At 40.8% G+C, this 61,177-nt stretch overlaps 3 protein-coding genes across 4 annotated transcripts; 2 read left to right on the plus strand and 1 right to left on the minus strand.

Moving 5' to 3' along the window:
• Positions 1-5,491: 5,491 nt before the first annotated feature.
• On the minus strand, positions 5,492-33,435 carry ccdc50a (coiled-coil domain containing 50a). 2 transcript variants are annotated; one of them, XM_080431889.1, is made up of 12 exons: positions 33,069-33,435; positions 29,276-29,338; positions 22,571-22,700; positions 20,545-20,635; positions 19,267-19,369; positions 13,954-14,901; positions 12,801-12,952; positions 11,413-11,457; positions 10,555-10,680; positions 10,239-10,321; positions 9,490-9,602; positions 5,492-9,069 (listed from the first exon to the last, which is right to left on the minus strand). In XM_080431889.1, exons 1-12 carry the CDS (start codon positions 33,115-33,117, stop codon positions 9,050-9,052), a joined length of 1,923 nt encoding a protein of 640 aa, XP_080288015.1. In that variant the 5' UTR covers positions 33,118-33,435; the 3' UTR covers positions 5,492-9,049. The 2 variants fall into 2 exon arrangements, with proteins under 2 accessions (XP_080288015.1, XP_080288016.1); XM_080431890.1 differs by lacking the exon at positions 13,954-14,901.
• A 12,337-nt stretch (positions 33,436-45,772) lies between these two features.
• On the plus strand, positions 45,773-49,161 carry LOC308087578 (uncharacterized protein). The gene has a single exon (XM_080431536.1). It carries the CDS (start codon positions 45,779-45,781, stop codon positions 47,783-47,785), a length of 2,007 nt encoding a protein of 668 aa, XP_080287662.1. The 5' UTR covers positions 45,773-45,778; the 3' UTR covers positions 47,786-49,161.
• Positions 49,162-55,304: 6,143 nt separating this feature from the next.
• LOC308087051 (uncharacterized protein) lies at positions 55,305-60,399 on the plus strand. The gene is made up of 2 exons (XM_080430705.1): positions 55,305-55,546; positions 58,107-60,399. The coding sequence occupies exon 2, from the start codon at positions 58,114-58,116 to the stop codon at positions 59,818-59,820; it is 1,707 nt and encodes a 568-aa protein (XP_080286831.1). The 5' UTR covers positions 55,305-55,546; positions 58,107-58,113; the 3' UTR covers positions 59,821-60,399.
• Positions 60,400-61,177: the final 778 nt, after the last annotated feature.

Consider the following 61,177-nt stretch of genomic DNA (forward strand, 5'->3'; position numbering starts at 1 on the left):
CGATATACATGCAGCCTTTTCATATGTGTATGTGTGAGTGTTTCAGATATAAATGTATAAATGTTTAACTTGTATGCGTGCAAGCATTTCGTATGCATGTGTATATGGCACAGAAGTATATATGTATGTGTATGTGTTTCTCATATGTATGCGTAAGTGTTCAGATGAGTATGTATAAAGTTTCATATATGAACGTGCATCTATTTACAAAGTATGTATGTATGTGAGAGTGTTTCAGTAGTGAGTGTGCAAGTGTTTCAATACTGAACGTATAGCATTTCAGTAGTATATGTAAGAGTGTCTCATCAGTGTGTGTGAAAGTGTCTCAAAATTGAATGTAAAAGCATTTCAGTAGTAAGTATAAGACTGTCTCGTTAGCGTGTGTGAAAGTGTTTCATTATTTTTGGCCTAAACGGCCCCTCATAAGAAGGCTATGTTTGTGTGTGTGTGTGTGTGTGTGTGTGTGTGTGTGTGTGTGTGTGTGTGTGTGTGTGTGTGTGTGTGTGTGTATATATATATATATATATATATTTAAAAAAAAAATATATATATATATATATATATATATATATATATATATATATATATATATATATATATATACACACACACATATATATACACACGAATTGGCTATTTATTATTTATGTCTTATTATAGGCTATTACAATAATTGGTGCAAGTCCCACCAATTATTGTAATTTTACAAATCCGATGATACTAGGTTTGTAAACGTTGGTCTGTGAAGACTGGGTTAATTGTCATCCGGCTATCCTCCTAACCACCTCTACCGGTTTTACCTGAAGATGTGCCTTGGGCTCCAAAACAAAAATGTAAATGCATGGATTAAAGCTGCATGCGTGTGTGCGTCCTTTTTCTGTATGATTTAGGAGCCTAATACTTTTGTAGACTGATGTTGTACGATAATGTAGCATAGGTTTTGTTTGTTTTGTTTTTAGATAACTTTCATGTCAGTCAGACATGTCTATGACTAAACTCAGATTGAAGTTGATGTGTGGGTGTGTCAGTGTTGCCATGTCTGCAAGAGACTTGGGCTTGTTTTTCTGTAAATTTGCTTGTAAATATTGGTAGTTGCGGGTTGCGTTTTTTTGGGCTTGTTTTTAAAGTGTAGTTGCTTATTTGACTGCGGTTACCCCAGTCTTATTTGGGCTAGTTTCCTGATGTTGTTTAAACCAGTGGTTCTAAAACATTTGCATGTTTTTGAAAATAGCAGATAGTTTCTGCTATTTTTTTCTTTCTGCTATTTCGCGACGCGTTGTTGTGAGCTAGTAGATGGTATACGTATGTAGAGTATACCTGTATATAGGCTAGGTTTTAAGTGCTCGTGTTGCTTCTTTTGGGCTTGTTTTCCTAGACCTGGTTGCTTATTTCTCTCACAAAATCTGGCAACACCGGTGTGATGTGTGTGCGTCGTGTGCATGCGTGCGTGTGCTTGCGCGCGCGCTTTATTCTGACAGTTGTAGTGTGTATCAATATGATGGGCGTGTTCCTCGCTTTACCAAGTCTCAACACGGCGTGGAGGGAACGGCAGCTCAACTCAACCTGACAAGTAGGTGAGGCACAGGACGACATTTGTCCTGTTAGTTTAACTCACACTTCTATTGCCAATTCACTTTCTAGAAACTTTACGAGCAACTACACAACTTTAAAGTTAAATAACTAGTAAATACGCAGCGTTCTTGCTTCTTACGGACAGACCAGCAACCAGGTGAGTTGAATTGTTCTTTTCCTGAGCGAGGGTTATTTGCCCTGGACTCCTAAAATGTATATTTTGTTTACGGTTTGCCTGAAATAATCAATATAATTAAAAAAAAGAGTGCATATGTATCATTCGTGACACAAACTGTCAGTTTTAGTGTCTGTCAGCCTTACCTGCGCACACCTGTTAGGCCTATACTGTATGACTCGTGTTTCAGTCTGCTGCACTTTTAATTAAGAACACTTTGTTTTAAATAATTTAATGCGCAGCCTAGGCCTATGCCTATACATTTCGAGGGAGGATAGGCCTATGTGTAAATTGCCATATAGAGAATAACCAATAATCATTCTATCCTTTACACAGTAGCAGCCAGGACCACAATGCATGATGAAACATGTGGCACCTATAAGCACTTAAGGAGTCCCTCAGGGCTCATTACTAGTGTATTTTCTGTTTTCTGTTATTGTGGGAAAACTGTCGCTGAAAATAGCCGATCAACAAGCTCACAATGCCCTGTGAGCTTGTCGATCTGTAATTTTCAGTGAAAGCTTTCCCCACAATACGGATGCTGGGGTTTTAAGTGGTTAAGTTACGCATCTCCAACTGCACACAATGCTGACATGCAGCAGGCCTGGCTACAACACTCATCATCGCATGATAGCCTACTTTTGTCCTGCACTGGTGTCACTCGCACCGCTGGAAACTTTGCCTGGGAATGTGCTTGCTCAAGAATTTCAGTCATTGTTTCTGGTAGTGTGTGTAACATCATTTTCAAGTAGGCCTATGCAACAACAGGATGGAATCTCACGTTGGACCGACTGACATTGGGCAGCAGCTCCTCAGACATTGAAGCTGAAATGCCCACTGCCCCTGGATTGAGAAAGACCTCAAATGCTCCAGACAAAGCCAACTGCTTGTGTGAGTAGGTGTGCAAGGTTAACCTTTTTCCACCTCATGATTCCAGAAGACCTCATACACAAACAGGCCACATTTTGTTTGTGACTGGTAAGCTTGTCTTATCAACTCCCCACACAAAATATACCTTCTCCACACACACACAAATGTTTTTGTTTATAAGACACAGGCAAATGTGACATATATCCCACTTCATTCTTAAAGCACTTTACAAATGGCCATATGATTGTGTAATACACCAGCTGCTGTTGTAGCCAATAGATGCTCAAGTTAGCTTCCCACCCTCAGTGCAAGACTATTTCAGTGTGCCAGCCACCATGGTTGGTTGGGGTGGGTGTAACTTGACATAAGCAGCTGTGGGCAGCTGCTGCAGTGTTGCCACATGCAGAGGAGGAGCCTTCAATATGTTAGGTATGTTGGTGAACCAGCTCTGCTCAGGCACTCGCAACCTGCTGAAGTTGGGACTTCTATGAACATGGGTGGGAACCTGTACTTTGACTGAGTGCCACAAAGTGTGGATAACTATACATGTAGTACAATATATGCTGCCAATCACTCACATAATGCATTATGTAATAAAGTCACAAGGTTCTTACATGGTGAATATTGTGCAATGAATAAATCAAGGTTTTACATACATACCACAGCGCATGAACATTGCTATTATGTCTGCAAGATTTTCTGCATTTACAGTTGCTTTGGCAGAATTTTTGCCAATGATTGCACAAAACAGCCAGCTCTGCTGTTTTGAATTAACTGTTCTTCGCCACTTATTTTAGTGAGGTTTCAAAGCCGAAATAGTTCAGTTTCTCTACGCACACAGCCAGAGGCATCGGTTTCTTTAAACAGGTTTCTCCTCTCATCCGGCAGGGCTGACCTGAAGTAGAGGAAGTTACTAAGTTTCAGTATTGACAAGGATTATGCATGTCAAGAGTAGATAACTGGGTAACAATGCAACAACAAACTCAGAAGAACCATTGTGATGTCATCAAAATGTTTTGAACATTCCTATATACATTCTTAAAATATATACACACCTGTACCAGACCCCATCCTGACTGGATAAGATTATTTTGATAACTTTATGCAATATAATGTACACAGATATTCGCCAGTGAATGTCTAAAATCCGGGGCATAAACGAAAATATTAACCATAATCAAAAATATCACATGAGAAATGGTTATAGTAATTGGCACTGAATAGGGCTAAAAAGCTGTGTACTGGGGCCATGGACATTTTGGATGATGTAACCATTTCTTGTGTTAGTTAGGTGAACATGTAAAAAAAATATGATAATGCCGCAGTGGACAGCATTATGAGGCATTTTCAAATGGTTCACCTGTCAGTATTTTACAGATGTGTTGGTAATTTGATAGATTTGCATTGCAGCTCAACTCAGGACAAAAGTGGCAAATAGGAGTATATTATGTACCAAGTTGCAGTGTGCCTTAAGGCCTAAACCTGGAAAGATCCTTGTCAACATTTGAAGATAACACCCAGTGTAATTTTCCTGCAGCTGAATGCAATTAATTTCCTTATTGGGGATGGTTTAAACCCGTTCTGCAGGTAGACTGTCATTTTTGGTTTACTGCGATACTGTCAATAGGAGTGGCACAACAGTAACATGGTGCTGTCAAAAAGAACATCTCCTTATTGGAGTTCAATTGAGGCTTCAAACTTCCTTTAATGCTTCAATCCAGAACTTATATTAATGCTATTTATATGGCAGAGTATGTTAATACAATAGAACTAGTACATCTTGTGTCGGGTAGGTAGGTAGGACACCTAGTGTACTAGTGGAGAACTAGTACTGCCTGAAGCTAAATTTGGGCTCTCAGAGGGAGACCCTGGTTCGAACCCCAGGGAGGACATTAATTGCAGCTTTAAAAAGGTGCAGCAAGTAATTTGTTTTTGTTAGAATAACTGTTACATAACTCTATATTATGAGAACATTGTTATAACCCTTTGTTAAATAACAAGTGTCTCCCTTTGTCTTCAGCTCTTAGTAAACAGAAAATACCAATTTCATCCAATCAGGAGTGAGAACTCACAGGATAAGTAAAATTGGAAGAGATTAAGTAAACAAGTAAACAAAATTGGAACTGTAACGTGCTGCTAAATGATGTTTGTGGGCTTTTCTCTCCTAATTGGATGAAACGTTTAACCCAGTGGTTCCTCAACCTGTGGGTCGTGGGTCCTCACATGACAGTATAAGTGACAATTTAAGGTTGCAGCCAGAAAAGGTGGTGAACCCCTGGTATAACCCACCTGGACATGTATTTTTTATTTACCGTTAGGTAGGGTAAGTGATATTCCTTAAATTACTATATATTCTGATGGTAATCATTTCTATAGTTTGTTTAGTAACAGGGGTATCCAGGGCTCTCTCCAGGTCGTTAGTAAGCAGAATATGCATTTTCAAGTCACAATACATTTTTTTTTATCCCATCAGGAGAGAGAACTCATGCAGACAGGATACAGGACAAAATTGGAACAATATAAAATTGAAGCTGATAAATGGGAAGTCTCTCCCGATTGGTTGAAAATGTGCAACCCACCTGGAAATATATTTTTTTTATTAAAGAGCTGGAGAGATGGGGGGGGGGGGGACCCCTGTTATTAAACACTCTATAGCAATGAATCTATCTGAATATAGTGCTTTAACCTTTAACAAAAACTTTGTTTTGACCAAAACATATCACTGATCTTTAATCCCTGTTAATCTATAGCAATGATTACTATCAGAATATAAAACTTAATTTGTTTTAACCCAGAAATATTGCTTACACCACCACTAGTGGAAATATGTATAAAAACATGTAAATCATTTAATAAATAAACCATATTCATCAAAACTGGAAATGTTGATAGTTTATTACTGTTTGAGATGCTAAAGGTAAGAGTGATTCCTTTATTGGTTTCACTTAATTAAAAGAAAAATACCCATACCTTTTAATACCCATACCTTTTTCTCTGTTACAGTAAGTGCCAACACATACATGTGTTGATTCATGATTGCATACAAGCCCTGGATTAAAGAAAAGTTCAAACTCAACGTTCAAATTTCCTTTTGGATTGCACTCAAAGCCAACGCACCCATCAAATACTCAATCGCATCCTCCTCAAGCTACTTTTTTTCTTCCCTTCAATCATCAATATGTCCACAAGGTGGGGCTATTATCAAAGAAAGTATGAACACCAGCTCAGAGAGGAGTGGTAGTTTAGCTACAACCTGCACAGCAAAATCCTGACTGTTAATTTAACTCAATGTGCACAATTTTTACACTCTCAAGGTTACATTAACAAATTTTACTGTGCATATATCAACGTCTTAAGAGCTGAGAATTACATCTTCTACAAGTCCCTGAAAGAAAAATCACATGTACTGTATGGCACCAATTCCATTCCATCAGTTACAATCAACACACAACTAATGCAGAAACAATTCCATTCCATCAGTTACAATCAGCACATACACAACTAATGCAGAAACTCCACCTATAAATGAGTCTACATCTTGGCCTTTTGTCAATACAAACATTAACACACTTGGTTCAAGACTATGCAGATCAACGGGGAGAGAATAATAGGACAGAATATGAATCAAACTTTCTCCATCTGAATTGCAAAGGACTTACTGGTGGAAGCATGTGCTATAAATGTTTCATTACAAAACTAACTTAAACGAGGTCAACACAGTACAATATTTATGAAGATTCCTCTGAAATATGATTTGTTTAGAGTGAGTCCCTCTGTAAGCACAATGGCATGGTATAAAATACATGGTATAAAATCCAACAGTTTAGCTAATAAAGTTAAGTTTGAATGTATTTTCCATTTCCACTGCCCACTCCTATTCAATATGAACATAACATTACTGGCCAAAGAGCAGTGGAAACAAGAAGTAAAATAAGTCCCTTTGAGTGGCGTTAAAGGGTTAGTTCAGATGTTTTGAGTATTTTCTGTTGGAAATACTTACCATTAATGTAGTGGTTGCAAAGGTATTAATTGATTGCCAGAGTCCCGTGGTCAGAGTTATGGTCCGGTTCGGATGAATATGAAGTAGTTCCGGTAGATTAGTAGATTTGGTGGGGGCCGCTAATTAAAAGTAAATTAATTAAGAAAACTAGCGTCATTTGTATTGTTGACCTATTTCTACCATATAGAGCAGGTTTCGTTCAATTTCGACCCCTCTGTCACATGGTATACTATTTTTTGTGTCATATATTTTGTGCGTGAGTAGGCTGCCGCGGCGCAGTGATTCTGGACACAAACATTAGTACCATGTGACAGAGGGGTCGAAATTGAACGAAACCTGCTCTATATGGTAGAAATAGGTCAACAATACAAATGACGCTAGTTTTTTTTAATTTATTTATTTCTAATGAGCGGCCCCCACCAAATCTACTAATCTACCGGAACTACTTCATATTCATCAGAACCGGACCATAACTCTGACCACGGGACTCGGGCAATCAATTAATACCTTTGCAACCACTACATTAATGGTAAGTATTTCCTACAGAAAATACTCAAAATCTGAACTAACCCTTTAATTTCATTTAAATGTTTTGCTTTCTCTCTGGTTTAATTTCAGTCTTTTCCTGCGTCCAGATGCAGTTCTATTATGGGAATGTTTACTTTTACTGCAAGCAGGAAACGATGGTCGACTTGCGAGACAAGAAAGAAAGAAGGAAATTAATGGTTGGGGGTGACAGAGGGACAGTGTCAGTGAGAGAAATGAATGAATGAGGACATAAGTAAAAGAAAATACAAAATAAATACTAATAAAAGTTTCCTTTCAGCATGAATTCCAAATGATAACTGATGTAAGGAAATTGGGCACAGGATGAAATCATCTACTTTCAACATGTGGGGGTGGGGGAGAACGTTAACCACTTGAGCCCCATTTTATACGTTGTACGAGAAAAATAGCCGATCTACAAGCTCACAACACATTCCAACGCAAGGCGTTGTGAGCTTCAGGATCTGCTATTTTCAAAGATTTACATCTATAATGACCTGCCCAAAATAGGGACCCCAGGGTTAAAGTGGTTAAAATCATTAAGGAGCATGTGTAGAAATTCAGACATTATTTACATTTAAATAAAATCAACAACAGTTCAATCACACTATGTCGATGCCATCAGCACAAGCATGAATTTAGGTTTTGGCACAGACCTGTGACGTACATGCATCTCATAATGTCACTGCTCCATTTTCTGACAGGGCTTAGCACGCATAGCCGACTTACTTTGGTTCGTAAACGACCAAGCTGATATCAAATACTGTTGGGAAAAAATATATATTTCAAAGCAGTATATTGGTTAGCATATATCTTGTTCAGTCACAAAGAGTACATTATTGGCTTTTTGTTGTGGCTTTGTCAACAGTTGACAGGCAGCCAGATAGACTGATAGAGCAACAGAAATGCATGTACACAGCAGGTGTACACTTTCAGTAAGCATGCACATAGAAACACTTTAGAGTCACACACAGAATGTCCTCCATTCCTCCACCTGTACCCTTTCTCATCAGGGTCGATCATTTGAAATCTAATCCCCCTCAGAAGCAGAGGATGAGTCTACACAGCCAGGTATAAATGCACGGACGATCACGAAGCACCATCTCCTCTGGTGCGGAAAAACCAGCAAACACGTCAGCCAAAAGACCCAGCATCTTGATATGATATAGGTATTGTTTGTTTTGTGCATATATTATGATGATTAAAAACATGTCCCTTGAAAGGAGTTATATGCAGTGTGGCACGTGGACAAGATGCCCGTGGAACTTTGTTGCACAGCATGGCACATAGACAGATGTTTAGGAGCTGCAGCCTGGGAGAATGACGACCCATGCAGCTGCCATGTTGGATCTAAGACACTGTAGCAGCCATGTTGGATTGAGCATCAGGCACATCCCACAGAGAGGAAGATGAGGGTACAGAGTTTTAAATCCAGCACAGGCCCTAAAGCCCATGTGACGGAAAGGTGCGCAGATGAAGGACGGAACATCGGCACATGTACGACCACAACAAGAGAGGACTGGCTCCTCTACTTCAAACAGCTAAAACCATTGGAGTTCATGTCACAAGGCAGCAGCTCCTTCGGCTCGTCTTTGTGTCGAGCCAGTTAAAAGGAAAAATAATAAGAATGATAAAAAGATAATAAAAAAAGAGGGAAAGGGAAACTTGGTCCAGCACTCGAAAACATGCTCTCTCAACTCTGGTCCAACTTTGGAAGGTGTTAGAAAAAAAATCCCATTTCCAATACATTAGTCTGTCCCATGGCTCTTGGACAAAAGCCCAGAGAGGGTTTGGTAAAAACAAAACAAAACAATAAAAATCCAACTTTAAAAAAAAAATAACAAAAGAGAACTGATATAATGGCTGGACAGCACAGGGGGCCTGAGTCATTGCCTATAATAGGCACCTGGAAAAAAGCGAGAGATTAAGGAGTTTTATTGTCATTCCATACAAAGTACAGAACCAAATGTGTTACCCAGGTCCTGGTCATGGCACAATAAAATAAATTACACCTAAACACTACATATAGAGATGACAAGCTTTTTGGCTCATCATGCTAAAAGTTGTGACTTATTCACACTAGGAATCAAAACTAAATACAAGGCGTTCTCTGCATAAGAAACTGGAGATTAAAGGAAAATAACACATTTAAAATCTTAAGCAAACCTGTATCAGAATCTCCCACTTTCCTTAACAGAAATATAAGTACAACCCCCCCCCCCCCCAAATACATTATAGATCAAAATCAAGCCAGGATAATCCTAGTTTGGTGAGTGCATTACTATAGGCCTTAAGTGAGGCCTTGACCTCTAGTAGATGGACAAACCTTTGTGAGCAGCCTCAGGTCTGGAGGGAGCACGGGGGGTGAAGGGGTTCTCCGAGTAGCCGTACGGAGAGCTGTTCACATTCTCATAGTCATGTGCACGGGGTTGAGGAGGCCTGGTAGGAAATGTAACAAACGACAATGTGAGCGATACCACAATAGAAGTTTCACATCTTCTTTTAGTGGCGATTCAGCAGGTGGTATTTTGCATTATAGCTCATGGCTTATATCTCTAAGGCTTTATTTACAAATAAAACCTCAACAGCCTGTTGCTAGAGCCCGACCCAGGGGTTGACACTAATGGTTGCCCGGCAAGTGCGTCCCAACAGGAATATTGTGGGATAATGAGGGACTCGACTGTAATATTGCAGGATTATGTGGGACTAAATGGCACTTACATTTTGGTGTGGGCGGAAGCGGTCGGTCAGAAATCCAACGTGAGCGAGGGGACTAAGACAACAGTTCTACATTGCATCTTAGTCATTTGCATTAGATCGTTTTTAGTGCCAGTTTGGTTTACAGAACCAGCAACACTTCAACCACTAGGTGGCTTCCCTAGACGCCTACTATAGCTGTTGAGGTGTGGTTTTGTTTTATGTACTGTATGTGAGCCGTCTTTATTATTCTCAGGTCAGCAAGGGTAACAATGACAGATTTTACCGCCACAGCAACAAAATCATCCTATATTTTATTGCAACAACAGGAGATTGAAAGAAGCAACATGAGCAGTATTGAATGGGCGGTTCATGTACCTGGAAGGCTTGTTGTGGTTCCTCTGTCTCTGGTATTCTTGCTCCTCCCGTGTTCTGGGTCGGACCACCTCCTCTGAGCTTGGCTGGAAACGCAGTGGAAAAAAGAAACACATTTTAAAAGAAATGCTGGTCTGCCGCTCTCCGTTACAGCAGCCAACAGCAAGCCACAGTTTGTGTGGAATTATGAGTCACATCTACAATTTATTTTTTCCTGAAGAGTATTATTTTAAAGATATAGCGATTCTAAATTGCTTCCGACTGCAAAATTCTATGTTAAAACCAGAAGGAATGGTTTAGGAAAAAAGAAAATAATCACCCTGTATTCTCCCTCATGCCGCCTCCTCTCTCTGTCCTTCTCTTTCTCCCGCTCCTTCTCTTTTTCCTTCTCTTTGTTCTTCTTGTATTCCTTCTTTTCCTGCTCCATCAAAAGCCGGGCAATTTCCTGTCAGAGCAAAACAGTAGTTTAATGGTACACACCAGTCCCAAAACATCATCCTCCTTCCGAATCCTGCCACACATTGACGCAGTATTGTACCTTGTTTAAAACATACACAGTCTTGAGGTGAAGAGTGATACAATTACAGAGAGAGGGTGATAACCATCATCCTCTCGGCCAGGTCAGCAGCAGATATCAACCCTATGGCCAATATGGCAGTAGCTGACCAATCAACGGAAGCTGAAGTGCCACCACGCCCTGAAGGAACTCAGCATGTCAATCATGGCTGCCGTGGTTGCTGTGTTGATCAAATGCTATTTTCCATCATCATATAATAAACTTATCACCTAGCAAGGGTGAATACCTGTGTCATAAGAACTTCTGAGTTCATTACTTACATTACATGTGTTGTTCTTTATTAGTTACTTTGATGTCATCTTGATTTTGTAAGTTTCTATAAGTATTAGTTTATTATTAGGAGTATTTGACAAAGATTGCATAAATGGTATTTAAGGATCTACTAATTATTTTGGGCTACAAACGGTTAAAAACATAAAGGGTGTGTACGCACTCTGGGAGTGTATTACATGGCTACAAAACAATAAACAGGCCGGTGTAGTAATAGTTGACTGAACAGCGGTAAAGAATAGATAAAGAAAGGAGGATGAAAAAAAGAAGAGTGAGAAAATAAATTAAATATACGTTTCCAGACTTGGTTTGGCGCCGGCAGCTACTAACCTCATCCTGAGCCACTTGGGCTGCACGCTTGTCGATCTTGCTCGCCTGAAAACAAACAAAAAAGAAAAACAATCAAAACTTGTAAGTCCTTCTCCCCAGGCACAGGACTCACCGTTCCCATGACTGTCATTATATAACATGGGAAGTGACAACCCTTTTAACAGCCTTCTTAAGTCACGTATGGCTTCAAAGGCATCCAAAGCTCTGAAGTTATTATATCCACACAGCACATGAAGCTGAGCCATTGTTTTATTCATAATGGTTCCAGATGTTGAAGTTGGCAGAAAATTGCTAAAGACATTAAATACCCATTGTGTAATTGTGATGTTTATTTAGAAGGTGGTCTGGTTAGGAACACAAGCTTTGCATTACAGAATATAATTCAAATAAAATCATCACTTGCACTAGAAGAGTAATACTACAAATTTGTTGCAAAACAAGTACATTTCAAGAGTTAAGGTCATTACACATCAGGAGCGGCGCTAATTAACCATACGCAAATGTGTCGCGATCATTTCACATCAAACTTATTTTTTGGTGAAGCCAATGTTTGGTGAACATTCATACAGCTTTATGATTTTATTCACACTGAAAAATCCACCTCATTTAAAAAAAAATAACGATGTTGCTTCATCAAAAGCAGTTTAAATTCATGCAAATTAATCACACAAAATAAACGCTCCCGGTGTGCACGGACCTTAACAGTTACATTTTGCCAGGCTACTGTAATTGCTACTTATATTTTTGCAATGCAGTGACAAGAGGTTGACAGCATTTCAGCACCTCCAGTTCTTGCGCAACGAAGTGTGCTGATCTAAGACTGAACTATAACATGTATTGTATGCAATATATTCACTTTCTTTCATTGCATTTTTTTCCATTGAGGGGTTTGACTGACTGGTTTACTGTTTACCAAGTCATTCTTTATAATCTTTTGGGCTGTTTCATGGTCCCAAATGTGAACAGATTTTTATCAATGACTCTTTGGCCAGCAAAGCATTAGAGTGACCTAGGAGAGGTTTTTGATATGGCTGAGAAAGTAGTGATTCTAATCAGCCCGTAGCACTTGCCCCAACCTTGACAACCATGCAGTCTTATGCAAAGGTTAAAATGTCATTTAGATGGCATGTTATTTAGACAGATGCCAGGTTCATTTGTTGCCCTGGCATCCTATAGTTTGTATAGTTTCAATGTACACATTAATTATTTATTGATATTAAGTTTACCTATGATCCTATACGAAGTCACTACACCGCCTCTACGCATTTGATGCATTACCTTGTGTTTACTGTAAGTCGCTCTGGATTCAGAGTCTGCTAAATGCCTAAATCATAAATTGTTTTCACAGTTGGATCATTAATAAACGCTATTACTGCCGCTTTCCTCACCTTGAGCTCCTCCTCCTGTAGCTTCCTGGCAACCTCCATGTCTATGATCTCCTGCTCTCTGATATCCAGCCGTGTGAGGCCCTGGGTCGCCTCCTTCATCCCAAACTCACTTCCTGCTACCACTGGTCCACCTCCTCGGTGGACAAGGCGACCTGCATACGGAATCACATCTATTAAAAGATGGACACAACAGGAGTATGTTTGTCTCCCAACATACCCAAAAGAGCTGCAGTGTCTCTGCTGGTTTTCAACCTTGTCGTTTTGGATTTTATGACTTTATAGGCCTGGGAATATGGAAAACCCTTTCTGCCACGGAGTAAAGATAAAAAGGCCCGAATTTAGTTATTTTCCTCAAAATCGTAATCATACATCTCAGAATTCACAATTACAAACAGAATTCTGAGATACGCTGCAATTGTGAGAATAAACCTCAGAATGCAGAGACAAAGTCCGAATTGGAAGAAAAAAAAATAGATTACACAAAACAAAGGACATATATTCAGTGCTAGGAAGAAGAAAAAAAAATCTCTCTATATATATAATTTTAGTCCTTCCTTATGGGATAGCTCTGGGGCATAGTACTACTTCAGAAAATAACAGTACAACCAGCTCACTGACAGCTCTTGAGTAATATTGCGCTTGGGAATCAATCGTGGGAGTACTGGCATGAAATTAATTATGAAGCATATTGTAGCAAATTTCTACGAGACATTGACAAAACACATTTTCATCCAAGCATAGTTAGGGTTGATGTTACTAGCCTGACGATGGCAGATTAAGCAAACCACCCCACACCACACGCACAGCAGCAACAGCAATTGGTTCAACCCCATCAGAGATCAGTTTAGGACCATTGGAATAGTAATCACTCATTAGCCTCAAATTGAAATTGTCATCATCATCATCCTCCTTGTCCTCATCATCATCCAACTTTAACACCATTATTAAAGATTAAGACAATAGCAATGTAGAGGAGGAAGGTAAATTCAGAGAGAGAATGCTGATTGTAGTGATTATGTCGTCAGGGGGTTACAGCACCACCACCCGAAGCCCCAAGATGTCACCCCAGTGGGAAAGCAGCCCCAACGTTTACACCCGACAAACCACACAAACACCCAGATGGTCCCGGAGGTGGGCTCAGCCGGGCTTGTACCTGTCTCCCGGGAAGGGTCAGTATCACTGCGCTCCCTTCTGGGACCCTCCCCGTCTCGAGGGTCCCAGGCCTCCCTCCTCTCCCCTCTCCCATCGTCACTCCTGTGCTCCTCAAAGACCTCCCCGGGTCCAGGGTAGACGCAATGCCGGCCCCTGGCCCTCCTTTCCATTTCACCATCACCATGGTCATCCACCATCTCCACCTCCTCCCGGGACACCCTCTCCTCCCTCAACAAGTCTCTGCTGTGGCCAGGCACCGGTTCCTCCTCAAGGACCCTTTCCCTGCTCCTTGTTCTCCCCATGTGTCCTTCTCTGTCCTTTTGCCTGTGCCTTTCCCTTGCTTTGTCCCCAGTCTGCCCTCTGCCTCTATCCCTCTCTTTGTCTCGGCTGGCCGGATCATCTCTGTCTCTCCTCTGGTCTCTTCCCACGTCCCTTTCTACATTCCTGCCTTTCTCTCGGTCTCGATTTTTGTCCCTTTCTCGGTCTCCAAGTCTGTTGCCTTCTCTGTCATGGTCTCTCTCCCGATCCCTGTCTCTCTCTATGGGGTTATGTGGCGCCGGCGGTCGGGCAGGCCTGTCCTTCCTCCTCACCGCCCTTTCCACTTCATCCCCCCTCTGACCCCTGACTCTGCCCGTCTCTGTAGGCTGGTAGTCTGGGTACCTATCCTTGTGTTTGCCTCTGGGGGAGAGTAGATGTTCTGGGTATGGATCTGCGTGCCTGCTACGTCCTCCATCAGCCGGTGGGTAGTGTTCTGGGTATCTGGAACGGCTATGAGGTGCCACGGGGTCCTGTTTTGGGTACCTACTCCTTTTGGGCTCCACAGAGCTGTACTCTGGGGAGTGTTCGCGATGGGAACTGATTGGTTCATTTGGTTCACCGTGCCGGCTCGGGGAATGTCTATCAGGGCCAGAGCGGCTGGGTTTGTCCAAGTCATGGGGCCCTCGTGCAGCTGGGCAAGGTGGAGATGATGTACAACATGGTAGAGGGGACGATGGTTGATGAGAGCATGGAGACGGGAACAACAACACAGACACAATATGAGCTGGAACTAAGTTGGTTAGTATGCACAGAGTTAGTACCTGTTGAGCAGAGTGTTTGTAAGTAATGAACCAAGCTACCCTGAGAACAGCAGAACAGCAAGAGGAATGGCAATGGGGTTTTGGACCAGAATGGAAGACAGGTTTTACAGGACTGAGGTCTATGGTGCAGGCCTTCTTATGACAACAATGGAAACAAACGTCACTGGTGAACAGAGGAAAATTCAGCTTATAGGCAAAGGCATTTGGTATTAAATATGGAACACACAATATGCCCTGTGGTAATGCGAGGTATTTGTTAATGATATCTTAGCCTAAAATCAATAAATGACAAAGCAAGTCTTGGCATCAAGCCAGCTACTGTATTAAGGCTGTTGCAAGAATGAATACAAGAGAAAAAGGACAAACTAGTTACGCTAATAGGAATTCAAGTTAATTGCAGAAGAATCACATTTCAGAGACCCTCCTGTGAACTCGCATATAATTGGCCAACATTTGAATTTATGTGGAGGAAGCACACAGCGAACCAGCCAGTATCACCTACCGTCAGCTGAATGGAATGCTAGTTATCTACTGGCTGGTTCACATCACTGTTTACTTTTGAATGTTTGAAAAAAGGTAGCCACTGTAGGGCATGACAGCCAACTACCTGCAAAGTGACAGGGTTCCCCTAAAGGACGTTGATCTCTGCTGACTGTGCTGTTCTCTATTTCAAAATAGCATACAATTCAGACTTTCGGTTATCGACAGGACTTGAAGATTTTGGTCAAAGTCAACAAGGTTTATCATGACAGTGGAAGGGAAAGCAAGGCTGTCAATGGGTTCATACTTTACAGATTGTTATACACAACTGTATGACACCATCTACAACTTTAAGCGTTTCATTATAAACTTAAATAGCACTTCCTCGAATCCTTTCTGCATTACATGTCCCATATTTCTCTGGCTTCTGGTCCCTTTCAACCAATGCCTTTTTTTCCCTGATGGTATATCATGCTGCTTTATGATTGTCTGCAAGCATCACCTAATTTCCTGTGCGAAGTAGCCTATCGCACACCTAGGGAGAAGTTACACCACTGATAAGACAGGATTGAGAATAAATCCATATTGTATGTAAAAACGTGTGTCAGCAGCACCCATATATAAACTATATATGCAATTATGCATGCATATGTATGCGCGTGCGTGTGTGTGTGTGTGTGTGTGTGTGTGTGTGTGTGTTACTCTGTGTGTTCACAAGGACATTATCATTTTACTATCATCCTCCAAAGATGATGATAATAAAAGTAACACGGGTTTGATTCAATATTTTAAATGACAGCGTCAGTGATTCAGATCGTCCCTTTATAGGAGCAAACATAAGACTGCTTTGAGTGAAAGCTCAGTATTGACCCTACATAGCCACAACTGCCTCAGCTGAATTCAACAGCTTTGGTTTGACAAAAACAAATATAAGCAGCTGAATCACGGCACACTGCCAGTTGTACTGTACACAGGTGTGCACATAAGCACGTAGCTAGGGCCTTAAGACGGGAGAGGTTGCATTATGCATAAGTTGCAGCCTGATCTATACATTGTCATAAAATGGTGTTGCACACTGCAAATAGCCAAAAGCTACATAGAGAGAACGTGGAAGATGGCTTAAGTCATCATATACGTATGTGCAGTACACAGGAGTCATTCATAATGACCCAATTTTGGCCAGGGATGTCAACAGACTTCAAACACTGACACAGTGCTGTATGGACAAGAAAGTACAACTCTTAAGGTCTGGCCATCCTCACAGCCCTAATTTAACCACTTAAGTCCCATTTCATAATTTGCCTGTCACGCAAATAATAGCGAAAATAGCTGATCTACAAGCTCACAATACATTGCGATGCAATGCGACCTTGTAGTTCTGCTTTTCATAATTTTTGAAAATGTTTGAACATTTTGGAAAATGTTTGCTTATAATGTAATGCCCAAATTAGGGATGGCAGGGTTTAAGTGATTATGGTGTTTGTGTGTAGGCCTACGTGTCTCACACCAACTTTCTACACCCAAAGTACAACCCTTCACATATTACATTGTCATTTAGTTGACAGTCTGATCCAGACAGATTTATACTCAGCACAACAATAGAATAAGGTTAAATTACTGACAGCACATGCATTCAACTGCCATCAACATTAAGGTTTGCCCGATTGCCCGGTGCAAGGAAAATAAATATTTGGGCAAATGGAGTTTGCTTTCTGGCAAATGGGCAAGTGTTTTTTTCCAAGACTGGACAACATTCTTCTGTTAGCTATTCACACAACATGAGATCGATCAATCTTGTCAGCACTATCTCAGTCTTCAGCGATACACACAGTCACACACACACACACATGCTGTTGGCCACATGTAGCAGGCCCGCCTTACTCACAGTGCTGCACTCAGCTCTACATTACTCGATTTGCCTTGTTTGCTGCACTTGAAACTAGCTGTCACAGTATTATGGTTTGTGGGTGTTACCTTTGAAAATAGCTGTCACTCACAGTATTATAGTTTGCGGGTGTTACCTTGCTGAAAATAGCTGTCACAGTATTATGGTTTACGGCCGTTATCTTGCTAAAGATAACAAGTGTGCAGAGCAAAACAAAAGTCAACTAACTGTGCTTCCGCTTTCCATTTCTCTCTACGATGATTTGAATTGAGTATTGTTCAGAAAAGCCAGAAAACAGCACAAGTGCAGTTTGGAAATAAGTCACATTTGAGGCGAATTAACAAAGAGAGACTGCCAACATAAAACATTAGCACATTTGTTAGACTACTTTGAACCTTTGATGATGAATATATATGTCTTTTTTTTAAACATCGGCAGTGGTGCACTACATCTGTAGCATAATAAGCACTTGATTTGCTTCTGAAGCTGAGCCTTTATTAGGCACCAGAGAAGATTAAAGGGTCCTTTCAAACAGTCCTCAACCCTAACCAGCTCCTTACTGTATGCAGCACACACACACACACACACACACACACACACACACACACACTCTCTCTGATCTGTACACCTGTGGCTCATGCCATACAGTACAATGAGCACTCTGGCAACCATATCAGTGAATTTCTGTCTCGGGCCAAAATGTGATTGCCAAGTGATGTGTGATGGAACCAACTTTTACAGCTGCACACAGCTTCAATCACAGTCACCATCGGCCAATGTGTCACTGATTGAAAGAAATCAAGGACCTTATGGTCTCCTGAATTGCAGACAGAGTTTGCACGTTAGGACCTTAGAGGAATTCTACATACAAATGACCTCTGTGTTCAGTGATGTTAAACAGTAAAACAAGATGTTGGTGATAAAGGTGATTCTCAACGAGTTGGTACACAATAGTACCGGTAGGTTGCAAAATTGTCTTCAGATTTAGGGACAAGACCAACTCTGGTTACGTAAAGCCCCATTCCCACTGGCATTTAAAGCCAGTGATCAACTGGTAATTTTCCATTTTTATCATCCTGGTCTCAAATCCCGGTTTATTATTCTCCCGCAGCAGGAGTGGAAATGAAAGCTTCTGATTTCCAGAAGCATATGATGTGATAGTTCTATGAAAAACATTTGTTGTAAGAAATTCAGTGAATTATTTTCTGTCTGTCTTTCCATGCATGGATTATCCAACCACGATGCAAGTTGGCATTTCCTTGGCTGGTTTTATACAAGTATCGTAACTCCTTTAAGAAATAGCTCAGTACATAGTGTGCATAAGGAATGGACGAGAAGAAAACATTTCATCATCTTGCATGCTTTAGATACCTCTTGTGTGAGATAGACGGACTATCTTTCTATCCATCGATCCATCTATCCATGCATGCATTTCTCTCCTGATTTAATTGTTGATGCAAAATTTAGGTCCCAGAGAAACCGGTTGAGAAACAATGTTAGAGGGCATCTTAAACCAGCTAATCCTAATTATTTCCCTTATATTCTTTCATAACACATGAGACACAAACCTTAGCAGTCAACTCTTAGCATTGCAAAACCAACTGTAGTGTTTGTACTTGAAAGGGAAGATTGAGATAACAAATGGTGTGCTTGAGCTTTCCCTGGAGGTTAACTACAGTATAACGCTTAGAACAGCACTTGTGAAAATCTCAGCCCCAGGTCAGCAACAGTATCCAGCACTGTACAGTGTCAAAGTCGCACAATCATACACCAACACATGCCTGGAAAACATCATAGACTGTGGCACAACAGACCCACGCGCACACACATGCACGCACACATTATGAACAGATTATTGGTGCTAACTCACCCCCTTGATCCTCAAAGTACTCCTCCTCAAAGTTGGCCTCCAGCTGTTTCTGTCTCTTCCGCTCTTCCTTCATCAACTTCTCCTGCATCTTACGAGCGATGGCCTACATTATGAGGGAAATAAAAAGATTAACAAGGATAACTTACCCTCCACAAAATCTGTTCCATTCCGCCTGTAGAACTGGGTTGCATTTCTTCCCACTCTCTGTCTGTCTATTAAGAGTTCTCAACGGACCTGAAAATTAAGGTCCGGCCCTAACTGGGCCGGCCCGAACGATTACCATACTTTTAGGCCAAAAAACCTGAAACAACGAGGAAGTACCATTGTATGCTTAATGTCCTCAAAGTCACGCATCCAACAAGCTTTGAACTGAGCAGATTTGACCTTCCGTTCCAGAGATAATGGCCAAAACATCTTGAAAATCGATGTTTGAGTTTTGGCCATTTTGTAATTCTTTTCTTAATAACACAGGCTAGGAAGGTCTAGGAAGGTCGTAAGGCGACGAACTCGCTACTTGTTCACTTTGAGCTGCATCCAACGCATCCACTGCCATTTCTGCCGGCCTCACCGTTCGGCCGCTAGGGGCTATTGAAGAAATTAGCTTACATTTTCGTCCCGGCCGGGTACGGGCAGAATTTGAGAACTCTACTGTCTACACTGTCCTGTCTATTGTATGTACTGTATATACACACACACACACACACACACACACACACACACACACACACACACTATAAACTTAACAGCATCTGTACTGAAATGTTAGCTTTGCTTGCATTGTGGACATTAACATTCAGCATGAAAAATGTGAACCTGATGTCTAATCAATAAACTAATCAATTTAATTTATCAAGAACTGAACAAACAGTTTCTGCACACTTCTCATTTCAAAATTCTATACTTTTTCCAAGACATTTATTTAGTAGGATGGATGTTATATACTGTAGGTCAAATAAGTGTAGCAGTATGTACAACAGTCCCAAAGCACTTTTGTTTTGGATTTTGCGCCCCAAAACCTACTTTTTGGACTTTAGTTAACACTCTCCATTGCACCCATCTGACTCATAATGGAACAATAACTATAAACCTGCCATGTTAATGATTTAAGTGAGACAAGCCACCCATCGAAATTGGGTGCTGACTGATGGGATGTAGATGATGTCTTGCTTGAATGGGCAATAGTGAGTGAATGAGTGTACAGTATGTGTTTAACCACTTTATCCGTGGCATGTGTGAGTGCGCTGTGCATGCGCGTGTGTGTGAGAGAGTATTTCTTACCGCATCCTTCTCCTCCTGCTGTCGTTGTTGCTCCGCCTGTCGGACCAGTTCTTCTTGAATCTCATGGGCAATCTCATTATCTTGGCGCTCGCTGAGGTGTGTGTATGTGAGTTTTCATGTTTGTGTTGATGTGTGTGTGTGCATATGAGTTTGTATGCATGTGTATAGGGAGGCAGAGAACAGTCAACTATTAATAGCAGATACACATTACAGATTACAGAGCATAAAACAGGCATAAAATGTAATAATCTTCCTGTTGAATCAATCTGCCTTGAGGCTGTTGTTCAAAAGTCTGAGCTCAGGGGGGAAAAAAACATAACATTCACAACACTATTTCATTTTATAATCGTTTAAGTTTAGAAAGAGATGAAAGTTTGAGGCAACTTAAGGTCTATTGGCTGCTTGTTTTGCTGGTTAACAAGGAAGACCAGAAACATGGTAAAATCATCCACTAGTCTTATTTAACTTCAGATGTGTTTTCAGGTAGCATGGCTGATAATCGTAAAATGCAGTGTATATCTATGATGGAAGATCATCTACACAGCATGAAGTGGGAAACAACAATATGATTTGAAGAGTCAACACATGATGGAGTAGCATTCCTCTTGCTTTCAGATCAGATAACTATCTGATCAATCAGGGATGACATGCCTATGCTCCAGGCAGGATTCTCCAGGCCTGCTGTGATGTTACTCTACAGCTCATGATGCTATCAGCTCATCTGTGTCATTGAGCACTGAAACTTTGACAATGAGACCAACTGAGTGGAAGACTGGTAAACACTGAGGTGTGTAGGTGTGTGTGTGTGTGTGTGTGTGTGCTTCTTTGCACACAAGAGACAGAGAGAGCAGGAGAGAACTAGAGAGAGAAAGAGATTGAGAGAGTGTGTGTGAGTGTGCGTGTGTGTGAGTAAGACAGTACGCAACACAGGATCGAGAGATTGTATGTGTACATATGTGCGGTTCCAAGAGACACTGCACCAGATTGACTACATTGCAGTCCACCTGCACTTGAATTACACTGCTGTAGGTGTGATATGGCTTACGTAGATGTGGGTGTGTGTGTACATGACGTGGCATTTGCCAGGGCAGAGTGGATGGCGACAGAAGCTCCCAGCATGGCAAGCGAGTTACTGGCCTGCACTCGTGTATGAAATTGAGCCATTACTAAATAAAGATTATTGATTGAAGTGAACTTATGTAATGGTTGCTTCTAATTCTAATGCCAATTACCTTTAACTAAAGTGTGCGTGTGTGTGTGTGTGTGTGTGTGAGAGAGAGAGAAAGAGAGAGAAACTGACTTTTGGCTGACTGAATTGTGAGTCAGCACATTTTTACAAAACTTGGAGAGCAGAGTGGAGCCTCTTTGTGGCTTGTATGTAGCACATGATGTACAACAGGGTACTGGACACTAGCAGTAGTGGTGGATACTAGCAGGAGACGTGATGGCTGTGGGTTACATACCTCGGTACGGACTTATATTACATAATGTGAATTTGTATCTAATGCACTGAGCGTACCACAGCTGAACGCCCTCTGCAAGTTGACAATGGCAACACATGCAAAGAGCGACAGAGAAATATGGACAACGAGAGAGAGATAGAGAGACAGCGACACCTAGATCAGTGGTTTACAAAGGGGGCCACCAGGAGGGCCAATTGGTAAAGAGAGGAAAATGAAAGATTACACCATTTCTTTTTTTAATTGAAATTAAATTCATAAGTTTGTTGGCATTGCTATTTTCAGCACGTCATTACAACATTACTGTCAAAATTATAAGAAAATAGCGGATCTACAAGCTGTGTGTGAGCTTGTAGATTGTCTATTTTCTTCTTTAAAGATATTTCACAATAGGGGCTGCAGCCAGAAGCTATGCCTCTTTGGGGGTCCTTGGCATGGAAAGGTTTGGGAACCACACTGACATAGATGTCAAATAATATGAACATGCATACATACATGGTCTGATGGTGCATGTGTGTGAGACAGAGAGAGGGGGAGGCAATGAGGACAGAGAGATGGACACTCACATGTCTCTGAACTGTCGCTGGTTCTGAACCTTGGCCCTCTTATCCTCTTCCTCCTGGAGCTTCTTGGCCACCTGCAGGTCCTGCTGCACCAGGCGACTCTTATGGACGTTGGACGCCAAGTGGCTCTCGACTGCAGACACAAACACACAAACACCACCCTTAAGCTCGGTGCGCATAAACACACACCAGTAACGAGCACAAGTGCACACTCTTCAGACTGCATGTATACACAACACAAAGCACAGCAAGTCAGCCCGCCAGGCTGCACTGCTTGCTGCTACTGAGGAATGAGAGGGCAGGGGTGACAATAATTACACTTTGAGAAAACCTGCATACGCCAAGTTTGTTTTTGTGGTTGGACTCCGTGTACTTGAGCTAGGATGGATTCCACTCCGTCTCTGAGTGGAGGTTTACACACACACACACACACACACACACACACACACACACAGACACTTTGAAGTTTAAATAGAGGGGCACAGCTGTGCTGTTGAGATCTGCTTTGGTAGAAGAAAGAGATAAACCAACAAAGTGCCGCTTTGGCCTCTGAAGATACACAGACAGAGCATGCACTATGTAATGGATCGGATCATGCTAAATTTAGCTGTGTGCACTGTGCAGTCATATCGCACATTTTATGTTTCCATAATGCCACATTATATAGGCATATCAACTACATTTAATTTAGAAAGCCTGCTGTAGTTGAAAAGATAAGATATAGAAAGGGCAATGACTTCATTGAGCTACCACAAATGGAGGAGCAAAATAACTGCTAAAATTAATGGCTAAGCAAAATTTGTATTTGATCCATTAACTGATTCACTGAGAAGTGATTTGTTAAAGCCGAGGTGCCATTCCAAGGCTGTGTTGGCATAACAGGTGATAAATCCTGTCTGCTGACGCACTACGGCCGCTCGGTATGTACGGGTGCATCACTCACTCATTCACACAGCTCCCCCTTACTTGACGATCGATCGGCTCACAGCTTTCTTGTGAAAAAGGGCCAAATTACATCCCACAATTTCCCCCGAGAAGGGCTCCATAAAAGTTCCCTCTTCATTCACGTTGAAGGAAGTAAAGAAGAAGACCTGCGTCACAGCCACGACAGTTGATAAAAAGCCAAGGGGCCAGCATTGATTTTATTTGGATGATACTGATCAATCGTGTACATTTATGACACCTTGCAGATGAAAAAAAAAAACATTTGACGTCGAACGTGACGTCAAAAAGACGAGATAGGAGGCTATCTTTATCCCACAGGAGGTTTTGCAAAAGAAAAGAAAAAGAAAACGCATTGGTCTCTCGAGGGAATGAACGACAGGATGGGGCATTATGACAACCTTTGTTCAACCTTGAAAATGTCTGACATCACTCCACAAACAGGGAAAGAGAAGGCGAGATCGGACTGTCTAAAGGGCTGTTTCACAACAAGCACAATAACTATATCGTTCACCATTGTCTTCATTATAGTTGTGGTGTGGACTCTGCGATCCAATTGAGTCAGAACGATCTTTAATGTTATTGTTAAGGTAGTTATAGTTAGTGCTTGGTGTTAACGTCTCTTAACACATCGGGTGCCAAACACGGTCTGGACCGTGTTTTCACAGAGTAGCGCATTGGTGCCGAACACGGTCCAGACCGTGAAATATGTCTTTTTGTTTTTTTCGTTTTTCTCCACACGGGCGGGGCTAGAGCAGCTCTGGGAGTACCCATTGTGATCTTGAGAAGGATAGGCCAGATAGATCACCGGAAACAAAAACATGGCTCCCATCCACTTCCTGTCTATTTCCTTCTTTAAAACACCTATATCTCCGAATCTGTTTCCGGTGGGGAAAACCGGTCATGCGCGATGCGCGATCCCCCCCCATTGTAACTCGCGAGTGAAATGTTATCGTTCCAGGCTGTAGCCAGGGTCATCGCGCAACATGAATGGATGTTTTTTTTACATGGATTTGCTCCTCGTGGAGTCTAGAGCTTTAAACAGCAAAGCGCAGTCAATGGGGAGAATGCTGGCACCCAACGTAAGTTGTTATGAAAAAATGCTGGCACCCAATGTGTTAAAAATGGAAGACAAAATGCCCAGACCAATCTAAGTAAAGCAGAACTCTGAAGACCTGCTGCATTGAAGGAAATAAAAAAGAAGACCTTCAACACATGTCAGATATGCTGAATGTTTACATCAGTGGCTTTCAACCTGGGGTCCAGAGCAGGGGTCCTTGAGGGGATTCTAACGCCCCCTCCCCCCCACCAGCTAAATGATAAGACAGTTAAGAACTAACTTAAAAATGGGCCCTTACGGGTCCATTTGGTTCCATTTGTTCACTCTCAAGAGTTAAATGAACACGGAGGGTTTTACATTGTAGATTGGGGTCCCAGAGATGCAACTTTTATCAAATAGGTCTGTGGACTAATGCATATCAAACTGGGGATTCTTGAGAACCATTGGTTTACACAACCTTGGCAAGATGACTTCTCATGCAGCCTCATGACAACTTTGTCGTTTTTACATACTCTGGGCTTCCAAATAAAAAAACGAAACAATACCAATGTGCTTATGGTTTTCTTTGCTTGACAGAGCGGGTTGCCATCTGTTGATGTGAGGCAGTGAAAAAACAAGACAGCTGGGCTGTGAAAAGCAACAATGCGTCCTGTGTTGTGTGACCTCCAGGGTCAAAAGGAGACAAACGGTTTGCCAGCTCAAACCAGATCAGTTAACCTGGTGGCAGAGGGGTTAACCCATTAAGACCTGAGATACGATTCCACAAATGTCTTCTTAATCCTATGTTTTCTGAAACACTTATGTTGCTATAACATCAGTGGTGCTCAAACTTTTTTCATGTCAAGGACCTCCAAAATTGTATGTATTTGGCCACGGAAGGTAGGGATTTTTAAACAAGCCTCAAAAAGTGTTAAGGACAGTCCTTGGCCAAAACCAAGAGTTTAATTAACACAGTCCAGATTATGCTGTGTAGGGATGTGACAGCGTGACATCTGGTTCTCTCCTCCCTCCATATTTCAGCCTAAATGCCATGCAAGGCCGTCACTGAAAACAAACACACAAACTTATTAAAACAAGCTGCAGCAGTCTAGAGCCACTGATTCTCAACCTCTTTGATTTCAAGGATCCCCAGTTTGATATGCATTAGGCCACAGACCTCCATTCGATACAGTTTCTCTCTGGGACCCCAATCTACAGTCAAATCCTCTGTCTTAATTTATCTCTGAGTTACAGTACAGGCCTGCAAGGGTCCATTTGGTTCCTATCAATCAATCAATCATTCAGCTGGGGCCCATCCCAGAACCTACTCAAGGACCCCTGGGAGTCCGTGGACCCTACGTTGACAATCAGTAGTCTGGAGAAGTCATTAAGGCTGCTTTCTAGAGAAAACACGTGCATGAAGAGTAACAAATTACATTTCCTCTCATAGAAATCCAAATCTAAGCCTAACTGTCTGTTGCGTAAATACAAGGGGTGCAGGGGGTTAAAAAGTCAAAACAGATTCCAGCTCACAGTTGTAGCTGCCTAGTCTTAGAACTTGCCATATGTATGCGTTTCGGCTATGAGCCTTCCTCAGTGCAAGCATGCTCTGAGGAAGAATGCTCATAGCCGAAACGCGTAAGCGTTCATTTATTGGTGTGTGTAATAAAGAAAGTGGAAATGTGAGTACTTTGTCCTCCATTTAATTGAAATTTTGGATGTGCTACCTTTTTGGGATTTTTTAAATTCCTTATTTTGATGTGTATACTGGACTTTGGGTCTAGCACTCCACTGAGAAAACCCATTGTTGATGCGCAACCTCTTTTTCTTATTTTGCCATATGTATGATTTTGACTTTTCGTTCTTTAACAAGCCTAACGTACAATTCATTCAGTTCATTGCATGACAGTATTACACTGGCCAAAATTTACTAATTTTCAAGCGAACAACCTTAAAAATCTGGTTATTTTCGACAGGCAAGTATGAAAAGCAGTTTTACTTGATCATCTCAGTTCTTGTCATTTTCATGTAAAAGTTGAGGGACAAGAGCAGGGAAGCTGTAGCCACACTGGCCATCTGGGTTTAGTAGGAGTAAGGCGACGTCCTGCTTATGTCTGGCTCATAGATTGTCCACCTGTTTGGGCAGAAGGGTGTGCATTTTGACCTCAAAGCTTAGTAAGGGTCTTAGTTCACCATGATGGAGACGAACCATACTGCCATCATGTTTAGCCCATGACTGATGGTATACTTGACCATTTTCCAAAGCATACCATGGTTTATTAGAATTGAGGAAGCCAATGGATTCCATTCATTCCAGTACGGCATGAAAATCAACTTGCAGGAACTTGAAACATTGCATTTGAATGCATTTTAAAGCATGGATTGCTTTGAAAAGTGTAGCTGAAAATAGTCCCTGGAGAAAAGATTGATTTATGAATGATTTATAAATGAAATCCAAACATCCACAACTACACGCAATGACAACATTGACTCCAGTATGTTAATGTCCATGGAGAAAATGTAAACAAAACAACAAAGCTGTTAAAACAATTCTAGCTGTATTCTTCACAAAACGCCATGTGAAAGACTAGTCAGATACTGTAGCTCAAAAAGACAAAGTAACCTACAGTATATCTAGACACAGAGTCACCAACATGCACACGTACAGACAGACACACACAGAAAAAAATCTCAAGTCTTAATTTATCCATTTAATTCTAAAGGTCCTTACACACCGGGGCGATATTTTTCATGCGAATAATACGTTTTTTTTTAAAACCTTATAAAGTCAATGCAAGCTTCCACACGAGTTTCGCGGAGCGAAAAAAGCGTCTTTTAATTATTCGGAACGAGTCCGAATTTTGCGTATATTCGCATATTCGCCGGTGTGTAACCGCCTTAAGAGTTAAAATAACACTGAGAATTGCACTGTGTGCATGCATATGTGTGCAGACAATAGTGTCTCAGTGGGCGTTTCCTGCTGATGTAGAAGAGTGCTTGCTAATCTGATTTTGCTGTCCAACTTTGATTCAGACTCTAGCCATGGCTGCTGTGGACTGCTGCTTCAGTAGTAGACACACATAGGCATTAATGTGATCCTGACAAAGCAGATAGTAATAGTACAGTACCCTAGTCCACCATAGCGCTCCACGACCCTACTACCATTGTTATGGCATCCTGCAGTACTGGCATAATGCACACACAGTGGCAAAGCGGGGGTTTATACAGGCATAATCAGCCTGTTTCCACTGACACTGCGGTTTGCACTGTCAGAGTTTGACACATTTTTCTGTGGAGGAAACTGGATTGTTGGTGTGTGCAGTCTTCAGTTTTCTACTACTCTCTCTGACGCTCAATACCTTGTCTTCCTGTAAAGTAAGAGAGATGTGCCCTAGGAATGCAGAAGGCTAGGTTGTTATTTCTGTGAGACAGACTCACAGAGAAGAATACCAATAAGGTACCCAAACTGTCTGTGAAGCTGACTATCTAGGAATGGGTCTAAATCAATTTGCAGGCTAAACGAGTTCACACCAGAGCACATTCATAGTAAACAGCCGTCCACTCATAATAACTATAACGATAATCATGTGAGCGTTCACACCAGTGGCGTCGTTACGCGGGGGCTTCGGTGGCTATAGCCACCAATGTTTTATCCAAAGCCACCAATAAAAAAAAAAAATATATACATATATAAAAAAATATAAATATATATATATATATATATATATATATATATATATATATATATATATATATATTATTTTATTTTTGGTCACGGCATTGAGTAGGCTATAAAATGCTGCGCGCAGGATTATGGAATATATCCTAACATTGCAACGGTAATCAGCACCATCTGTAGGCTGTCACTTGGCTACTTGCTTACTGAGTCACAACTTGACCATCATGCTGTGCAGTGCCCATGCAGTATCAATTTGACACAAAACCGGCATTAAACCGGAATTTATAACAGTGACGGTCGCCGATGTGGTTTGATATAAAACCGGCAATTTTGATCGGCGGCCGTTTGATCGGTGCATCTTTAACTTACAGGTGAGATAAATGTGGTGGATGTGATGCGTTTTGGGTGCTACATTGTGAGATTTTGGCACTCATCAGAATGACTCTCAGACATAGTGAGGTTCAACAAACTGTTGTATAATAAAAAAATCACACCCAGTGTGAAGTGGGCGGTGTGGTCATCACAGTGGTCATCATAGTGATGGAAGCTCACTTCCAAAAAAAAATATTTTTGGAAGTGCATAATCCTATTTATAGGTTATTAATGTCATCATGTGTCTCGCTAGCCAATCACAGTGCTGAATAGAGTCAGCCAATAGAGTCAGCCAATCTCAGTACAGCTAACTGGGCCAGCTGGGCCAATCACAGTGCAGGAAACTAATACTAATGAGGTGTCCCAACCCCACTTATAGGGGCGGCTACACCGCCCAAAAATGCATCCCGCAGACCATCAAGTGTGTCCAGTAGAAGACATTGTTGACCAACTGTCAAAGCTGTCAGAGATGAGTGAGGAGGAGTGTGAGGAGGACAGATAGAGGCATCACCACCTTCATGCATTTCAACCAAATCCAACAGGAATATACGGGGGAGGTGGTCATTATTGTCGTGCAGCTGCAAAACCTTCTGTTTTGTAATGTCTTGAGCCCTGGGGTTATTGGTTAACACCACAAAAAGGAAAATGAACACCACCAGAGTATTGCGTTACTTACTCTCTTGTTCCTGAAGATTGTGGGCCAGGCAGTGGTCCTCCAGCACTGCAAAGTCTCGACACACTGGGGAAAAACAAACCGAGACAGAGCTGTTCAGAAACACTGCTTTCACTTAACAATATTAAGACAATGACAGGATACAACATCCAGAATCAACTTAAGCCATAGCCTAGACATTTGCTGATGGATCCGAGACGGATCATTAGATCTTTGAGTCTAGGCTTTTATCGTATGTTGTTGAATGATTAAAAGCGTGAATGACATCCATCGTTTCAGACTTTCTAAACTCATCGCCCATACGCCTACACACCAGAGCAACAGTGGCTCTGATAAGAACAATATCACCCAGCCAACAATCATGGACAGGAAGACAGTCTGAACGGGGCAGCGTAGACTGGAGAACAACTACTGAACCATCTTCTCTAGGCAACAATACTTCAGTCTCCAGATTAGGCCAACGTAGATGACATATGCCAAAGTAAGAACATTCATAAAAACTGTGTGCTTATACGAAAGGAACTTTCCAAGTTAACAACATAGAGTATTGGAAGATCAGATCTGATACGTACAACATGTGCCCACTTAATCATGCAAGACAGACTTATGTAGACAGGAAGTCACCACCACCAAGTGTGTCTATGGTGTGTCTGTGGTTTAGGGTCTCTCTACAACAGGTTATTTTCATCTTCATAAAACACGAAGTGAAACTCTGGTTGAGCAAGCATTCTCTGACCTTCAATAGACTAGTTTGGGCAAAAACATTGGGACGACTTTGCTGATTTCGAGCTTTTGAGTGTGAGATCTGGATACGCAGAACGCATTGACACGATTGTTCATGTCCTCTTTTTATGATATTCTATTGGAGTCTGTTTACAGGAGGATCTTTACAGGAAGCAGCCACCAGATTAGTGCGACAGGGTGACAATGGTCACAATTAAACAATTCCTAGGGGAAAAAAAGAGATCTACAGTAGGTGCACAGTAAAATCCTTGAGTGTAAAATTTGAGGATTTTGCCAATAACATTAAGGTGCGCTTAGCAACATGCAATGAATGCTCAGTAACCAGCAGTAGAAGACAGTGATCCTACAAGTGGGCAGAAGAATGTGAGGCAGGGAGTTGCTGAGAAGGAGATTCCAGCCTTCCCTGGAGAGATAAGATTTTAATTAAAACAAGCAAGCATTATAGAACTCAAGTTTCTCACACAAATACACTGAATCTGAGACATAATTATTTATGAACTGATTTGACATGATTATTTAAATACCATGGTTGGATCTGCCTTTAGGCATTCAACTTCAATGGGCCCAGAATAGCTTAATTGACTTCTATGGAGGGAATGCAGAGGCCTAAGGGTGTATTTTAGATTTAGAAACATTCTCACAGTGCAAGTTGATAATGGATGTGAGCTTCCGGTACATTTATGACATCTGTGTCATGCTGTGTAAAGTGGATTAAACTGAACAGAACTTAAATTAACTTTTTAGCTTCATATTTAACTCACTCTATTTACCACTGTGACTAAAGATATGGCAAACTCAATATAATTACGTATATTTTATACTGTACTGATGTAATGGCCAATGAGAGTATATAAAGGACTGAACTTGGGTGACGGTTCTCTTTAGCCACACTCTGAGGAACAACTACGGGTCAAAACCGGTCGGCGTCCCTTTGGCGGTTTTGTTTGATTTTAAATGTGTGTATGTACGTACGTTAACATTTGTCCTTGCTCATCTGGAGTGTGCTTCAAGTTCGCCCATTTGGCTTCATTTAATAATCCATAAAATTAAGCTATTGATTTACATGTAATTATTCTCCAATGTGGCACTAGCTAGAAACCTTTGATTGATAGAACACACGTAATAAGCCTTTATTTTTTAATAGATCCGGTTAATGTGGAATTGTAATTGTTTTAAGAAAGATTAATTTCTGAACTTGGCTTACAGAACCATTCACTGTGGCCTGAAAACAAAAGTTACCCCCTGGCATACTGATCAGTGCCTGTCTAGCTATCAAATTCAAAATAATTCAAAATAAAGAATTATGAATTATGCTTTTTGTCTTTTAGCAAAGCATAGAAGTCTTAGGTTTATATTTACTACTCTTAGTCTTCTCCAAGCTTTCATTAAACATTCATAAACCCAGTGGCATCACTCAACAACCTCACACCACAAGGCTCGGAGCCCATTCTCTACTCTCACAGAGATTACCTCATCCGATAATGCATATTTAATAGCATGAGGACAACACAACTGTGGGCTACTTCAAAGTATCACCAGCATTCATTTGTGTATGAGAACATTTTCTAAAGAAACTGAAAGCACATTTGCCAATATAATTGATGGCGAGAAAAACAGCTTGGAATGATTTCTGAATCATGAGAGTTCCTATTCTTAAAATGGGGAACACATTAGTCAACCCAGATGCTGAACCAGTATTAAATAGTAAGCCAATAGTAGATGGCTGGGCTAGACAGACTGGATGACGTGGCTGAGTGAGTTGGTTGAACAGATGAAGTGAGGAGGAGAGGGGTAGACGCCAGTCACGCCACTGTCTCAACAACACCCTCTGACCAACTGGGGAGCATGTTTCAACCATTACGTCTAACCTCTTTAAGTAAGAAACCTGACATTTGATCCAAATAATATTACTGCATATAATCAGCCAAATTTGTGCAGCCAGCACAATAATCTGGGTTTGTGTGACAGACACAAGTCACAACTCCCTGTTCATTTTAAAGTTTCAGCACTTGGTGCATGTCATTTTTCTTATGTACTTAGACCAAACCTTTCATTCAAAACAAGTCAACACAGAGCATCAGGGGACACAAGGCAAAGAAAGCTGAAACCAAATTATTCTTTGCTCCGTCTCCACGTCACTTAAACCAAACAAAAATAATACCCTGAAAATGTGAGGCAGGAAAACTGACGTTTTGCCAAACACTTTGAGTCAACTCAACTCTCTGGAGCCCAGCTAAGTAGTGGAAAAAGCCCATTCCTTCTATTCTTCCACTCCAGCATCCCAAACATTCCAGGGAGCAGCTGTTTCCCACTCTGGGATCTTCTTTCCATCAGCTAAACAAGCCATAAGTTCAGCATAAATCTCTGCTTTTCTACCATGTCTTTGCAGAGAAAACAACAGGCTCAGTAAGCCATGGTGGCCAGGGGGAGGGAGGATACAGAGGGGGCAGTCAGTGTGGATGTAATGGACTACTGGCCACATGCTTTAATCTGTTTGTTGCAGCTCTCAAATCCTAATACTCACTGTGAGTGTGAGGCCTATCAGGTGACATGCACGTCCCACATCGTGTCATATTCGCAGAGATCAACACATACCAGTCTTGAGTGATTCACACAAAGTCTGGTTATGTCTTATGTAAAAACATATACATTTAAAAAGGTCGGTGACACCTTCACTGCCTTATCTATGGAGACAAGTTGTCATTTTGAAAGAGCAAACCCCTTGGAATTTAAATGACAAATAGAGATCAGCATGAAGATTAAGCTTAATCATAAAGCACATAACCGCAACAACACCTATAATGTATATGCCTCAGTACGGCCATGACGAAAAACGATTTATGTTATTATAAGAACACCTTTTAACAGGACTGCTGTGCTGCTAGCGGCTTTAGCCATTAGCTAAACACCCCTCTCACCACCAACACCTGCGTCCATTACATTCCCTGATAACATTAGCTATGGCTAACGTCAGAGGTAAATACACATAGATGACATAGCTTTATATACTCAGGTTCAGCAAACATGTTGTTGTTATTGTCATTATTATTACCCTCTTTCACTCCCGGCAGTTTTTTCTCATCGATGCTAAACTCAGCCATGTTGTCGTCAGACAAGACAGACAGTGACAATATTATGTCAAAGCCCGTTTCACGTTGAATTAACACTTCCTTCCTCGCTCCCTTCCTTCCTTCCTTCCTTCTGCGTTCTTCCTTCCTTCCGAAGGTGACCGGTGTGGGCCGCGGGGGGGTCGATCTAACTGATTGATTGACTGATCGCCTTTAAAATCACACAAACCCCGATTGATCCAAGTCACTGCACGGCCCTCCTTTGATTGGTTTCGGTGACCGTGTCGCGGGTCGCACCAACAGCAGCAGCTGTCCTAGTCCTCCAGCTAGCATGTCAGATTCTCAGCGAGCATCCCTCCTGGGAGAGCCTCCATCTTTGGTGTTTCGACCAGGTGGGCGTGGTTTTGGGGCATAGATTCTATGAGGTTAAGTTTGGGGTTAGGCATATGACCACGCCCACCTGGGCGAAACACCAAAGACAGAGGGAGTCCCCATCCCTCCTTCCCTGCTACCTTCCCCCCTGACCCCGCCTCTTGCTGGCTAAAAAGAACAGATCTACAAACTAGCAACGCGTCGTTTTTTGGCCCAGCTGACAGCTGTGATACAGCTGTTATACTACGGAGAGCCAGGCTGGTCACTTGGTAAACGAACCTGTGGTGTGGTCACTAAGTACTGGGGTGTTTCACACTTTACTGTGTGTGTCACGGACCCCCGAACTTGACTTTCATTAGATTAGGCTACTTAATCCAATCCATTTACTTTTACCACCGCGATGTAAAATTGGCTATTTTGTCCAAAATGTAAAAAAAAAAATAGGCTATATATTATATATTTGATAAATGGTCTTAGTAATGTAACGTATACATGATGTGAACTAGCTCCATAAAGAACCTCTCACTCCAGCTGTATAGCGGAGTGAGAGGTTCTTTATGGAGCTAGATGTGAACATGCACGGTACATCATTATTATCAGACTTAATTTTATCCTTCAACTTGTTTATGCCCCCCATTTTTTGTTTGTTTTAGCAATTTGTAGCAATTGTAGAAATATTAGACCTTACCGAGGTGCCCACCTATCCTGTTACGCATCCCTTGGTAAACCTGCATTTCGCTGGTTTCAAACTTTACTATGTCATGGACCCCCGAACTTGACTTTCATTAGGCTAATTAGGCTACTGTACTGAATCAAATCCAGTTAAAGTATTCCCTGATATAGGAAAACATTGGTTTAAATTAAATTATCTATTCTAAATGTCATAATTGCACAAGAGACCATAGACACTGACAGTGAGTGGGGATATAATATTTGATAGAAGAGGCATTCGGACATTTGGTTTGTTATTGTAATAATGTCAAGTGATCCTACTAGGAAAACCACTGGATTAGATGAAAAATGGTTCATGATAGTTAGTGGGGCATTTTCCCTCTTTTTAAATTAAAATGCATTTGTTACTTATGCATCTTCATTAACGTGACTATTACATTTTCTATTCATAGTTTTTCATTTGTATGGCTATCCCGCTCACACACAGAAATACGGGATACACTGTCTTAATATCAATGGGACACACATGCACAATGTGACGTGACAGGCCAGTCCTGACAGTATTTATTTAGCCTACTGCATGGGCTAATTGCTCCCTCTAGCGTAAAACATTTACAAATGCAGCCATCTTCCACAGTCAGACACTCTATATCACTATCACTATATCTTTGCAGAATGTGGACGGTAGAGTAGCTAAAGCTAGACACTGGTAGAAAGTGATGAAAGTAACTAAGTACATTTACTCAAGTACTAGTGTCCTCTTGCATTTGTCCACTTTTCAATAGGCTACTTTAGAGGCTACTTCAATATTCCCCTACATTTCAGAGGCAAATAGACCTATTGCACTTTTTACTCCACTTCAGTTACTTTTTTGAAAACTTTTTAATATTATTATTACAAAACATACATTATATGTACCAATTAAGTCCCCCTTTATAATTTCCCATTAAAAAATTGCCGATCTAAAAGCTCCCAATGCATAGCATTGCAAAACTTTGTGAGCTTGTAGATGTGCTTTTTGGGCGGTGAAACCGCCCCTATATGTGAGGTTTGGATATTTGCACCCCCAATCCTGCGCTGTGATTGGCCACCAGTGTACCCCCCTAACCCTGCACCGTGATTGGCCAATCACAGTCTATTCAGGACTGTGATTGGCAAGTGAAACATGCCACATGTGCATAGCCCTATAAATAGGACTATGCACTTAAAAAAAACACATTTATGTTTTTTTTAAGTGAATCACACATTGTGGGTGGAAAGCAAGCCCCCAGAGTTGCTGAGAAACATTGAAGCTGCCACCCCAGTGGCCAAAGCTGGAACTGCAGGCGGGGAGAAATACATGCACGCGCAAAACATACTGACAGATATTTATATTTATACATATAAATATGTAAACATATTATACATACATACATATGCATTTACATATAAATATGCATCTCGAGTGTATTTAATAAATATCTCGCGTTCAATCCTTGACACACGGGCTGCCGTAGAACGCAAAAAGGACACTAGTGCGCATGCTCATAACTCTATGGGGATACAAAATCGAACCAATAATTCTACTTCCGGCAGGTTTCCGGGTGCTTCAAAACGCCACTGAGCACATTCATTGAAATGATAGCTGGGGGCGGGGCAATCCGCCCTCTAGTTATATTATACCTCTATGGTGGAAAGGGTATAAAAAAAACACATTCTTTTAAGTGAGCTTCCATCGGAATATGACTTTCATAAAGAGTGTTTCAATAAATGTATTTATTTTTTGTACATGATTGGTTGACTCCAGTCAGTATTGTGATTAGCTAGCAAGACACCGCCCACTTCACACTGGGTGTGATTTCTGGGCGGTGAAACCGCCCCTATAAGTGAGGTTTGGAAATTTGTACAATTGTCCTGCGCTGTGATTGGCCAAAAATGTACCCCGCCTAACCCTGCACCGTGATTGGCCAAACACAATCTATTCAGGACTGTGATTGGCCAGTGTCACATGACACATGTGCATAGCCCTATATAAGAAACCATAACTTTAAAAAACCCATAAATTTGTTTTTTTTAAGTTATGGTTTCGTCCATCATAAAGAGTGTTTCAATAAATGTATTTATCTTTTGTACATGATTGGTTGACTCCATTCAGTATTGTGATTAGCTAGCAAGACACATGCTGTGATTGGCTAGTGATACATATGACGAAACTAATCTAAAACCACTGTGATGTGACACTAGTATATTACTTAGATACTGTCCATTTCGTGAGAACAGTAAAGAAGAACTCAAAGATCACTATGGCTGAAATGAGAAAAGGGAAAACCGATATTGAGAAGAAAATAGAAAGTCTTCCTAGAAGTGGCCCTTTCAGATCAAAGCATATATCAGAAAAGGTTAAAGATGGAATTGTGACAAAGCACAGATCTGGCCAAGGTTACAGAAGAATTTCAGGTAAACTTAAGATTTCTAAGAACACAGTTACCAACATAATCCATAAATGTAAGAGTCGAGACTTGGTGGGAAACGTAAAGAAGAACCCAAAAAAGGAAAAGGAAAAGGATAAAATGAAAATGGTAAGATCAAAGGGTATTCCAGAAGAGCTCAAAGACAGAATTGTGGCAAAGCACAGATCTGGCCAAACTTACAAAAGAATTGCCGCTGCAGTTAAGATTTCTGAGAACACAGTAGCCAAGATAATCGGTAAATGGAAGATGTTTGAGAAAATTGAAAAAAAAAAAAAATTGAACAATCCAAAGTTCGGTGTTTACATTGATTTTATTTTAAACTGGTATCTTTGTGACACCTGTAAGAGATTTTCTTTCAACAATGTATATATATATATCGGAATATGACTTTCATAAAGAGTGTTTCAATAAATGTATTAATTTTTTGTACATGATTGGTTGACTCCATTCAGTATTGTGATTAGCTAGCAAGACACCGCCCACTTCACACAGGGTGTGATTTTTTAAATATTTTGACTAATCTTTAAATGGGACATTATACTAGCGTCATACTAAGTGTGTGAATTGAGTCCAAAGTTCGCAATTTTCGCACCAGGCTCACTGTTTTATTAATCTCACACAGTGCCTTCTTTTGGATGTGGACATCTGTCAATCAGGTCCAAACTAGCAGTATAATTAAACAGGATGCTGTCAACTTGCTTCCATTCACCTGCAATGTTAATTTTATGTCCAAAGTAATTGTATGTCTCGTGAAGGGAGTATGTAAACACTGGGGTGTGTCTGTTTTTGAATGATACCACTGGTTCCCTCCACTCCTCCTCTCATACAAAACAGCACATGTTGTGGTCTTAACCTCTAGGCCTGACCATTCTAAAAAATGATCTATCCTGGCTGGTGAGCATGTTCTTAATTGTACTCTCTTCCCTAGAGACTAATAAAATGTAATCCGTGTAGCCCTGTACTGGGTTGGGGGAGATTACACCATGGAGGGCACACTGACACATCCACTTTATCCATTGGTTAGTGGCAATTATAAAATGAACTGCGCTCCATGTACAGACAGTTTTAATACCTAGTGTATGTGTAAAGTAAACATCCTTCACTATGTCAATGAATAGTTGGGGTGGGTGTATTTCTGTGAGTTAATGTTCCAAATGCATCCCTGAAATCAAGACACACACACACACACACACACACACACACACACACACACACACACACACACACACACACACACACACACACACACACACACACACACACACACACACACACACACACACACACACACACACACACACACACACACACACAGCCTGGTGGAGATAATGAATGGATCTGACCGCTCAAAGTATTGATGTATTTATTTGTCTTCTGTTCCATGAAGTCAATCAATGGAATGGTTGCAGTCACACATTACCTACATAGCCACCATAATAATATTATGATCACACTACTAGACCCCTAATTGCTATTAGACAATTTAATCTTTATAAGCCTACCATGCCTTTAGTCCAGTGCCCTCGAAATCTTGCTTTTTTCACTTATATTTAGTGGCCAAGTGAAATTATGAATATTCCTTTAACTTGCAATTGTTCTGATAAACTGCTATGTATTCATGTTTAAAAGACAACACTGGCATCTCACAGCTTTGTTCCTGAACAGTATTGTACATAAAACATGAATACTTTTCCGGTTAATGGCTTTATTTTTAGATAATCGCACTTGTTTTAAAATGTTATCCAAAGTCACAAAAACATTACAAAATGTAACTGAATAACTGAGTCAATCATGGGCAAACATAATTTCACAGTCAGGTCATGGACCTCTGAATTAGCCTAAAATCAATAACCCATGTTAATAATTGGCCTCCCCACTCCCAACCTCCCAGCCCTCATTGACACTGCCACAATTCATACTGTAGAGCACTGAACATACAGTAGCACACAACCCCTGCCACACCCCCTCAACATGCTTCACCCTCCTCCCCTCTGGCCGCAGTGCATAAAAACTGCACCCTAACAGATTTGTGATTGTGTCTTGTCTACAGCCGTACCTATTTTGAGTGTTACAGACCAGGAAAATAAATGTCATCTGTGGAAGACAATAAAGAATTAATCAGAATCTGACTTTAGTTCGTAAATCAATGCTTTACTCCAGGGTCTGTTTTTGGCAATATAATCAAGCTTTAAAATGCATTAAAACAACACTTTGATAAATAACCACAGGATTTGTAGTGTGCAGAATTACTGTATCAAGTTTCAAGTCCCTACAAGTTGATTTTCATGCAACACTGAAATGAATGGAATCCATGCTATGCATTTGTCTGCCCAATTGAAACCAGTGTGGTTGCATCTCCACACTGTTTAGGATTCAATCATACGGTGGTGGGTCACTCCAGCAAGTCCTTGAGATCCTTTACTTCTGAAAGCTGAATGGCAAGGGGTTGAACGGTTTTGGGATGAGAGATGTGTAGCTGTCAACTGGCTCCGGAGATGTCGTGAAGAATAATGGAGCAGCGGCCAAGAACATTTACGAGGGGCCACGAGCCAAACTCAGCCAAGTGCCAGGCAGACACCCCATTTCCCCTAGAGTCCATCTCTGTAAGGGACGTGTCACAACATATGGGAAACATTCATTCATTCATTCATTCATTCATTCATTCATTCCCTAGATCCATTACTCAGACAGAGATGTGACATGTGATTTCCTTGATGCACTAACATACACTGCAGTAGGACTCAACATGGGGTTGGGTGGTGGAGCTCGCCTCTGTGATTGATGGATGATCTGACAGCTCCAAATCAAAGCTGCAGACAAGACTGAGAACCCTGTCTCGGGCTAAGGACTCAGGGATAGAATCAATCCACTTTGCTCCTTCTTCCCCCGTCTAAGACGCTCCCTTGGACCTATTTAAGGAACTAATTAATGTAAACGAAATGCAGTCACGTGTGCCACAAGTGCCAAGAACATCTGACTGTGGCTTCTCATAAATAACTGGCTGATTGAATACCCTCATGCTTCATGTGACCCCCACCCCCCCTGTCACCATGATGTAGGGTTACTGGCCCCCGATGCAACATCAGAATCGTCATATTTCACAAAGACACAACATGGTCGACTAAAATAGGTGGCCTATTGACAATGGTGACTGACTATTGATTAAGTGTGCCAGAGGGCTGGTCAGCCCCTCCTGCCTCAACTCCTCCCAGTTGCCCTGAGGGGATATAAATGTCTCACCGTGAAGGACCCAAAGGCAGTGGATCGCTTACCTTGCTTGAGGGAAAGTTCATCGAGAAGCACTTGTTCAGACCACAACTTGTAGTGCCATGGATAGGTTTACATCTGTGAATTGCTGCTTAGGACTCCTGGGCTTGTTGCTGCTGCAGGGAGCGCTCATCACAGAGGGGAGGAGCATATTCAACTCTGGTGGGTACAGTACATGTACAAGTATGACGAGGTTTGATTTGACTTACCATAATGACAAAATGTCTTTGTATAATTGCTGAGGGTGCTCGAGGGCACTGATGGACTTAAAGGGATAGTTCACACAAAAAAATACTTTTTTCCTATCGATTAGTCAAGAGACTTGAATTCATGGATATTTTTTTTGTTTTTGTCGCATTCCTAAACCAATAATTTGATGACCAGCGGACCGGTAGGCAGCGGTTCCGGTATATAGGAGACACAAAGGAGACTCTTTGTGTCTCCTACCGGAACCGCTGCCGGTCATCAAATTATTGGCTTAGGAATGGGACAAAAACAAAAAAAAATCCATTCATTCAAGTCTCCATGGGGTGACTAATCGATAGAAAAAATGTCATTTTGGGGGTGAACTATCCCTTTAAAACCACTGGTAAACCGTTCGTTCCTGTGTTCATGAGTTTTGAGAGTGTAAACATTTTATTGTAGTTAAAAGTTCACAATTTTGATAAAAAAACTGGCTGAGAGAAAACACCTATTTGGGTAAATACTTGATTTGTTTGCTGTAAAATATAGTTTTAAATGTATTTATTCTCCATTTGCAGGAAACCACATTTTAAATCTGAAAGATGACACAGGCACAGAGAGCAAAATTCTAGCGCTGTTATTACATAGAGGCTTTGCCCCTCACCAGAGGAATGACGCTCTGGGTAAGATATCATGAAATAGAAAGAGTGAAAGTGATGAAATGACACATACTCTGGACAGATGGTAGCTGTTTTTCTTCTCCGCAGGTCTTGAGCTGTCCAATAAAATAGCGGAGTTAGAAGAGGTAAGGCTATTCTACCTTACCTTAGACCCCTGAATGTCATTTCTTTTGACCTATTCAATTAACGTGTAGTTGCTGATTATACTGAGAGGGAAGGGAACAAAGTCTTACTTCACTATTCATTATATGCATAGCCTTTCATAGTAATTAGGACTGGAATGTGGGCATCATGATTAATTTCCGTTTCCCTCCTCAACATCCATTATTATAGAATATATTAGTGATAGTGGGCACTGGATTATCACTAGACCACTACAGCACACACAGACTCACACGCAGGCGTGCACGCACGAACGCACGAACGCATGCACAGGTGGGATTTCATTATTACTTCAGGGCTATTTACTTGTTTGTTACATATCTTCAAAGCATCTTTATATATTTTTTCGGCTACAAAATTTTTGCTTGTAATATTGATTTTCTTTTGTTTTGTTCTTGTTTTTCTTGGCAATGTATTTTTCATCCTCTCTCATATTTTGCTGTCCATTCCATTTGCATGTACATTTTCTTTTTATTCATGTATTTATTGTAGTTTGTATCTTTCATACCAATGTATTTGTCATCTTCTTGTGTTTTTTCAAATGTGTACTTTTATCACTTTTGCTTCAACATACTAGCCTACTTACTGTAAGATGCAGAGAGAATTGTGATCTTTGTATTTAGCTGCAGGCTCTAAGAGAGAATCTGGAGATGGACAGTGACATCACAGCCAATGTCTTGGCAGATGACAAATCATTACCCAAAAAGAGAGGTGAACGTAAGTTTCTTCATGCATGTCTGAAATTAAGATCAATTTATTAAAAATGTCTTACATTTAAAATCTGCCAAACAGAAAGTACCTTTCCTAAAACATAATTAAAATCCTTCATGATCATCTAACCAAAGGGAGTTAACACAAATACATGACTTTTTAACAATGTTTTTGTTCTAAAAAGTACATTTCGTAATCTATCATAAAGGACAGTAAAACAGAAACTAGGTTTCATTTTCAATTTCTTCCAAGTTCCATAATGAATCAAATCTTGCTGGTAATCTTGCTGGTGTGTACACTATGTTAGCAGTACCTGAGTGTTACTGAGCACAGAATGATCTTTGACTTTTGGATAGATATGGCAATGGTATAGATATGGATAGATATGGTTCTGGGCTATAGAATCTTGATAAGACAATATGCTCTTAGTTTTGGTTTGTATTCAAAATGTCAATAGCATTTCCATTATTGTTTTGTGTCTAAATTGTATCTTCTGGTCTACAGCTTGTTTCTGGAAGTACTGTGTCTGAACTGACCCTGGAGAGAGACAGAGAGAGAGAGAGAGAGAGAGAGAGAGAGAAAAAGATGACAGTGGTCAAGTCAAGCTGCAGAATCCAACATAGCCTTAAGACTCACATGACATGACATAAAACACCACTTGTAAACCCCCACTGCATCTATTCCAGCAAGTTATGACATTATGTCAATATTGGTCATTTAATTAATTCTACATTGAGGTGTTTGCCTGGGCAGTCTAAGGACTGTTTCCTCTAGTCAAGAACATTCTTCTGTAAAACTTTGATTATTAACTGGGAATACTTGAGTTTCGGTTGTGACTTCTATACTTGACAACTGAGACAGCTACTGGAAATAATCCTTACCATATAAGACAATGTACATAGATCAAAGACCCTAATTTGGTACAGATCATGTGCTATTATGTCGCCCTCTAGTGTTTATTAAGATTTTCTTTTTGTACTTCATACCTGACAAAAAACATCACAGAACATGCAATTGCTTTGAGGAATGTACTGCCCTTTATTTTATAAAGAAAATAAAGTTACTGTGTGAATATGTAAATGGAACTTCTCATTTAATTTTTTATAAAAGTAACACTTGCTCGTTATGGTGACAGCCTGTTTTCCACGACTAAAGCTCCTAACTCCTTAAATAGCTTATATATTTAAAAATATGTAATATACACACACACACACACACACACACACACACACACACACACACACACACACACACACACACACACACACACACACACACACACACACACACACACACACACACACACACACACACACACACAGCTAGTGAACATATATAATACTATTACTCAAATGATATGTAAATGTTTATCAATAAATACATCTTGATTAAATATTATATAAGTATTATTATTATTATTATAATACACTATAATATACAAAATATTAAGTGTATTCCACTATTCCAATATGATTGTAATTACCATAACTGGTCTTACATTTTTTAAGATGCCATCAATTATGGGAAAAAGTGTTTCTGGAAGTCAGGAAACATTTCACTACAATAACACTGCCAGATAAAATACAATGACACATATATTCCGCAAACATTTTGGAAGGTTCTGTGCAAGCTGAGTCATAGTATGGGTCTTATATCACAATGGCACAGCTGTTATGACAAGGCTATCTGAATAATACAGGAGGAGGAGAATGGCTTCGGCATGTGACGTTGACATGACATGTATTCACTGCCCAAAACAGCAGCGGGAAAGAAAGTGTCCACTTTTGCTTTTAAATAAGTGACTCACTACGAACTGTGTTCTCAGTGGTGACACACTCACACTCACACACACACACACTCACACTCACACTCACACTCACACACACACACACACACACACACACACACACACACACACACACACACACACACACACATATTTTATATATCAATATACAGATGTTTATGACACCAGGCTTTACAGTACAGTATATCACAAGTAAAATCTAAAATAATTTGAAAATAATCCATTTAGAAAACAATATAGAAAATAATACATATTATAGAGAAAAATACACAGGTAAATAAACAGGAGACAAAGATGGGAAGATGCCACAGGCATCATTAAAGCTATTGGGGGCAAGGTTATTCATAGAATAAATCCAGTAAGCCTCTCTTTTGAAAAGCAAACTCTCAAAGTCAGAAACATAACTTGAAGGGGGAAAAGGGTTTCCCTATTTATTCCCATTGTCAGGTGTCTTCAATCAATCTTCAACGTGTCCAACAAACAAGAACATCATTTGTTGTATTTGTTTGTGCAGCATTTGATTCTGCTTTGCATAGCTGTGGTTTGCAAAGTTGTTCTTTGTTGACAGGCAATGAAAATGATGTCTCTGAAGCATACCGTCTGTCTGTCTGTCTGTCTGTCTGTCTGTCTATCATACATTATCATTATATCGTACATTTCTGTACTTCAAGAAAAATCTCAATGAACTAAAAGAAAATATAATAACTCCAAAAGAAAGGAAAGGAAAATTACATTATTATTTCACTATTCCATGATTCCTTCCTATTCTTTTATTACCATAACCGGTCTTACCATTTTTCAGATGAAATAAAAAAAGGGAATATTTCCTGAATGCAGGAAATACTGACAGCACTACAGCAACACTGTCAGTTAAAATACAATATAAATGACATACTGTATATTCAGTTGACAAAGCATTTTTGAAGTTTCTATAGAAGCTGAGTCATAGAATGGATCACTCTAAACAAAAGGACAGCTGTTGTGATCGGGCTATAAATCATACAGGAGGAAAACAGCAGCATGTGATATTGACATACAATGTATTCACTGCTCAAAACAGCAGCAAGTGCCCACTTTTGCTTTGAAACAAGTGACTCACCAGCTACAAAATGTGTTCTCAGGCTACATATGTGTTTTCAATAAATGTAGCACCTCATAGCAATTAGGTTTCTTGATTTCATCCTTTTTGTAATAGAAATATAAACCCATAAACCAATTTGTATGTGATTATTATTAGCGATTGATTGATTGATTTTGATTGAAATTTTTATTATGCAAAATAATGTAAAACAACACAGTTACATTTATAATACTTTTGTCTAAAAGGTCCGACCAAAAAAATCCTTGCTGACTTGTTTCTGTTGGGGTCCTTGAATTAATTTCATAGACATATATAGTAGCAACCAAACAGTTCAAAAATCAACATAAAAATACAGAGAAAAAATACCACTATGTACAAAAATGATGACACAGCATGTCTCTCTTTAGATTTTTGACAACACTAAAGAAAACAATTATTTTAAGCCCACAAATGTCAATATGAGCATCTGTGTTTGATCTTCATGTCACAAAGGCAGCTTTCTTTCCCCTGCTCTGCAGAACTGTCTGCACAGAATGAGCTTTTGTACAACTTGAACTGAACTGCTGACTTCAAATATCAGATATCTAAGGTTGACGTTGTTTGCATTGTCCTGTCAATGTCTGTCTTTCGTATTGCTATTGTGTACGTTTCATGTAGCACCGTAACCAAAGCCAATTCCTGGTAACAAAGTTACATGTTGTGAAGAGAATAATGTACACTATCACAGTGTATTGTTGCATGACCAAGAGAGCCTTCCACAAAACCTCATGAATGTCTGACTACAACCATGGGTATTATCTCACTAAGACCAGATCAAACCACAGACCTCAGGCTGGAGCAGAGACCCGCATTGTGTGGACTAAGCACTAAGATAAGTAAAAGGAAATGATGCGTGCATCCTCTGTGCCACTCATATTGTCGTAGAGAAAGACATAACAATATCATACAAAGCAGCCAGTGATGGATCCGTACTCAAGAGGCAAGTAGAATGTTTTGTTTCTATTCCAAATAATTAGCTAACGATTTGGACTTTGTTTTTTGCACTTTATGCATCCCAAGTTCATATCGCAATAGTGTGTAGGCTATGTTAGCAGAAAGAAATCTCAGTTTGAAATCAATGTTATGTTAAGTTATGAGACAATATTAACTGGACAATATCAAGGACGTTTGATTTTTGTATTAAATGTATTTATTGATTCCACAAAAAGACAGCAACCAAATCAAATGACATTCGTATGGGCAAGGGAAACATCAAAACAAACAACTTGTGTGATTAAATATTTGTATCCGTTTTGATTCAACAGGGACCATGTGGCTGGTACTCCTCCTTTCTACACTGCCATATCTGACTTGTAGCAAGGTCTGTCCCAGTAGCTGCAGGTGTACTCCAGCTGGTGCTGTCCTGTGTGTTGGTTCCAGCGTCACAGATGTACCCAAACCAATGGATGTCCACACATACTTATTGTTTCTCAATGGCACAAACATGAACGTCATAAATGAGGAGAGTCTATCAAACCTGGACCTCATGTTGCGTTTTGGCCTAACCCACAGCCACCTACACACAATCCACCCTCAAGCCTTCCATGTTGCTTCACAGCTCAAGTCTGTCAAGCTGTCCTCCAATGATCTCTCCAGCCTTCCTGCTCGGGTGTTCAGCCCATTAGTCGTACTGCAGCAGCTCCATTTAGATGGGAATCAATTAGAGACCATTTCACCAGTGATGTTTGAAGGAATTGAGGGTTTGTTGGATCTAGACCTCAACAGCAACAGAATCACAAGCCTGGCCCCAGATGTTTTCAACAGCCTGACTAACCTCACTTTTCTGAACCTTGGTAGAAATTTCATGAGGACGCTCCCGCCCACCATCTTTCACGCCTTGACTCGTCTTGAGAAACTCATGCTCTACCACAACCAGTTGGAGGTACTGGAAGCTGGGGCTTTTGATGAACTTGCTAACCTTGAGGAACTCAAAATCCACAATAATCACATCACCAGCCTTCCAGCCGAGCTGTTCTGGTCCCTGGGAAATCTCAAGATCCTTACTCTGTCCTCCAACCAGTTTACCGGCGTCCCAGAGAAGAGTTTTTACAACATGCCCAAGCTAAGTAAGCTCACCCTTTACCAAAACCCACTATTATCTCTCCCAGATGAGCTGATGGGTTACATGCCTGACATGGAAGAATTCTATCTTTTTTTCACCAACCTCACCACTGTTCCTGGCAATCTGTTTGCAAACATGACGGGGCTGTTGAGGCTCAACTTCCATCTCAATAACAAGTTAAGAGAATTGCCTTTAGGCCTGTTCTGCTGCCTTCCAAAACTTCAAAAGCTCTCCCTGAAGTCCAATGACCTCCAGAACCTACACCCAGACCTGTTCTCCAAACTGACCACATTGCCAACATTGTTATTGCAAGACAATAAGCTCCAGTTTCTAAATGAAAACATCTTCAAGTACCTCAGAGGATTGTCTACCCTGGACCTGAAGCGCAACAATCTCAGGACTCTTCCAGGGAACATTTTCTCTTCAAATGTAGGATTGCAGGCTCTTACACTGAGTGGCAACCCGTGGGACTGTACCTGTAGCATCAGAGGTATTGCAGGATGGATAAGGCGCAATCAAAGAGTGGTTCAGGATGAAGATAATGTACTCTGTCTTAGTCCAATTTACTACATGCTTCGCACACTTGGATCTCTTAATGATGAGGAATTTCTTAAGTGTGAAGCTACAACAATCACAAGTTTCAAAACGACATACTTTCCTTCAACATATCACACATCGAGTCACACTGATCCACCACCTACCACCCCTGCTGCTTCCACACTGAAAAAAGCAACAACAGCAGAATATGTTTCAGCCACTAAACCAACATTGTCAACCACCTCAACACCACCACCAACCACGAGGTCAAAGGTCACCAAAGCAACGCCATCAACATCTCCAACTCTCGGGAATCTACATACTAGTGTACCTGAGTTGCTTATCCCTGATGATACTGAGATCATTACTGACAAGTATCCCACTCACTTCTTGGCCCATCCTTTCAATGACAAACTGGTGGTTGAGCAGGGGCCTGCGTATGTACATAATAACCGTCACCGGGGCTGGGTGTATGTGTGGACTCTGCCTTCAGATGAAGCCTTGACTGGGTTTCTCATGGTTTGCCATGTCCTTCTGTTAGCATTAGGCGTGTTTCTCATTCTTGCAACCACATATGCCATGTATCGCCTTCACAAGGCCATACGGGTGCTTGGGACACAGAATGCACAAAGGAAACCCCATGTTGATATCGGGCCGGATGCAGAAAAGTCAAGATAAACTGTAGACTGGAATCCAATGTACAGTAGACTCTTTTTTCCTGTTTTCCGTTTGAAGATTGCTTCATTTTATTTTATTTTATTTTCTATTATATTGCAAAAAATGTTTTGGAATTTTACTCTGATGTACATAGAAGTAGAATTTTGAATCAAGCTTATGTAGCCCATCACAAACAATACAGTAGCTATTTGCTTCCCTCTAGGGTTTAGTTTTCAACTGCAAGAAGAGTTCACCAGAAATGGAAATACTTAACATTTATGATACAGCCTAATTCCTATATAGTTTTCCATTGTACAATAATGTGTTCTTTTCTGTATTCTACATGCAAAAATTCTGTAGAAGAATTAAAGTGGCACTATGTAACTTTTTTAATGAATAAAATGTAATTTATCCAATCTGTATGGTAGAGTATGTTAATACAATATAACTTATACAATTGGGTGGTTGTATTTTGTCTCCCTGCTCTTCTATTGAGACATTTAGATCGTGTCAAAGGTCATGTCTCACCTAGCAGGAACTGACATGAATTTTGACCTGATGGTCAAGATTTAATTCCCCTGGGCAAGCAGGCAGGTTCTATTAGCTCAAAGGTAAAAATGACAGGACTTGCGCTGGAAACCGGGTTCAAATCTGGGGCACAAAGGGAAAGTTACATAGTGCAGCTTTAAGTGAACTGAAATAGCCTACTACAGCATGTGCTACAGTAAAAGCCTGATTTATACTTCCAAAAATAGCCGTAGATCTGCTATTTTAGGCACATTTGTTGGTGTGTAGCCTACATTCAGTACGTTTAGTAGGTGTTTCTCTTGTAGTAGTTCAGTCAGTCACACAGAGAGAATCCTGTATCGTTCTGCAGCTAGCAAGCAGAGAGTCCTGAAATGGCCCTGCACGCCCCTGTGATGTCATCATCATGTTATGATGATATCGTCAATCATCATGTTGTGAAGACATCGAACCACTCAACATTGCCAAAACAAAGGAGATGGTGGTGGATTTTAGGAGGAAGGGGGCTCCCCCCTGTCTCCTGTGTCCATCGAGGGAGAGGATGTGGAGGTGGTCTAGAGCTACAAATATCTGGGCGTGCAATTGGACAAGTTGGACAACAAACTGGACTGGACTGGGAACACAGATGTGTTTTACTTCCTGAGGAGGCTCAGCTCCTTTGGTGTGTGTCCGTTTTGTCAACGGGGGGGGGAGGTTGCACATGAACTCTGCAGCCGCACCGAGGCCACTGCTGGAAAGCATCCCAGCCAAAACATTAACGTAACTCATAATTGGGCCGCGCGACCCGGAAATGACCGTAATAATCCTAAAACGGGAGCAAAAATATTTTGGCAAATGGCCAGTCCGCCCAATTTGTCTGTCATTTTTTTAATATTGTAGGTTGACAATGCCTAGATGCCTATTTTAGATGTTTTTTTTTATTAATGTGTTTTTATTGATGTCTCTATGAGAGTTGCTGTAACACCTTAATTTCCCCTCGGGGATGAATAAAGTACCTACCTACCTACCTACCTACCTACCTACCTAAAGTAACTAGTAACTAAAGTTGTCTCACCAGCTACAAAATGTGGCTACATAGCCTATGTTTTCAATAAATGTAGCACCTCAAGAATTCCTCAATTAATGATACTCTAATCAACAGACACCTTCCAATGTCTTCATAACAAATATAGACCCAATTTGTTTATTATTAGTGATGACACAGCATGTCTTTCTTTTGATTTTCTTTTATAATAATATATAATATTTTTGACAACACTAAAGAAAACAATTATTTTAAGCCCACAAATGTCAATATATGTGGGCAATATTTGTGGGACTCCACTACAAAGTAATTGTAGTGGAGTAAAATTATAATATTTGCCTCTGAGATGTAGTGGAGTAGAAGTAAAAGTACTGAACATTGGAAATACTCCAGTAAAGTAAAAATACCTCAACATTTTACTTAAGTACAGTACTTAAGTAAATGTACTTTCCACTACTGGCCATCATCATCATCATGTTATGTTGACATCGCCTCTGGCTATGCCATCAATATTCATCACTGAAAACGTTCTCACACATTTTTCAATTTGCTACCTCTACAGGAGTTCTATGAGGCCTCTTTTGATAATCCGATTCTATGTATTGCTGTCGGGCAGAAACCTTGTATCTTCTTATTTCAACAACTTTTAGTTTTTGCTATTTTAGACACATTTTGTGTGTCGGTGGGTTTTATGATATTGAACCAATGAAAAGTATTAACAAGAGCTTGTGACTCAATAATAACTATGGATCCATTGGAACGCTTGGTCTTTTTCCATTTCCAGTTTTGGCTACAATGCTTCCACCCAACAGATTTTAGAAAGACTAAAAGTCCTTTAAATTGATTTCTGTCAGTGCAACTTGACAATCATGTTGTCCTTCTTTCGCCAGTGACCGTTTACCATGTAAAAATCCAATCACTGTGTGCTGTAGAAAATAATTATTCACTGAAGTTTGTCTTGGCACCAAACAATTTCAGAAAACTAAAGACAGTAAAATCTGAAGTCTTTATCTATCTCAGAAAGTGTACAAAATGTACCCCTAATGGTCTAGAGTTAGGCGGCCTGATGAAGACTTTGGATTTTGCTGTGTCTATATCGCCCTCTGCTGTCCCTTGAGTAAGGTCTGAAAGATGGAAATTAGTCATACTTCACTTGCTCTTATATAAGCTGTGAAGTGTGTGCATCCTGAGTGTCCTTTCCCCACATTAATTATGACCCAAAATAGTCTTATAGAGGAATTAGATCACCCTCCATCTTCAACAACCTTCAACAAAACAGGATGCCAGAGTTCAGGAATATGTATTATTCGGAACGATTCATAATCCCCTGTATTTTCACATTCACAAAGACAATGATGGGCACATACTGTATTTGGAATTTCCCTTCTTGGAGTTGTTTCAAGTCACAGTAACATCAGTATAACAGTGTTTGGATCATTCAAAGCCGAAATTAGTAAAGTGCTTTACACAATAATAAATAAAAGAAACAACAAACTTACAAAGCGAGACAATTGTGACAATTCAACAGCATAATACAAACAAGAATTAGACAAAGTGAATCTAGCTATAGAGAAAAAGTACATTTTGAAAAATAAAAGGTTTACAGAAAAGCCAGTCCAAAAGAGTGGATTCTAGATACTCAATTATCTCACATGTGCTGTTCTGGAAGAATGTTCCATAGTTTAGGGGCCCTGACAGTAAATGCTTAATCCCGACATTTTCATGCAGGTCCCGGGTTACAAAAAGACTCTGAAAGAATTAAAACAAATTAAAAGATCAGAAGGTCACGTTATATATATTTTATACACTGTAAAATCCTAAGTTTTACTGTAGGCCTGTATTTGGCGTACAGTAAAACTCTGTGTTCACATATTCTCTAGTTAAACTAAGGATACATTTTATATCATTCCAAGTAGTACTAGTATGCATCTGCATTTCAGGCTTTAGACTGTACATATACCTACTGTAGGTACAATGAACACCCTGTATAACTCTAGCGTTTCAAGGAGCTAAACAGTGTATACTCAATTTTATATATTCTTTTTTATTGCATTATGAGTCATATGAGTTGAGTAGTTTTTCTTTCCCTTATCATGAACAGTAACTGTTACTGTAAAAAGCATTTCACTGCAAGCATCAGCCTATACCTATAGCTAATAAGCCTATAAGTATAGCTGTAGAATATATGACAAACAAATAAAACTCAGCCTCAAACAAAATACATCCTTTCCTTTTTTTAACTTGTATTAATGTGGTCCAGAAGTTTTTATGCTTTGTTTTGTCTATTTTTGTATTACTATTTTCAGTTTCATGGGTTTATTATTTTTGTGGATTTTGTTCTGTTCTTGCTCTTCTATTTCATTCTCTTCTGCACATACAGTACGCCTGTGCTTATGTCTGTACGGCGGTAATTTGTTGCCTTTGTTTCTTTGCTTCTTTGTTCCATTCTTTTTTTAACTTATTTTTCTTGTGGTCTGAGGGTTGTTGATGATCCTCAGAAGTATGATGCTTGATTGTTTGGGGGTACGGCGTACTCTGAAAAAAGTTAGTTTAACGTCAGGTGCCTATACGTGCGCCCGTAATTGCTGGTTTTGACCAATAAGTAAAAAATAAAATAAAATGTGTGTGTATATAATATATATATATATATATATATATATATATATATTTCTAAATTGGCTTAAGGGAGGGCATGACTGATATCAGTCGGATTGGCGGTACGACGTATGGTGTGAGCTCCGCGTAGCGGCCCGAACCTCTAGCATATATAAACTTGTACTAATAATAAAATTATACTTCTCTATGACAAAATGTAAGGATGGCAAGTGGTCAGTCATTTTTCAGCATTTATCATCTGACAGCATAACAATGACAAAGTTCGTCTTATAGTAAAAAAGATTTTGTTTTATTTCAAAGTGGTTATGACTGAGCCTGGAGCTCAGCCTGGTAATGAACTCCATACATTTCACCATACAGCACCATACAGCTCAGCCTGGTAATGAGCACCATACATTTCATGAAGAGTGATTAGACTGTTGAACAAACAGCACACAAAAGGGGACGAATTGGTGAACAGATCCCAAGTTCATCACTATGACAACGGGTGATTAAGCCCTTCCAGTACGCTGGGCTCGCACAACGGTGGGCACCAATCACAACACACACACGCACTGTAAAATCCTGAGCGTTCATTTAACTCTGATGGACCCTAACTGGTCCATATTAACACTCTCAGAGTTCAATTAGCTCTCAGGGGCTTTGCAGTGCAGACACGCACACACAGCGGGGGAGAGAACAAGAGAGGGTGTTAATACAAGAAGGAAGAACGGAGAGAGTTTCTGGAAACAGGAAATAACACTACTGTGTTTTGTCTAAGGAAAAATTATAAACTGGCCAATTCAAACATTTCTGGAATTAAATTAGCCAATGTGAGCCTGTTTATCAGAAGCCTTTTTCACAACCCTTTTAACCTGCCATCCACCCAGTGCTCTTTGCCCTGTGATGAGTAATTGTCCTCATGAGAACATTTTAAAGTGGAATAATATGAATTATACAGTTAACACCATAATTCTGAGCTGTCTGGTGCATTCAGAGCGCTACATTTGCCCTTTGAATAAACCCCACAACTGTGGAGAGTAAAAAAAAGGTCATGAGGCATACATTAAGGAACCACAACTGAAAGATGAATCTTCGCAGGGGTAAGCGCTCTCTGCTTCCTGTCACGATGCTTCCTGACATCCTTCAGTTACACAACAGTCCCTGTGAGGCATACTTTAAGTTGAGAAATAACCAACTGTGTATTGTGACATACAGTAAATCTATATAGCTATAAGCTATATACTGGATTTCATGCTACCATGACGGCGGGCACATGACGGCGGGTTGTGTGTTGTAGACAACCATTCAGGCGATGAGAACAAAATGCCATGAAGTGGGACTGACAGTGAAACTTTGTCACTGCTTATTCTCCACTCAACGTCTACAGCAGGGGTCTTCAACAGGGGGTCCGGGACCCCTAGGGGGTCCTCAGAGTTACTGCAGGGGGGCCGCCAAATCTTTGTGTGATAAGAACTTATGTTTTTATATTAACCACTTGAACCCTGTAGCATCCCTATTCTGAAGGGAGCATTCGCCAAAATAGCAGATCTATAGCAGAGCTACAAGTCGGCAAAGAGGTTTGATGTATAGGGGGGGAAAAGAGCAGACCAAGTATTGAGGGAATTGAATCATTAACATGAATCCAACACAACGCTACACAATGATCTATGAAATCTATGAAAAAGTTGAATAATTGTATACAATATGCAGTGCAGGGGTCCCTGCTTCATCGCTCTCTCAGCTAACTGGTCCTTGGCCTCAAAAACGTTGAAGACCCCTGGTCTACAGTATCTTTACTGGATTATCTGTTAAGCAAGACGTTTGTCCACGAAGTCAAGGTTTTGGGTGCTGGAGACTGTGTGACAGGCTATTATACGTTAACTCCACCCTCACTATCTCATTTGTGGTGAAGCAGGGTTTGTTGCCGGTCGTTTTTCATGTGGAACACATGGATTTACTTACACAGCAACACTGGAATGTTAATAGGAACAGCACATTAACGGTTCAACCTTCCTTTAACTCATTAAATGAAGAGCATACAGTACTGCACCATTTCAGCACCGTGGGACAACAGAACAAGTTAAGATATAATATGTGTTTTACAGTTTTTTACAGCTCTATTAATACATTGTTTTTGGAGCATTAAAGGTTTAATGACATTCACTTTTACACCACATTCAAAGTCTTTGTCCTGGTCCTTCAAAAGTGTACAAAAAGTTTTAAGTGAAAATTCCATTCCAGTGATCCATGGCAGGTGTTTTTCTCTCACATTTCTAAAGCCTTTTCAACTGCAATGAAAAAATAAATCTTTGCCTGCGGGTGTCGCTGGTGAGGGATTTTGCCTGTCAATCATCGCCTCTGCTCCGCCCCCCCCAAAGGAAAGGATAGGGGAGGGGAGGGGCGAGGAGGAGAGTGGGCGGGATTAATCGACTGTGACCTCACTGTCGAAGGGCCAAGCTCAGATTACTTTTCAGCCTAATTATTCAGAAAACCCCAGACCACAGAAAATCCACTGAATGTTCTAAGTTCAGGTTTTTTGGGTGTAATTGAGGTCATAAAACCCCAAATAAAACATTGAAAATAAAAAAAGTGAAAATGAATGTCATGATACCTTTAAGATGGTGTGCGGACCTTCTCTTTCTTTACAAGATATAATAAAGAATCATGATAAGTTTGTGCACTGCAACTACCCTTGCATTACACAATCTCACCAGTTCATACCCATGTGTGCATGCTTTTTCATTTTGGTTGTTTATTTTTTGGGTGGGCCTGCAACATGCAATGCCCTGACCTTATATCTGGGGGTTTGCCAAATAACAGGACCAGCTTTACACATCCAGCAATTTCCTAGTGCCTTGCCAACAGTATCATTCTGATATGGCAGATATCAACCCTTAAACTAACTCTAACAACAAATCAAAATCTAACCTGAGCCCAGTCCCTTAAACCTGATCATTTCTCACATTACCACTTTTGTGATATTTGGATTTTATAAGATGGTAAAAACACAGATAATACTTAGATTCACGCATGCACGCAGGCAGAGTCCAAAGCAAACTTGTATTCTCTGACTAAACAAATCCAGTCCATGAACTTTGTAACACGAAAGGGTGGGGCTTCTCCCTAGGACCCGTCCATCCCCCCACCCCCCACACACACACACACACACACACACACACACACACACACACACACACACACACACACACACACACACACACACACACACACACACACACACACACACACACACACACACACACAGCGTTTTCCAAAAATGCATGCAAGCATATGTCCACAAGCACGCGAGAGGCAGTGAGAAACAGAGGGGGCAGAGGGGCAGACAGACTGAATGCTAAACAGTCTGCTACAGTACTAGAGGTTTGATTGAGGAGGACCATCAGATTTCATGCATAGACAAGGGGGAAAAAACCCTGATGAGGATAATAGAGTGATGACGAAGAGCAGAAAAATGTGAGGATGTGAGGTTTCAGAGAGGACTGGAAGCTCTGATCATAGCCTCTATGAAGGTGAAGAGAAGAGGAGGGAGTTTCATCAGAGGATAAAAGATAACTCACTCCACAGCAACTCTCTTTCTCTTTCTCGTTCACTCGGCACTGGCTACAAGAAGCAAGGTAAGTTCTGCAAAACATCATGTGGATCTAGTTATGCTTAATTTGATGTGACACATTGTGAGCTCGTAGATTGGGTTTCTGCGGCTGCCTGACACCGGCGAGCAACTAAGTATGAATCAGACTTTGTTTTTGTTGATGTTAAGGAATTTCATCATGTAAAGAAATGAGAGAAAGAAATAACACATTAAAGAAGCAAAATAAGTAAAACAATCAAACATAAGTTGACAAGTTATATTGTAAAGAATTTGGTATTTTCATAGTGTGCTTTGGTCTGAATACTAACATTACTTAAACTAAATAAGGTCCACTGTAATGCAGTCTGTAAATGAAAGGAAATACAGGACTTGCTTGAGGCCTAAAGATACAGTAGTTTAAAAGCAGTACAAATTAAAATAAAAAGTTTAAAGTAAAGTAAAATGTTAAAACAAACACTCTCAGTTTAGGGCATCGGTTGCTAAGCCCTCGACCTTCCTTCCTCAGTTCCATCTTTTCATGAGAGGCAAAGTGCTGATCCTTCAGTTATGGAAATGGAAAGGGGGAAAATCACCGCAATTAATGATGTACTGGAAATGCTTTAGCCATTACACTGTACAGTGTACCATAGAACATTCCAGCCAGGGCCAGTCCACAGCAGACAGTGGTTTTGGTTTGACTGGGACATTTTACACTGGGTGGGCGGGAGGGGGGCATGCTTTAGCTTATGAAATCCACATTGGTGAGGAGTCACCCAAAGGCAGTACACGCTACACAGCCCTCCAGATGTGGAGGTTATGGCTTGACGTGCAGAATAGCGATTCAGCCACAGAGCTGGGAATGGAGTTCGCAGTGTGTCACTTTTGTGAGCGCCCCTAGGAAATTCTAGAATTCCCAATTCCTGTCAGTGCTTATCTCTGCGGTTGTTTACTTTCAAATCACATACGTACAGTTAGACAAGCTGTGTTGACACAGTCCTTCACTGTGACTTCCATAACGGATATATAGTAAATGGGAAAGATTGGAGATAGGCATAGCAAAAACAATTAAAGACCTTTCTTCTTGGACAAAAGAACAGGGAAGGTGTTATGATGTAAATGATGACGTGACCTATTGTTGTTGTTATTATTGGAGGTGATTGGGTAATAAAGGACATCATGTAATGTGTTACAATATTGTAATGACACTTGGTAGATCATTTTTTAAATAATAATAATAATAATAATAATAGTGTTTGCTTGCCAGTACAAAGCCATTCCAACCCATCACTTGTCCCACATTCAAAATAGTGGTCATAAAAAAAGAACATAATGGGAAACACCAAACTCTATTTCATGGTCCCACATCTTTGATGTATAACAAAAAAGAAAAGCCAAGTAATCCAAAGTTGAGCTCAATGGAAGGCAAAAGTTACCTCTTTAGAATTCTCCATCCAAAGACAGGTCTGTCTGCACTTTAAAGCAGCCCAGTCACTGAGGAAATAACTTGAGCCTGCCAACATGACTTTAATGCCCAAGCAGGATTTGAATGGAGAGTCCACCAGAAGCATCATTACATTGGCAAGGCTTTGTATACGTTTCTGTCACCTGTGCCATTACTAACACAGCACAGCCACAGCTACAGCCTAAATATGCGCTGAGAGACAGTCTAGCTGATGTAGCTATTCCACAGAAATCAGTTTACTTGTGGGTACGAAACCCCATGTCCATGAAGAGGACATATTACAGAGCTCTTATAGTAATCTGTTTTTTTCATCCATGCGTACAGACTTAATGTGCAGTTATGGTTGTCAAGGGTAGTGACACACTTAGCTTTGAGAATGTTGTACAACACTTCCAGCAACAGGTAACAAATTGGACAATGTCCAAAATGTATTCAGATGTTTCTGGGCAAATATATATAGAGGTTCCTATTTCATAAATGCTTAAGAAGCTACTTGAGCTTTGTTAGCCATTACAGCTACACTCTGTCTCACTGCATTGAGATGGCAATAAGCAAATGTAGATACAGTGAGGACGTTGCTTTTATACAACTGTTCCCTTTGGGAGAGGAAAAACCACACCAGATTCCTTTCTTTTCCAATGCAGAAAACAAAGGAACATTGTGCATCCATTCTGAGATAATAATGCAGCAGCACAATGAAAACAATGCAAATAGCTACTGTAGCGCATCACAAACACACACATTCTTCAAAACGTGTGTTTGGGTGCAGCAGTGAAATCCAGCATCGCCCATGAATGGCGTGTTCCACAGAAAGGGGAATTACAATGATGTTGTTATGTGGGTTGTTTTGTATTTACCTGACTTTTTTGTTTGTTTGTATTTTAACAGCCTGTGAGGAATATCAGGTTACAATAGGGGCTTCTAAATATACCGTGACTTTTTATGGCATACTGTATACTGTCACCTGGACCCAACGGGAATCTGATCCTCCACATAACAAGTTTTGAAGGATACTATTTTAAGTCATGGGAGACACATGCTACTGTACTACACTACACTGTGCCACATGTATGTAGAATATAGCACTGGTTTATGGGACTGAAAAGCTAATTCAACCTTTTTCTCCTCTCTCTCTCTCTCTCAGGGAAATAATGGAACGGTCAATCACCCTTCACCTGCTCCTGCTTCTCTGTTCCCTCATCGCTGTTGTTTTGGCTTGTCCTAATGGATGCCAATGCAGTGAGAACAAAATCCGTTGCAATGACATATCAGAGTTCCCCACAGCTCTGCCCTCTTCCACCAACAGCCTCTACATCTCCAAGGGCAATATCTATTCATTTAAACCCCAGGATATGGCAGATTTTGCCAATGCTCTTTCAATCTTTGTGGTTAAAGATGGTGTACTGAGGGAGGTACGGCCAGGCACATTTGACTCAACTCTTAACTTGGGTGCCTTGGCGTTCACTGGCACAGAGCTGCAAGATCTTCCTGACGCCTTGTTCCAGAACCTTGCGAAGTTGGAGTATCTGACTCTAAGCAGCAATCAGCTCCTGGTGCTCCGCCCTGGCTGGTTCTCCTCCCTGTCTGCTCTGAAGATCCTGGACCTTAGCAAAAACCTCTTTACCTCCGTACCTGTGGAAACGTTTCGCCCCCTCTCTGAGCTGCAGTCTCTCATGTTGGCAGGGAACAACATCAGCCAGCTCGCTGGGGACACCTTCAAAGGCCTTTCCCACCTGAAGATCTTACGTCTCAACAAAAACTCACTCCAGCAGATTCCTGCTGGTGCTTTTGATGAGTTGGTTAACCTGGAAGAGCTGTCCTTGCAAGACAACCTGATCTCTTACCTCCACCCTGACATGTTCTCTAAAACTCAGAAACTTCAGAAGCTCTTCATATCCCATAACAGGCTCACAGCTCTTCCACAGGGGCTCTTCCTAAACCTGCCTGGACTATCCCAAATCTCCCTTTATGAAAACCAGCTGGAGAGTCTCTCCCCGGGGGTGTTTGGGCCCATGCCCATCGAACAACTATGGCTGTATGACAACAGGCTGAGCCGGCTAGAGGATGACACCTTCAGGAACCTGACCAAACTGAATCTGCTGGTGCTGAGCCGCAACCAGATCACCTACATGTCTCCCTGGGCTTTCAGAGGTTTGGAGAAACTGAGTGAGGTGTCCCTACACACCAACCTACTCACAAAGCTGGAAGCTGGCACCTTCCGAGGTTTACCCAGCCTGGTCAACATCTCGCTGGAGCACAACCTCATCCATACCCTCCCATTGGGCTTCCTCCAGGGCGTCAGCCAATTGGGTGAGATTGACCTGCGGAACAACTCCCTTTCCAGTCTGCCTCGGGAGATCCTGGATGAGCTCAATGTGACAAGGGAGGTTCTCCTGCATCAGAACCCTTGGAGGTGTGACCAGGACATCCTGCCGCTAAGAAACTGGCTGAGACAGCACCCTTCCAAAGCCAACCACAGCCTAGTGGTGTGCGACACGCCCCTCGATCTGAACGGTGGCGAGATCGCCGCACTGACAGACGAGGATCTGCCACCTCTCACCTCTACTGATGAGCCCACGGTGATCCCAACAGATAAGAGGAGGAAACCCAGCACACCTCCCCCCAAGAGGAGCACCGTCTCCCCTGCTGTCGAGGCCACGCCTACCTCAGACCAGGGGGAGGACACCAGCAGTGGACACGGGGAAGAAGGGGCCGTGTCCAGGAATACTCAGATCATCATCATTGCGGTGGTGTGCACTGCCATTATCAGCAGCACCATCATTGGCCTGGTGTGTTGGCGGAAGAACAAGCAAGAAAGCCGCAATCTGGGCCGCAGAAGCAAGAACTCTGTATTGTAGACCAGACCAGTGAGACCACCCAAGTACAGCTCAGCTACCAGTGAACTTTTAAAACCAACATCACTCTGATTACTGTGGCCAAGGATCATTAGCGCTGTGGCCTGTTGGAGAGGATAAGAACCATAAAATGCATATCATGATTTTTAATAACACAAGTGCCTGGCGGATCCGTTCACCACGACCAATAATTACACTGCTCAAGAAAACAGATTTGCCTCTGATTAGCTTTTAATGTCTAAATCAAAATAGTCCATCACAAAAACAAAAACATTGGATGATCATCATATCACAATATCACTCATTTGAATGCAATCTCAATTGCTTTTAGTCTGGATTTCCATTTATATGATGTGTCGGTACGAGACGCTGTACCTGAATAAGACTGCTTTCATACTGTCCAACAGGTCTGTAATCTTTTCCCTTAACTTTAGAACTGGAAAAAGAGAAAAGGAAAAAATAAATCTATGGATTTATGGAACAAAAAGATACGGTTCGATTTGGAACTACTAATTTTATTTTGCCTTTTCACTGTACCATGATGTAATGCAGTCAATGGTTTTAATATTTAACACAAAATGATTCCATGCTTTGAATAAAAGCTAAACTTTTTAACAGTCTGAAATCATTTCTGAAATCAACAGATGTGTGTTCACATATGTCTTGAAATAAAAGGATTCTAAGCTTGTAAAAGATAATTACTTTAAATACCTAAATTGTAAGTTGAGTTACCTGATTGAAATGATGAAATAATGCTGTATTATCACATTTTGGCCAGCAATGTTGTGGAAAGTAATCTTAAACAAACTCAGTTTGACTCTAGTGTTTTTGTAATGACAGTTTAGATACAAATTATTCTATGATATAGTAAGAAGCAAAACAAATTATATCATCAGAGTAATGTTACATGGATTTTACAAGGAAAAAACAGTATAGAGAATACATTAATTTCATATTTTATCCACATTGTATACAACACCATTATGATAATATATGGAATGGCTTCATTCAAACACATTCAGAGTGTGTTTACATCTCAATGGGTCATGCTGAGGATGAGGGGCGCCTCACATGACTCCATAATATGTCACACTGACTGGACCTTTTCGTGGGGAGGATCCTGTTACTACTCTGGTGCATTTTCTATGTCAGAGTGGTTTATAGCTTACATGAAGGGAAGGAATGTAGGCCACACACCCATCTAAGTTATCTCTAACTGTCCACTCTACTAGGGCAGTTTTTATATACAGTGTATATATGTAGAGAGAGAGAGAGAGAGAGAGAGAGAGAGAGAGAGAGAGAGAGAGAGAGAGAGAGAGAGAGAGAGAGAGGAAGTTTAAAACTTTTCAAAAACTTTCAA

This window comes from Gymnoscopelus braueri (assembly GCF_963280865.1).
Source record: "Gymnoscopelus braueri genome assembly, chromosome: 6".
NCBI classification, from domain to species: Eukaryota; Metazoa; Chordata; class Actinopteri; order Myctophiformes; family Myctophidae; genus Gymnoscopelus; species Gymnoscopelus braueri.

Bases quoted from the DNA above. Each gene is read 5' to 3' on its own strand.
- LOC308087051 (XM_080430705.1), top strand. From the start codon at position 58,114: ATGGAACGGTCAATCACCCTTCACCTGCTCCTGCTTCTCTGTTCCCTC.
- ccdc50a (XM_080431889.1), bottom strand. From the start codon at position 33,117: ATGGCTGAGTTTAGCATCGATGAGAAAAAACTGCCGGGAGTGAAAGAG. The intron at 20,636-22,570 runs GTGAGTGTCCAT...CACACACCTCAG, and splicing joins CAGCGACAGTTCAGAGACAT to CGAGCGCCAAGATAATGAGA. The intron at 14,902-19,266 runs GTGAGTTAGCAC...CACCTTGCCCAG, and splicing joins GTACTTTGAGGATCAAGGGG to CTGCACGAGGGCCCCATGAC.
- LOC308087578 (XM_080431536.1), top strand. From the start codon at position 45,779: ATGTGGCTGGTACTCCTCCTTTCTACACTGCCATATCTGACTTGTAGC.